Source organism: Lutra lutra, chromosome 8, assembly GCF_902655055.1.
Source record: "Lutra lutra chromosome 8, mLutLut1.2, whole genome shotgun sequence".
NCBI classification, from domain to species: domain Eukaryota; kingdom Metazoa; phylum Chordata; class Mammalia; order Carnivora; family Mustelidae; genus Lutra; species Lutra lutra.
The window spans coordinates 43,153,775-43,225,863 of record NC_062285.1 but is presented as its reverse complement, the minus strand read 5'-3'; the positions used below and the strand labels follow the sequence as shown (position 1 = coordinate 43,225,863).

At 38.8% G+C, this 72,089-nt stretch overlaps 1 protein-coding gene across 11 annotated transcripts; it reads left to right on the top strand.

Annotated features, from left to right (window-relative positions):
- Positions 1-18,333: 18,333 nt before the first annotated feature.
- On the top strand, positions 18,334-50,565 carry CD163 (CD163 molecule). Of its 11 annotated transcripts, none has more exons than XM_047742479.1 (17): positions 18,334-18,488; positions 19,812-19,898; positions 20,828-21,148; positions 24,107-24,427; positions 27,999-28,319; positions 29,042-29,362; positions 39,623-39,937; positions 40,037-40,351; positions 40,732-40,824; positions 40,906-41,220; positions 42,359-42,679; positions 43,841-44,149; positions 44,511-44,546; positions 44,729-44,836; positions 46,041-46,151; positions 46,977-47,110; positions 49,886-50,565. In XM_047742479.1, exons 1-16 carry the CDS (start codon positions 18,458-18,460, stop codon positions 47,051-47,053), a joined length of 3,402 nt encoding a protein of 1,133 aa, XP_047598435.1. In that variant the 5' UTR covers positions 18,334-18,457; the 3' UTR covers positions 47,054-47,110; positions 49,886-50,565. The 11 variants fall into 11 exon arrangements, with proteins under 11 accessions (XP_047598435.1, XP_047598432.1, XP_047598430.1 ...); XM_047742476.1 differs by adding an exon at positions 49,591-49,624 and having other exon boundaries at positions 39,623-40,351; positions 47,062-47,110; XM_047742474.1 differs by adding an exon at positions 49,591-49,624 and having other exon boundaries at positions 39,623-40,351; positions 47,059-47,110.
- The last annotated feature ends 21,524 nt before the right edge of the window (positions 50,566-72,089 follow it).

Below are 72,089 nucleotides of genomic sequence, written 5' to 3'. Positions count from 1 at the left end.
GCTGCTCTCTCACTCTCTTTTTTCCTTTGCTTATTTGCTTTGTTTCTTAAATGCCACATATGAATGAAATCATATGGTATTGACCTATCTTCTAATGACATATCAATCACATTTTTGCTTTTTATCAACATTTTTCCCTAAGAGAGAGAGAGAATGAGCATGTGAGGTGGGGGAGGGGGAGAGGGAGAGGAAGAGAGAGAGAATCCCAAGCAGGGTCCTTTATCTTCATGACTACTATTGAAGCAGTTTCAGATTTAGCAGAGGACAGAGTTTTCTTGACCCCGTTGATGTTAAGGGATGCTTAACAGTGCTCTTTAAGTACCCTTCTACACTGGCCATCCAAATCTAAGCCACCCTCTGTTCTAATTGTTGATTTTCTTTTTATGGCACTTTTTTCATCTATGAATTCATACCATTTATCTCAGAGACTAGCCTCTACAGGATGATCAGTAAATATTTCCTAAGTAAGTGACTGAAGAGATAAATAAATTAGGGAGCCACATACTATTTTAAAAAGATACTCTTTTACTTTTAATATACAAATAAAATATATACCAGTTACAAATAAAGTACAGTTCAATTTTTGTTTGATTACTTTAGAACTTTTAGTATGTGCATGGATGTGTCTGTGCAAATATTTTCAGACATTCGTAAAATGTAATCATACTATAATGTTCTGCATCCTGATTGTCTCACTCATAAAATGGCATGGTTTTTACAAGTCCATACATAAAAATGTGCCATATATTTTTTTAAGATTTTATTTATTTGACAGAGAAGGAGCACAAGCAAGGTGAGTGGGAGAGGGAGAAGCAGGCTTCCTGCCAAACGGGGAGCCCAATATGGGGCTCGATCCCTGGACCCTGGGATCATGACCTGAGCCGAAGGCAGCCGCCTAATGACTGAGTCACCTAGGTGCCCCCCCAAAATGCCATATTATTCTTAACAACTGCATAGTATTCCACTGAATGGATTTTTTTTTTTAAGAGAGTGTGAGTGGGGACAGGCAGAGAGAGGAGAGAGAATCTCAAGCAGGCTCGATACTCAGCACAGAGCCTAACACAGGGCTCAATCCCACAACCCTGAAATCATGACCTGAGCCAAAATCAAGTCGGATGCTTAACTGACTAAGCCATCCAGGCATCCTTAGATGTCCTAAATTTTGCTGACAACTTTCTTCTCTTACTGGAAACATGCTTGTTTCAAAATCACACTATGCTAAATAATTCTGAGTATTTATATTGGTATACTTGTCCACTTGCTTCCCTAAAATCTAAGTCTGTGGGTAAAATCTTAAATTTCTTGGATGTAAGGATTTAATAGTAAACACATGGGGGGGGAATCTGTGTTGTGTACATTTTGTACTCAATTCTTATTATGGAATAAAAGACTGAGGTTTTCAGCAAATAACTGGGTGTGATGTTCCTGGTTTTCGCAAACAGCTGCTTTCAAAAAGGGAAGAACATTACACTCCTAAAAAAATCAGTGTAGTGAAAACATTCAACTCTATGCTGACAAAATATAAGGCAATTAATTGTACAAGGATGAAGCTAGAGCCCACATACCACTGTTGGAACTCAATAGGAAGACTAAGTGTGGTTCTCACCTAATTTATTGCTTTTTTTTTCTAGAGAGAATTAGAGAAAAGATTCATTTTACCAAAAATAAGTAACAACACCTTTATACCAAGATCATTTACAATAAGAAAAAAACACAAATACCTCAGAAACCCATGAAGTTATAATTTGCCCATTTGTACTGGCACTTTTCTAAGGATTTAAGTTTTGCTAGGGATGTAGATATTCCCTTCTTTCCAACTCTTTCAGCCTAAATGAGTTTCCAGTTTTTGGAACTGTGGTCTTCACAATGGAAAGCCATTGTGCAATTTTCTTTCTCCTTGCTCTAAGGATTGGGAATCTTTTAAATTTTTAAAATATTTTTAACTTTAATTTTTTAAAAATATTTTTAAAAAATATTTTATTTATTTATTTATTTGATACGCAGAGAGAGACAGTGAGAGAGGGAACACAGGCAGGGGGAGTGGGAGAGGGAGAAGCAGGCTTCCCGCTGAGCAGGGAGCCCGATGCGGGACTCGATCCCAGGACCCTGGGATCATGACCTGAGCCGGGGCAGACGCTTAATGACTGAGTCACCCAGGTGCCCCTAAAAAGATTTTTAACTATTTATTTGACAGAGAGATTTAGAGAGAACACAAGTAGCAGAGTGGCAGGCAGAGGGAGAGGGAGAAGAGGTCAGGGAGCCCGACTTGGGGCTCCATTTCAGGACCCTGGGATCATGACCTGAGCTGAGGGCAGACACTTAACCAACTGAGCCACCCAGGTGCCCCTGGGGATCTTTATTATAGAGTTTCAAAGGTATTTTAACTCTGAGGAGGATATATTTAAATGGAAAGGAAAGTGGGCTTGAAGTCAAAATGTCAGTTTCAGTCCTTATTCTTCTACATAATAAGCAAGTTGGGTAAGCCATTTAATTTATAAACCTTGGTATTCTTACCTGCAAGATGAAGAAATTACTATTTCACAAGGTAGTTGGCAAGATTAAATGAGGCAACCTGCCTGCAACTGAACAACAGATCACCTGAGTAAGAATGGGTCATCTTCAATTGTTAGCAGACAAGATTGGCTTGATTTTCACTAAACCTTAGCTTCCTTCTCTTTGTTCGTTACATGTCAGAATTCAGTATTTACTATTCCCATTTGTCCCTGGGAATGTTTTGCTTCTTCGTGTTCAATATCTGATTTTTTAAAAGATTTACTTGCTTATTTTAGAGAGAGAGAGAGAGCACAAGCAGGAGGGGCAAAAGGAGAGGGGGAGAGAATCTGGAGCAGACTCCCAACTGAGCATGAAGCCCCACATGGAGATGTATCTCATAACCCTGAGATCACGACCTGAGCAGAAACCAAGAGTTGGTGGCTTAACCAACCACAGCACCCAGGAGACCCTCAATATCTGATTTTTAAAGTGACTTTTTCTTAATTTTAAAAGAAAAGGTCTCATTCTTTCCAATTTTAATATCTATTTTCCAGACCTTATCATTTTGCAGGAAGTATAAAGACTCCTGCAATGTCTGTTTTCTCTTCTGTATATCCTATTCTGTAACCCACTCACTGGCACTCCTGCTTTCTCACATGTGTATAACATCAGCGTATTCTAATGAACCAAGAAAAGTGCCCTCATTCCTGCAGTCTTGCCTGATGGACAGCTACAACTGGTTTCCGCCCCGCCTCAGATTCTGTTTCAGGTGTTAGCACTCAAAGGAACGCTTGCTCGGCCCTACATCCAAGGCGGTCTCTCTTACTTGGTCAGACTGCCCTTTTCCCCCACTTACTTATTCCTGCTCTTTCACTATTTACTGGACCTAATTTTGAAATGACTTACTTTAGATCCTGCTTTTTTTTCTTTTAACTTTAAATCATAGGTGCCCGCATTGAGAATTAACTTATTATTGTGTGCAAGGTTGGCCATGAAATAATGAGGCTGAAAAGCCAAAGCATCTAGCTCCAAAGACACATTTGGAAATGCAGTGAAACTCCACCATTTGGGACGGTCTCCAGGGGCAACTTCTAATGTAATAATATGCTCAGCTTAAGTATTTTTTAGTTTTCTTTCATTTTATTACTTATTTACTCATATCATTATTTAAGATGGGGTCATCTCACATTATTGAACCAGAATTTGTTTTGAAGACTTAAGTACCAAGAACAGAGTTAATAGACTCTCCTTTTAAAAAAACATGCTCTCATATGATTTGTATATAAATCTAATGACGTTGTGGAGTGTCTGAGTGACTTGGTCAGTGAGCAGCCAACTTTTGATTTTGGCTCGGGTTGTGAGGTCAGGGGTGTCAACTGAGGCCTGAGTTGGCCTCCACACTCTGCAGGGGGTCTGCTTGAGATTCTCCCCCTCGTCCCCCAACAATGCACTCCCTCTCTCTCCCTCTTTCTAAAATAAGTAAATCTTTAAAAAAGAAAAATTAATCTTGGGTGCCTCGGTGGTGCAGGTGTTAAGTATTTGCCTTCGGCTCAGCGGGGAGGGAGAGAGAGAATCTCAAGCAGACTCACTTCTGAGCATGGAGCCAGATTTAGTGCTGGATCTCATAATTTAGATCATGACCTGGGCTGAAACCCAGAGTTTAACTGACTGAGCCACCCGGGTGCCCCTAAATTTTGTTTTTGATAATTTTGTTCTGGGGTTTACATTCTACATGTCTATTGATATTTTATATCTCTTGCAATTTTCCTTACAGCTCTTGATGACACAGTTCTACCTTCCTCTATATTTTATTCCAAGATCTTAACTTTTTTAGAACTGAGCTTTTCTTTACCTCCCCTGAGTTTCACTTGCTATTAGCTACTTATTTGGTAAAGAAATTTCTGTTAGATTAGTAGTAGATACCAATGAGTTTATATGTCATTACTCTGTGACATAATATTTACATTTTTACCTCAGAATCAGCTCATTATATTTCTCCCCAGAATATTTCCTGATTCAGATAGTTTTTCCCCAGGTAAAATTTCTTTGTACACATCTTAGCCTTATGTATGAAAAGGTAAAATTTGACATGTATTTCAAAAATTGTTTTATCTAGATAGTTAAATGTTATAAATATTCTCTCACCCAAAGGTGAAGTTTTTACTTATCTGAAAGTATCCTCGTAAAAACTATTGATTTTTTAAAAAAATTTTATATTATTTTATTTTTTCCTTAACAAAACAAGCCCCCAAGGACTTTTTAAAAAATTTAAATTCAATTAATTAACATTATATTGTATTATTACACTATAGTTTCAGAGGTAAATTCAGTGATTTATCAGTTGCATATAACACCCAGTCCTCATTACATCAAGTGCCCTCCCTAATACCCATCACCCAGTTACACCTTCCCTCTACCCACCTCCCCTCCAGCAACCCTATAGTTTGTTTCCTATTATTGTGTCTCTCTCTCTCTTTAAGATTTTTATCTATTTATTGGACAGAGAGAGAGATCACAAGTAGGCAGAGAGGCTGGCAGAGAGATGGGGGAAACAGGCTCCATGCTGAGCAGGAAACCTGATGCCAGACTCCATCCCAGAACCCTGAGATCATGACCTGAGCCGAAGACAGATGCTTAACCATCTGAAGCACTCAGGTGTCCCTGATTGAGAGTTTCTTATGGTTTGTCTCCATCTCTGATTTCATGTTGTTTTATTTTTCCCTCCCTTTCCCTATGCTTCTCTGTTTTGTTTCTTAAATTCCACATATGAGTGAGATCATATGATAATTGTCTTTCTCTGATTGACTTATTTTGCTTAGCATAATACCCTCTAGTTCCATCCAACTTTTTTAAAAATATAAACATTAAGTAAGTTGTAGGAAACTTTTGGCCAAAAAGTAACTAGAAGGTAAAAGTCATGTTTGATTGGACAACTTTTGAAAGGGGTTCAAAGAAGAGAAAAAGAAAATTTAAAAATCTGTGGAACTATTTTTCCAAATTAAAAATAGTAGACAGGCAAAAGATTCTAAAATATAATGTTTCTGTACAAATATAATGTTCTATAAGCTATAGAATGTCATAGCACTAAGTATAAACCTCAGATATGCATGCAGATTTTAAAGGTGTCTTTTTAGGAAGCAAGTGGCTTGAATGATCTTCCAGAACTCTGGCAAATAATAGAACTCAAGCTTCTCCCTCCTCCTCTTACCAGTTCAACCTAGCAGACCAAGAATTCAAGCTCTTGTTCATGGTGATTCCATTTATATCTCAGCACTGGTTACATCTGTAAACACTTTCTCCTTTCTGCAAGATCCCATTGGAGTTCCACACATGCTATAGTGTTAGGACTCAAATCAGCACAACTACGTGGGGCCTTTCATCTGCTCCAGGTGGTGGTTTTTCTCCTCACTCAACTGATGAGAAGTTAAAAATTATCTTCCTGTAACTGAGACCACACAAGTTGAACTCTTGGACATTCCTTCGAGACACACAGTATTCCCATTTCTGAAACCACTAACCCTTGAGTTTCCTTTCAGCCACACTGTGCATGTTGCTGGAAATTGCAGTGGCCAGTTGAGATTGAGATGAGAACTTGTCATCCCTAGCGTTTCTTTAGAATGTCTCACAGGAGCTAGAAATTATTTATGCAATAGGCTGTTTAAAAAAAAATAGTGGGATGGAAAGAATGGGAAGTAGCCTTTTCTTGGTAATATTGCAGTGTTACTGCTTCTGGAATTAGTAATGATGAATTGTTACACAATGATGGGGAAATGACCCAGAGAGATACTGAGTCTAGATTTTGTTCTGCTCCCATTGCTCATCTTGTTTACCTCCCCTGGCTGTGATCACTGCTGGAAAAAAAAATGAGCAGGTAGAATCACTTTAAATAATAATATCAATCCTCCTCTGGGCCTTCTGTTTGGTTATGCCCTCACTATCCCACAATCTGTGCTATGTCACGTGTTCATACTTCACAGGCAAAAATAAAATTACTGGGCACCTGGGTGGCTCAGTGGGTTAAACCTCTGCCTTCGGCTCAGGTCATGATCTCAGGGATCAAGTCCCACATCGGGCTCTCTACTCAGCAGGGAGCCTGTTCTCACCCCCCCACCCCCCCCCCACCTGCCTCTCTGCCTACTTGTGATCTCTGTCAAATAAACAAATAAAATCTTTAAAATAAAATAAAATGAAATTTCTTCGCTGATATTCTACATCAATTCATTATTGACCTCTACATCACAAATCCAAAAAATTCTTTTGAGTCCTCATCTCATTCGATATGTCAAATCATTTGACACATGGATTGTTTTCTTTTTGTTCCTAATATTTTCTTTTCTTGACTATAGAGCCTCACTCTCCAAGATTTTCTCAAGGCATCTGAGCGTTCCTTCTCTGTTTCTCTGGAAAAACTGTTTCTTCTCTGTCCCATCATTCCATGTTGGAGATTCTTGGGTGTTCATCACTACCCATGCTCTCAGGGCAAGTGATCTCATTAATTTTTACATCTTTAATTGCGAGCTAAACACTTTAAAACTTACATCTCCAGTCTCATCTGCTCCTTTGCAATTTTTTAAAAATTTAATTTAGTTTTATTTCTTTTCAGTGTTCCAAAATTCATTGTTTATCCACCACACCCAGTGCTCCATGCAATATGTACCCTCCTTAATACCCACCACCAGGCTCACCCATCCCCCCACCTCCCTCCCCTCCAAAACCCTCAATTTGTTTCTCAGAGTCCACAGTCTCTCATGGTTTGTCTCCCCCTCCAATTTCCCCAAACTTACTTCTCTCCATCTCCCGATGTCTTTTGTGTTATTTCTTATGCTCCACAAGTAAGTGAAACCATATAATTGACTCTCTGCTTGACTTATTTCGCTCAAGGTAATCCTTTACGATTCTATTTTTTAATTTTTTTTTGGAATTTCATTTTATTATTTATTTGATAGAGATCACAAGTAGGCAGAGAGAGGAAAGCAGACTCTCTGCTGAGTGGAGGGACCAATGTGGGGCTCAATCCCAGGACCCTGAGATCATGACCTGAGCCGAAGGCAGAGGCTTAACCCACTGAGCCACCCAGGCACCCCAATCCTTTGCAATTCTTAATTGCATGTATATTACTTTCTCATTGTTTCCTCCTGGATGTTTGAAAGAAACTTCAACTGTCGCATGCCCACTTCTAACCCACTGCCTTTTGTTCCAGTCTTCCTCCAGGATTCCTTACCATAGTTAATGACAAACTGATCTGTTGTTCAATCCTTCAAACCTTAAATCCTCTCACCCCTCATCATCAACCATCAAAGTTTATCTTTTAGACTACCAATGTGCATTTTGCCCACATCCACTTGTTTTCTTCTTCCTCTGTTCTTGGATCTCAGGTAGATACAGTCAAATCAGCGATAATCCTTGAACTATGGCACATTGTCATTATTGGTGCCCATACACATCTTATTTATTCAGTCATTTTTTAAAAAAAGATTTTATTTATTTATTTGACAGAGAGAGAGCACAAGTAGGCAGAGCAGTAAGCAAAGGGAGAGTGAGAAGCAGGCTGCTCAACTTAAAGGATGCTGTTCTTGGGTGTCATACAAATCCTTTAAAATTGTTTGCAGGAGGGGCGCCTGGGTGGCTCAGTGGGTTGGGCCGCTGCCTTCGGCTCAGGTCATGATCTCAGGGTCCTGGGATCGAGCCCCGCATCGGGCTCTCTGCTCAGCAGGGAGCCTGCTTCCTCCTCTCTCTCTGCCTGCCTCTCTGCCTGCTTGTGATCTCTCTCTGTCAAATAAATAAATAAAATCTTTAAAAAAATTGTTTGCAGGATTATAAGTCCCCTTGTTATGCTCCTGCCCTCTATCTTACATAGAATACTTTATTAGTATTATGTTTCTGTCCACCATTCCTCCTAGACTATATGCTCAATGAGATCAGAAGTCTTGAAGGAATTAATTTCTAATGCATTCCAAGAAACTAACAGAGTACTTGACACAAATATCACTTAAATGTATTTATTTATTAAATGCAAAAATATAAAATAGGGAGTAGAAAACATATTGAACTGAGTTCAGTTGGATGAAAAGAAAGCAAATTATGAGTATGAATTGCTTATTTACAAATAAATTATAAAAGGGGAAAGCTTGAGTTGCAAGTCTATGCTGAGGAACACTGGGAAATTCAAATATCAAATTCTGAAAGTATTGGGTACAACATGAAATCTAAGCTCTCAGGGATAAAATCAGAGACCAGATGGAGGGCAAAAAGTTTCTATTACAGGAGATGTGGAGAAAGAGCAAGAAAAGATTGTGAACAAGGAGAAAGGTCAGTATGGGATTATCCGTCACATGTAATTCAAAAGCTGTTCCATACATAGGGTGTAGTTGTGTTTGACTAGCTTAAAGAACAAAATAAAGGCTAAGAAAATAATAATTTTCAGGAAGCCATAAATGCATGGCAGCATTTATAATGTTACTTTGTAGAGAAAAACAATTTAGACTCAAGAAGGGAGTAATACATTCTAGTTATAAACCATAAAACTGTGATATTAGGTAGCTTAGCGATGGCAACTGCTGGAGTAAAGAGAAAGATATCCAGCCTCTGGCTGGTAGTAAAACAGCATGAAGACAATATCTTGCTTCTGTTTCCTACATATTGCTTGAGGCACTTGATCTGGAGAGGTAATCAAGATAGTAAGTGAAGCATAAATAGACATCTGAAACAAATTACTGGAATTACTTTGGTACATGACAAAGGCTGTTGCAAGGCTGGAGCAAAGCAGAAGTCCAATTACTAGAATTGGGGAAAAAATACCAGAGTATGATGGAATCACAGCCAGCTATTAGGCAATAAGCAGCCTGTGATGTATTACTCATATGCAACATGCACATTTTGTATGTTCAATGTAAATGAAGAGTTTGTGTAGTTTAAATTTGTGCTCAGTGTGGTAGAGTGTTAAACAAAAATAATCTGAGAACAAGGGCAATATTGACTGAGGGCCAAGAGCACAGAGGAGTCAGAAGATATTGCACTCTGGGGTTTTGAGGGGGAAAAATAAAATCAGATACAAGGGGTGAAGAACTTTCCGGAAAGGCTAAAAAAAAAAAATAATAATGGTAATTGAAGAACCTGGGACCAAAGGAGTTTTGGCATTCTGTCACAAAGGATAATCAGGTATAAGTGACTATTCTCCATAAACTGCAACAAAGACTAGACAATTAATGTGACTGCTTATTCAGTGATTGGCAGAACCTAAAGAAAAGAAAAGTTGAACTTGAGCTTGCTCAGCTCTATGGAGACTGTATCTTAGACACATTAGGAAGAGAACCCAGATATTCTCTATGGGTGGGTGGTGGAAGACAAAGGAAAAAGCATGAATTTGTTCCTGATTTGTATAATCATGCTATCAATCTGCAGTTTATATGTAGAGATTTTAAGCAAAATAATAAAGTTTATTTCATTATAAACCATTAGGTGAAGCTAATGACTTTATTTATAGAAGGGACACAATGAGAATATGGGCACAGTGGCTTTACTAATAAGCCCCAAATCTGTTTGAAAATTCAAAAGTAGAGGGTGTCTGAGTGGCTCAGTGAGTTAAGCCTCTGCCTTCAGCCTTGGTCATGATCTCAGGGTCCTGGGATCGAGTCCCACCATCAGGATCTCTGCTCAGCAAGGAGCCTGCTTCCCCCTCTCTCTTTGCCTGCCTCTCTGCCTACTTGTGATCTCTCTGTCAAATAAATAAATAAAATCTTAAAAAATTAAAAACTAAAAAATAAAAATTCAAAAGAAGTTCCAAAATCTGGTACCACCCTCCTTCTCTATTTCTCTTCCTTCTTCCATATGCCATGCACACACCGATATAAATATGTCACAGATTTCCTACCAAATTATGTTCTAATTTCCAGATCCTCCTACATTTTTGTACATATCTAGTTTCCCCAAACATGACTCTCACTGCAGGGTTTGCCCTGCCCCATAATATGTTGTAAAGATGGGACTGACTTCTCCCTTTCCTTTACCTTCCACTAATAATTGCTCACTAAAAATTTCCAAACAGCTGTATAGGGGTATAATTGATAGACACTAAGCTGTACATGCTTGTAGGATTCAATTTTTTACTTTTGGTACAGGTGTACACCTGAAGCCATCAACACAATGAAGACAATGAGCATATAATTTTCTCCAAAAAGTTTCATCATAATTACCTCCTATTGTAATCCCTCCTCCCCACCCTTCCCAATCCATCTCTAAGTGACCACTGCTTCCAATCACAAGAGATTGCTTTGCATTTTCCATAATTCTATAGAAATAGAATCACAAAAGTAGGATTCATTCCTGTTGTAACCTGTGTCAATAGTTCATTCCACCTCTTGCTCACCCATTCACCGGTTGAAAGACCTTTGGTTTGTTTTTAGTTTTTGTCTATTACAAATAAAACTGGCATAAATATTCATGCACAAGTCATTAAAGGGACATATGTTACCATTTGCCTTAAGTAAAAACTGAAGAATTTGCTTAAACTTTTTTTTAAAACTGTCAAACTTTTTAAAAGTGGTTGCATCATTTAAATGCTCTTTAAGACTATATGACAGTTCCAGTTCCTCAGCATTCTCGACACGTGGTGTAGTCAATCTTTGTAGTTTTAGATGTTCTAATAGGTATATAAGTTGTATTTCATTGTGATTCCTCACTTGCATTTCCTTAAGGACTAATGATGTTGAGAATCACTCCATGTGCTTATTTGCCATCCTATACATTCCTTGGTGAAGGGTGAAGGGTCTATACAAAATTCTTGTATTATTTTTTTTAAAGATTTTATTTATTTATTTGACATACAGAGACCACAAGTAGACAGAGAGGCAGGCAGAGAGAGAGAGGGAAGCAGGATCCCTGCTGAGCAGAGAGCCCGATGCGGGACTCGATCCCAGGACCCTGAGATCATGACCTGAGCCGAAGGCAGTGGCTTAACCCGCTGAGCCACCCAGGCACCCCTCTTGTATTATTTTTTTAATAAGGCTGGTTGTTTTCATAGTATTGAGTTTTGAGAATTCTTTATAAATTTTAAATATAAGTCCTTTATCAAATACATGATTTATAAGTATTTTTTCTCTTAGTCTGTGGCTTGCCTTTCATTCTTTTGTGACTTTGAAGAGCAGAATTTTAAAATTTTGATGCTATCCAATTTATCAAATTACCATTTTATGACTCAGGCTTTTGGTATTAGAACATCTTTATAGAACTTAAGGTCACAGAGATTTTTCTCCTCTCATTTCTTTTAAAAGGTTTCCAGTTTTAGGTCTTCAGTTTATGTTTCTGATACATTTTGAGTTAATTTTTGTATCATATGAGGTAAGGATTGAAATTCATCTTACATGACTAATTGGGAGCTGGAATCAACCAATGATGAAGCAAAGCAAAACCAGAAACAAAGCAAGGTGCCCACGTTGGGCTAGTAAGAAGGTACATGGAAAGAAATGATGGGGTCAAGAAAAAAAAATAAATTCACAAGAGAAAATCTTTTATCTGTAAGTCAGACCCTGAACAACCCTTCTCATCTCCTTGAAATTCCTAAATCTCAATGCTCTAAAAACTCAAAGAATCACAATTACTGAAAACCTAACATCTTTCCCTAAAAAGTCTTCTGAAAAAGCAGTAGCCTATTATAGCCATTTTGTTAGTGTTGAGGACCAGCTTTCTTTAAAGGCCACTATGATTTTAGAGTTTGGTTGGGCTTCTTCAACCCCATATCTCACCTGCAGAAGTACCTCTTACATAAAGGATGCCATGCAGAATAATGGAATCTCTCCCAGATCCACAAAATAGAGCAACAAAAACCATAACCAATCAATCAATCAATCAGAATTTCCATTAATAAATAAGGAATCTCAGTTTCCACATCACAACCCACATATGCGAACTGCAAATTTCTGTGACTTTTCTCACTGATACAGAGCCCTGTCCTGTCATGTTCAGAGAAACCGTGTAGAGAGCTGTTCTCCCTGTTGGGAGCCTGCTTCCAAGCAAGTGAGCACCACTGAGACCTAACTAGATAGAGGTGTTGGGAGGGGACTATAAGAGCCAGGGTCATAGAGGAAGGAGGTGGTCCTCATGAATCCTTCCTTTCCAAAACTCAGTCAGGAATGGAAGATATGGCAGTGAGTGAGAAAGGTAGGCATGCAGTTTTAACAGCTCACACTGTTAAGGGTCTAAATTGTCAAGTTAAGCTGCTGGTGGCATCCAGAGATTAGAACAAGGGGTGAGTGTGCTGCAGCGGGAAGAAGCCAGAACCATAGGGTAACAGTGAAGAAAGTGTTTAGAGGATAGTAATATAATATCAAGAACTAAAAGCTGGCCCAAAACACATCAGAGTTACAGGTTGGAGAGGAATCTGTTGGTTCTCTTCTCTTTCTAAGGTGACAATTGGTGTCATTTATTTGTCATGTCTTTTTTAGTATAAGAGTTTAGTGCTATAAATTTCCTTCTACATGGTGTTTTAGTGACATCCCACAAAGCCTGATGTTTTATTTTTATTTATTCTTAAACATGTTTTAATTACCTTTTGATATTTTCTTTGACCATCGGATTATTATTTAGTTTCCAGATATTTAAAGTTTTCCACCAAGACAGCATGGTACTGGCATAAAAACAGACACATAGACCAGTGGAACAGAGTAGAGAGCCCAGATATGGACCCTCAACTCCATGGGCAAATAATCTTTGACAAAACAGGAAAAAATATACAGTGGAAAAAAGACAGTCTCTTCAATAAATGGTGCTGGGAAAACTGGACAGCTATAGGTAGAAGAATGAAACTCGACCATTCTCTTACACAGTACACAAAGATAAACTCGAAATGGATAAAAGACCTCAACATGAGACAGAAATCCATCAGAATCCTAGAGGAGAACATAGGCAGTAACCTCTTCGATATCAGCCACAGCAACTTCAACAAGATATGTCTCCAAAGGCAAAGGAAACAAAGCGAAAATGAACTTTTGGGACTTCATCAAGATCAAAAGCTTCTGCACAGCAAAGGAAACAGTTAAGAAAACAAAGAGGCAACCCACGGAATGGGAGAAGATATTTGCAAATGATAGTACAGACAAAAGGTTGATATCCAGGAGCTATAAAGAATTCCTCAAACTCAACACACACAAAACAGATAATTATGCCAAAAAATGGGCAGAAGATATGAACAGACACTTCTCCAATGAAGACATACAAATGGCTATCAGACACATGAAAAACATGAAAAAATGTTCATCATCACTAGCCATCAGGGAGATTCAAATGAAAACCACATTGAGATACTACCTTACACCACTTAGAATGGCCAAAATTAGCAAGACAGGAAACATGTGTTGGAGGGGATGTGGAGAAAGGGGAACCCTCTTCTACTACTGGTGGGAATGCAAGTTGGTACAGCCACTTGGGAGAGCAGTGTGGAGATTCCTCAAGAAATTAAAAATAAGGCTTCCCTATGACCCTGCAATTGCACTACTGGGTATTTACCCCAAAGATACAGATGTAGTGAAAAGAAGGGCCATCCGTTGTTTATAGCAGCAATGGCCACGGTCGCCAAACTGTGGAAAGAACCAAGATGCCCTTCAATGGACGAATGGATAAGGAAGATGTGGTCCATATACACTATGGAGTATTGTGCCTCCATCAGAAAGGATGAATAAAATGGATGAATACAAAAGTTGGGTAACTTTTGTAACTTTTTGTAACTTTTGTAGCAACATGGACAGGACTGGAAGAGATTATGCTGAGTGAAATAAGTCAAGCAGAGAGAGTCAATTATCATATGGTTTCACTTATTTGTGGAGCATAACAAATAGCATGGAGGACAAGGGGAGATGGAGAGGAGAAGGGAGTTGAGGGAAATTGGAAGGGGAGTTGAACCATGAGAGACTATGGACTCTGAAAAACAACCTGAGCGTTTTGAAGGGGCGGGGTGTGGGAGGTTAGGGGAACCAGGTGGTGGGTATTGGAGAGGGCACGTATTGCATGGAGCACTGGGTGTGGTGCAAAAACAATGAATACTGTTATGCTGAAAAGAAATTAAAAATAAATAAATAAATAAAGTTTTCCAAAATATTTTTGTTATTGAGTTTTAATTTCAGTCTGTTGGGTTTTTTAAAGATTTATTTATTTATTTTAGAGAAAGAGTGAGAGCAGAGGGTGGAGTTAGGGAAGGTGGTGTAGTGAGAGGGAGACAGGCAGACTCACTACTGAGAGGGGAGCCTGTCTTAGGGCTGGATCCCAGGACCCTGAGATTATGACTTGGGCCAAAATCAAGAATTGGTCACTTAACTGACTGAACCACCCAGGAGCCCCTAATTTCATTCCATTGTGATCAGAGAAGATATTTTGTATGTTTTGAATTACTTTAAATGTGTTGAGAAATTTTATATGTCCAGAAATATCTTCTAGGCAAATGTTTTGCATGCACTTGAAAAGAACCTATATTCTCTAGTTATTGAATAAACTGTCCTCTACATGATTAAGTTGACTGATAATTTTGTTTAATTCTACTGTCTTCTTACTGATTTTCTGCCTGTTGTTCTATCAATTATTGACAGAGAGAGATGGAAATCTCCTACTATAATTATGGATCTGCTATTTCTCCTTGCAGTTCTATAAGTTTTTGCTTCGTGGGTTTTGAAGCTTTCATGTTTATTTCATAAACATTTAGGATTGATATGCACTCTTGATAAATGGACTCATTTACTATTATGAAATGTTTTTCTTTGTCCCTGGAAATATTTTTTGCTCTGAAATGCACATTCACTGATTCTAATATAGCTATTCTGCCTTTCTTTTCATTGATGTTAGCATGGCATATCTTTTTTCATAATTTTACTTTTAGCCTATTTTATTTTTTATATTACTTAGGCATTGTATAGTTGAATTGTGCTTTTTAATTCAAGCTGCTAATTTCTGCCTTTTAATTTGGTGTGCCTAAATCATTTATATTTAATGTAATTATAAATATATTTGAGTCCAAATCTATTATCTTGCTTTCTGTTTTCTATTTGTCCAATCAATTCTTATTCTTTTTTTTTCTCTATTTATGGCTTCTTTTGGATTAAATACCTTTCTTTGATTCCACTTAATCTACTTTGTTGGCTTATTAGCTACTACTCTTTGTTTTGTTATTCTAGTGGCTCTTTTAGGTTTATAGTATACAATGTAGCTCATCATAGTCTACCTTCGAAAGATATTTTGCCACTTTATAAGTATAGTACCTAAATTTTATAATAATATTCTTCCATTTATCTACTTATTCTTTGTGTTATTATTGTTACTATTATCTCTTCTTATTTATTTTTTTTAGAGAGGGAGGGAGGGGGAGCAGAGGGAGAAAGAGAGAATCTCAACCAGGCTCCATGCTTGAACATGGGACTCAGTCTCATGACTTTGAGATCATGACCTGAGCCAACATCGAGTCAGATACTTAACTGACTGAGCTATCCAGGTTCCCCTTTTACTTTTTAATTATAACATATCATTTATGTAATTTAAAAACACAAGCAGGCAAAACTCATTTTACAAGGCTGTGTGTATGCGTATTTGAGGATCTGCATCAAGTACTGGAGTGTTGGTCCATGACAAGGGCTGGGGAGAGAAAAAGGTGCAGGCAGCAGGATTGAAGGGCAAAGGGAAAAAATAAAAGTGACAAGAAATAACAAATGGAGGAGTCATATATTCAACATGTTGAAAAAGAAGACACTCTTCTTATCCTTGGTATATTGACTAAAGTAAGATGAGCAATAATTATATAAAGTATGAGTTACCATTTTCAAAGTACAGGTTATATATAGATAAATAATGACAGTAAATGTTTTTCAAAATTAGAGTATCAAAAAGATGTTTTTTGGGTGTGTTTTTAAAGTTTTATTTATTTACTTTAGAGAAAGAGAGCGAGTGAGGGGAGGGGCAGAAGGTGGAGATCTTCAAGCAGACTCCCCACTGATCACAGAGCCCAATGTGGGACTCAGTCTTACCACCCTGAGATCATGACCTGAGCTGAAACCAAGAGTTGGATGCTTACCCAACGACACCACCCAAGCATCCTAAGATGTTTCCTGTTTTACATTTTACTATTGTAAATACTACTATTGGTAGCAATATTGAAGATGATTGGAGGCAGGGGTGGTAATAGAAATGAGGGCAAGAGTAAAATGCAGTGAAAGTAGAATGTTATTTTTTAAATCTGTTAAAATTATAAGAAAAGTCTAATTGAAAAAAAAAGTAGCAGAGTGGAAGGACTAGACCAGTGCAAAATTCAAAAGATAAAAATCTTAGTGTGCAAAAAATTTCTGCTTCCATTAAGGAAGAAAAAGGAAGTGCATTTATTCTCCCACCAGAAATAACTGAAAAACAGACAAAATAGGCAACAAGAGACAGTGATCCATGAGAGATGAGAAACTAACAAGTCCCATGGTTGCTCTAGTTTACTGCCTCGAGAGAGTTCCCATGCCAAGGCATAGGACTTTATAACATAAGGTACAGGATGACTTTCTTCATGTAAACTTCATGTAGCAGTTTATCTCTGCAACAGTAGCAGCATTATCAACAATGTTTTTCACAATAACAAAAAAATAGGTATTATCAAGTGCCTATCCTTTGGCAAGGGCTGATGGATGTCTTGCTGAAAAAGAAGACACACTTCCTCTCCTTGGTGTTTTAAGACCAACAAGTAATATCAACAATAAATAATTATAAAAAGTATAAGTTATGATCTCCAAAGTACAGGTTACCATGGAGCACACATTTTCCTGAATAATTCAAGGTTAAGGTTCTTTTTCCTAGCGAAGTGGTGTTTAACTAAGAAATAAAAGCTGGATGAGTAAGGGTTAGCTCATGCAAGAGACAGTGGTGGGAAGCAATACACACAGAAGGAACAATATGTGTAAGAGGTTAGTTATGTCCAAGAAATGGAAAGATGCCAGCATGCCCTTGTTGCAGATTGTAGGGAGTATCTCCTTGTAAAACTGGTGATGCTTCTTATCCTCCCCTCTTCTGGCCCACCACTAATACCTGAGAATATTTATGCCACCATGGACCATCAAATTTCCATGTTTTCACATGGCTATGTTGTTTTATATGTGTTTTTTCTTATGTCTTAAATCCCTTTATCTTTTTTCTTTGAGGCAAATCCCTTCTCATATTTCAGGACATAATTTAAGCATCTTCTCACAGAAAAGAGTTTTCTGACTGTTCATTCCTGTTTCCCAGTTGATATAACCATATTTTTCCCTATTTTTCACCTTTTGCTTTGAACTTCTGCTTATTATTGCTAATGTATGTATTTCTGTCACTTAAATTTGAGATATTTAGAGCTTAAATTATGTCTTGTAAATTTGTATTGCACCATTTGCAGACTCCATAATGGTCATGGCTAATTTTATTGCTGCTCTTCATTTCATTAGAAAAGAAAAAGCAAGTTCTATACATAGTCTATAGAAAATTATTCATTTGGCACATTTGATTATAGTAATAGTATTACAAGTGATTTATAATAAAACATTATTTAATTATGCTTTGCTTATTTCACTTTAGTTTTTTTTGACATAACTACATAATGATTGTCATTTTTGTTTCTATTAGTCCAAAACACAGTACTGAAATCTAAATATTCATTTCAATAACAATAGGACATGAGTTAATATTTCCCCTCAATTTCTATAAATCTGTAGTAAATGTTTCTCACTTTCTTTTGGTTGTTTCATATCCCATATTGAAGAAAACATGAGTGTGAAAGGGAACCTCAGTTTATGAATGACTTCCCTTTTTTTTATTGACTGACTCCACCTCCATTATGTAGCCTTTCTGGTTTGTTTTGTTTTGTTTTGTGGAAGTGAGATGATTTTTAGAAGCCTTAGTGGTCCTCCTCTTTAGCATAACATTTCTAAAGAAAAATACAAGAAGATTTAGAAATCATTAGAACTTTGGACTGGACAAACTCAGAATGGTCCCACATGGAAACTCTGGATCTGCTGGTAAACTCTTCTCATTTATTCTACATTTACCTTTAAATGTAGTATGAAGTTAACAGTCAGTGAATCTTATTTAATAGTGATTGGCATTGGGAAAGTAAGGAATGGGAAGTGGTCATTAAGCTTTTATGGCAGTAACTTGTATCTGCCATAGATTCAGAATTGAATATGGGGGATAAAGATTAGATTTGGCACCAAAAAAGATTATTTGGCATCAGTTTTGTAAAATTGCTGAGGTGAAATTAAGAAAGGAGTTAAAATGAACTGAACCAGATTGAGTAGGAAAGCAACAATTGTTAGAAAACATAGACAGATCATACAAGAATGAATATTGATTACAAGTTGATCACTTAGGGAAATTTAGAATAGCATCCCTGAGTGTTAAAATCTGCTTTGTGATTTGTATGGATGTGTTAGACTCGTTTAGCATTTAAAATTTTTTTCAGAGCTTTTCTTTTGAAAAAAGATTTTCTTTCTTTATTTGAGAGAGAGAGAGAGCATGAGCAGTGGGAGAGGGAGAGGGAGAAGCAGACTGTCTGCTGAGCAGGGAGCCGGCTGACTGGGGACTCAATCCCAGGACCCCAGGATTGCAACCTGAGCCGAAGGCCAATGCTTAACCAACTGAACCACCGAGAGGCCCTTTTTTCTAAGCTTTTTAATCGCAGTATAGCATACCACATGAAAGTGTGTCCTAAGGGCACACTTCAGTGACTTATCCCAAAGTGTGTGCTCTTGTGTGGCCACCAACACGTGCTAGCTTTTATGTCAGGTTAGAGTAAGAATAACAAGTGAGAGTATTAAAAGCTTTAGAGCTTTATGCTCTATCTAGGGATAAGATCCAGTAACTTAGTTTTTCACATATAAACATTGTCACTTTAGTCCATCAGTGTTCAGCTACTGTTTAACAGACACCGTGTCAGTACTGGTGAAGCAGAGCTGACCTTGATACAAAGAATCTGTTCCCTCCTGGAACTTAACCATCTGGATCCAGTGGGCTTGGAGATCTCAGTAGTTGACTATCATTCTGTGCCCCTGCTAATCTTCATCGGTGCTTTTTCGATTTTCCAGGTTTTAAGGTCTGCTCTTGAAATTCTTTTCCATATGCAACTTGCTCCTAATTCCTCACCGCTAGGTTGCCTGTAAACATGAACATTTCCAAAGCTATTTCACTGAGACTATGTGATCCTGGGTATGAATATTTCCTGTCCACCTTGCCATTTTGACTTTTCTTGCTAACCTTGAATCTCTGAAACCATCTGTCTTCTCCAAAGCCTCTTTTTGGGAAGGCAATACTTTTGTCCTTTTCTTCCTTTTTTTTTTTCACAGACTGTAGAAGATGTTTCACCCTCTTGAGTCCCTCCACTGTGGCTGTGGTCTCAGTCCTTGGTGCCTGTTTGATCACCAGTTCTCTCGGTGAGTGCTTTGTCAAATGCAAATAATGCTTCATGAAAACATGCTTCGTGATTTCAAAGGATCAGATATTAAAAGCAGAAAATAGGTCCTAACCATGTGACACCAAAATATGAACAAAATAGCATGGTTTCCCCCAAAATAAACTTTCACAGGAAAAAAATGTTCACTTTGCTTAAGGATTTAAAATATGTCTACCTAAAAAATAGGGAGCAATATAGAGGAGGAAAAAACTCAGAATTATTCAGATGAAATGGAATTTGAGGAACACTTTAATAAATTCAGTGTCAAAATTTACCTTAAAATGTATTGAGGGAGGCCAGATAGACATCAGTGAGACCACAGGTTCCTATGTTAAAGTAATTGTAGGATGGTAGCTGAGACATTTGAGGGGGGTAGTTTGGGGGAGGTTGAAGGATTTTTTTCAAGATAGGAGGTAATAGGAAAATACCTCCATCTCGACTTCCATTTAAGTAGAAAAGTTTCAGCCAGATTTCAACTAGTATTTTTAAAAATTCTTGATGTTTTCCCTATATGTGTATAATGGGCATTAAATTAAGACTGGCTTTTTCATCCTCATCAGGAGCCTTCTTTCTATCCATCTTAGGAATTTGGAGAAACTTACATGGCTGGTACCTATAAAATTTTGTAATATATTATTTACATAGTAAGCTCTCTATGGAGATTATATAAATCGGCATTATTGCATTACTTAGCTTAACTGGTTTTATGTCCTTGCTTCATCTGAAGCCTGTGATGCTGATATTTGTACTTGGGTACCCATGAAATAGCATTCTCCTATTATACCATGGATAAGTCTGGGAATGTTTCTCAAAATCTGGCTTTGAAAAATAAATAAATAATCTAAGAATGATAATTCTCCACGTGCTCTTTGGATCCCAACCGATGGCTGTCTTTACGCATTGTTGCAGGGGGAGAAGAGAAGGAGCTGAGGCTCAAGGATGGTGAAGACAAGTGCACTGGGAGAGTGGAGGTGAAAGTCCAGGAGGAATGGGGAACAGTGTGCAATAATGGCTGGGGCATGGATGAGGTCTCTGTGATTTGCAGGCAGCTGGGATGTCCCACTGCTGTCAAAGCCACCGGATGGACTAATTCCTGGGCGGGCTCTGGACACATCTGGATGGATCATGTCTCTTGTCGAGGGAATGAGTCTGCTCTCTGGGATTGCAAACATGATGGATGGGGAAAGCATAACTGCACTCATCAGCAGGATGTTGTAATAACCTGCTCAGGTAGGACTTGTGAAAGTCAAAGCCTTGACATGAAATGCTTTGTGGGGGAGAAATATGTAGATGGGTTAAAAATGAAAAGGAGCCAGTTTTCTGTAAGTCATCTGTTTCCTATATAAAATCACCCAAACCGTTGCCAAAAGACTGGAAGATGCATGACAAACCCCATTGAAAAGAAATCAAAAGAGATTATGAATACCACAATCAATGAGGAAGTGACCAGCCTCATTTTACAGTCAGTAATCTTACTGTAAGTCTCTACTCCTACTTAAAAATATCATATCTAAGTGAATTCTTTGTCCTCTTTCTCAGTAATGTACTGCTTTTGGGCTTAGACCTTTTTGTCCATTCCCTGATAATCAACTTACTGAATTGAGAAATAAATATTCCTAGCACTAATCCTTTGTTGAAGGAAGGATGTTTGGCCAAGTATAATTGCTTTTTTCAGTAAATAATGCTGTTCATTTCATTTAATGGTGAATTGTTGTGTGTGTGGGGGGAGGTTTAAGATTATTTTATTTGTGAGAAAGAGAGAGAGAGAGCTGGGGGAGCGCAGAGGGAGAAGGAGAGAGAATATAGAGAGAATTCTCAAATAGCCCCCCTCCCTGAGGGCAGAGCTCAACACAGGGCTTGATCCCAGGACCCTGAGATCACGACCTAAGCCAAAATCAAGAGTCAGATGCTTAACCGACTGAGCCACCCAGGTGCCCCATGGTGGTTTTGATTTATAAAACATTTCAACAATTTCATCTCAGTTGACCTTACAATAACTCAGAAAGTTCTGTGTCAGACCTTTCTGCTATAAATCCCAAGGTCATATTTATGACCCAATTCAGATTCTTGGGCTTCCCATTTCTCCTTGTTCATTTCACTGGCCTCTTTCTACTCGCCCCCTTCTCAGAAACCGTCTCCTCTATGGGATTGATTTTTAGAAAGGACTCATCTCTCCCCAGGCATTAGGGTGTATTGGGAACAACACAGGTTTGTATCTAGAAAAATGTGGAACTAAATTCCAGCTCAGCCACTCATGAATGTTATTTTGAGCAAAGTTCTTAAATTTTTTTAAACTTCAGTTTCTGAAAACTCGGTGCCTTAATACATGTAGAGCTCTACCTTTTTCTTCTTCCTTCCTTCCATCCCTGCACTCCCCACTCCTCCTCTTCCCCCTCCTCCCTCTTCTAATTTTTTATTTTTAATCATTACACCAGAAAGATAGGGAATAACAATAGTAACATCTACAGCAAATTTAAAAATCATAATAAGTCTTGCCAGGCTCAGGGAACCTGGGTGGCTCAGTTGGTTGAGCATCAGACTCTTGGTTTTGGCTCAGGTCATGATCTTGGGGTGGTGGGATGGAGCCCGGGGTCTGGCTTCACACTCAGCACAGAGTCTGCTTGTTCTTCTCCATCTGCTCCTCCTCTCCACACTCTCTCTCTCAAATAAATGAATACATAAAATCTTAAAAACAAACAAACAAACAAACAAACAACTCTTTCCAGGCTCTTACTAGAATTATTGCAGCCTACAGAGCCAACAGTTTAAGCTAAGACATCAGTGTAGCACTTTAAACTCTTGTTTTCTGTTTTTTCATACTTCAGGATAGATTTAATCAAATTTGCTTTTTGAAGTTTATACAGTGAATGCACCAACTGGTGTATGCCTAGCCACCCAAGGACTCCCTAGTTTCATGAGATTTCAGAGGCTGTATCTAATGCTTAATGCTCAGAGCCTCTATCTCTTGGGAGGTTTTGCTATTATCACACACACAGGGACAATATAGTATAGCAGTCAGGACAATAAACGCTGGTGTTAGACTGCTTTTTCTTTTCACCTCCTAGCTCTGCTCTTTTCTGGATGGGTGACCCTGTGATGATTAGGCATACCGAGAATACTTATCTCTGAAGTAGGGCTAGTGGGAATAATACAAAATGCTCAGTGCTGTGAAGATTGATAGCATAGGTGATACATTGGAGCGCCAGATGCATATTTTAATTGTGAACTATTGCTTTTATGATTATTAATTGTACAGAGTAAAAAAAAAAAATCCTGTTAAGTAAGAGGTCTTTGTCTGGTATTTAGAGCTTTTAAAAGTGACTCCCTTTCTAAAAAAGAGAGCCTCTAAAATTTTGTTCAAGCCCAAATAGTTTTTGTTTTTCAAGTGTCCCCAGATTTCATCCCACATCTCCTTTTCTTAGGTATTTTAAGTCCTCATAGAAAATCTAGGGAAGAGTGTATAGAGAGATTTTCCTTTATGAAAAAGCTGTTCTTTGCTAAAAATGGTACCAGACGCATTGGGGGAGGGGAAGCTTTGATTCAAACAGGAGATGGATAAGAAATGGATTATTTTGATTTATCTTTCCTTAATTTTTATTAATTTGGTATACCATAGGATGATTTGCAAACTATTGTGCATGCTTAGGCATTTTTATTTTTCCCTTTTTCCTGTTTTCTAATTTTATACTTGACCTCAGTTTGCCATTTTTGCTACTTTGTTGGATGAGCTAATTTTATTTTCTCTAGTTTTTTAAAATAAGTGCTTTAAGTCAAATTGACCAATTTCTATATAAAATATAGAATATATTTTATAGAATATATAAAATAAAAAATATATATATAAATATAAAATATATATTTTATATATAAAATATATAAAATATAAAATAAAATATAGAATATATAAAAGGGTGCTTACTTTGTCTTAATAATGGAAGGAAATAAAGCAGAAAGAAAATTTTAATCTGTACAACATTTTCCTTGGTGAGTAGGTATAGATGAAAGTGCTAGTTGTTAGCTGGTCTTTAAATAATTAAAATTTCCCAATATGTAAAGATGCGTAACATCCAAAATGAGGCACCATTTTTAAGGACAGCATCAAATCTCAAACACCCAGAGCAATCTTCTTTCCTAAAGTCACTTCTTAATGAGTATGACTTCTGAACTCTTGTCTTTTCTCTGCTCTAGATGGATCCAATTTGAAGATGAGGCTGGTGAATGGAGGAAACCAGTGTTCTGGAAGAATAGAGGTCAAGTTCGAAGGACAGTGGGGAACAGTGTGTGATGATAACTTCAACATAGATCATGCGTCTGTGGTTTGTAAACAGCTCGAATGTGGAAGTGCTGTCAGTTTCTCTGGTTCAGCTAATTTTGGAGAAGGTTCTGGACCAATCTGGTTTGATGATCTTATATGCAGTGGAAATGAGTCAGCTCTCTGGAACTGCAAACACGAAGGATGGGGAAAGCATAACTGTGATCACTCTGAGGATGTTGGAGTGATTTGCATGGGTAAGGACTGGTCCGGGTTTGTTCTGTTCTTCCTGAGAGGACAAAAGAAAGGGGATGAGAGTCTGAAAAGCCTGAACTCTTAAAAACAGATTGAGACCTGCTTCCTTCATCATCTTATTATGACCTAATTTCAGGTTCCCCACCTGATACCTGTGGAGATTTTACCTTAACTGAAAGGAGAATAACTAGGTTAGGGAGGAAGGATGAACAGTGAAACTGAGATTCCAGTCATGAGGATAGAAGGAGGTGTTTGGAGAATACCCCAGTCCTCCTTCTTCACCCCAACCCCCCCAAAAAAGAGAAGAAAGAAAAAGAGGGGGGGGAAAAACAGCCTACCTAGCAAATTGTACTTTTGGGATGAGTTTTAAAAATGAATCACACTCCTTATCATCCTCTCCCTGCAAAGAGCTTAATCCACACCTTCCCAAAAATATTAGTTCAAATTCACAGAATCAAATGATAAAAAATAGTTTGGTTTTCCGTTAAAATCTCATTTAAGCTAGTGTTATGATAGTAACAGACTCTGTGTCTAGAGACTTCCATGTTTCATGCTTGCTCAGGGGACAGGGACATTGAATTTGTGTGTGCAGGGATGACACCCCTTTTTCACCCGAGTTCTTAGTCTGAAGCTGACCTAGTAGGTCCTGAACCCCAGAGAACGTTCAGAAAAATATAATAGAGTAAAAATGTCTCCATATTCACCAGATATCTTTTTTTTCCAATCAAGAAAACTTGATTCAAACTTTAACTAACTAACTGACTTTAAGGAAAGAGGATACTGACTCAGAAAACTGGCAAATTGAGAGGGTATGCTTGGCCGCAAGCACGGGGGCACTCAAACACTTACACAGTATCATGGGGGTTCTGGCTCTTTTTCTGTTTCTTACATTGGCCTTTGTTGTTGTTGGACAACATGACCATCTATTATTTGAACTACAAAGAATGAAATTCCGACAGAAGAGATGGAATTTGTTAGCTGAAGAAAGCAAGAGGGACTGGGGATCTAAAAGAGCACAGAACTTACCTTCCATTCTCCTTTCCCCACCAAAATCTTTCCAGGTCCCCAGTCAGCACATTTCTTCTCAATGCTTAGCACTCACAGTAAACAGTACTGGGGCAGCAAATGCGAAAACTGCCAGAAGGAAGGGGCAAGTTATTTATTATAAGACATTGCTCAAGATCAAGCTCTGTTCTCTGAGGAATATTGACTGGGGGAGGTGAAAGGGTAATGCTGAGGTCCCCTTTTCTCTTTGCTTGCTTTTAGACTAAGGAAGTGGTCACAAAGGGACCAGGTGTTTAATGCAAACTGGGTAGTTACAGATACTTAAGGAGTCAGGGGCAGAAGTCAGTGTTGAGTCCTGAGCAACCAGGAGTGTGTACATACCCCTGAATGCATGCAAATATGGATTTAGCAAGAAAAAACAAATAATTCCAATAAAAACTCTGTGATAGTCAAACAAATCTCTAGATAAAATGTAGCCCCTGGATCTCATTAGGAAATTTTTTCCTTTCCTTTTTTTTTTTAAGATTTCATTTATTTATTTGATAGAGAGATTGAGAGTAGGGGGAGCGGCAAAGGGAGAGGGGAGAAGCGGACTCTCCATTGGGTGCAATACCCTACATCTGGCTTGATCCCAGGACCCCAAGACATGACCTGAGCCAAAGTCAGACACTTCACTGATGGAGCCACCCAGGTGCCCCAGGAATTCTTTTTATAGTACGTGTTCTCTGTACTGAAAAGTCCTGTCTCCTTCTTCTAAAAAAGTTATTATTGAAGCATCATTGACATGAATGCTATATTAGTTTCAGGCGTACAGCACATTGGTTCAATGACTCTATAAATTACTCGCTGTTGGGGCGCCTGCGTGGCTCAGTGGGTTAAGCCGCTGCCTTCGGCTCAGGTCATGATCTCAGGGTCCTGGGATCGAGTCCCGCATCAGGCTCTCTGCTCAGCAGGGAGCCTGCTTCCCTCTCTCTCTCTCTCTCTCTGCCTGCCTCTCCATCTACTTGTGATCTCTCTGTCAAATAAATAAAATAAAAATCTTTAAAAAAAAATTACTCGCTGTTCACACAATAAGTGTGGTCACCATCTGTCACCATACAGAGTTATTACAGTGTCATTGACTGTATTCCCTATGTTTTATGTTTTATCTCTCTGACTTATTTATTTTATAACCGGAAGTTTGTACCTCTTGATCCCCCCACCTCTCTTCTGGCAACCACCAGTTTGTTTTTTATAGTTAAGAGTATTCATTTGTTTTGTTTTTTAGATTCCACATATAAATGAAATCATATGATATTTGTCTTTCTTTGTTTGTGCTATTTCACTTAGCATTATACCCTATAGGTCCATCCATGCTGTTACAAATGGCAAGATCTCATTCTTTTTGATGGCTGAGTAATATTCTATCGTGTATATACACCACATCTTCTTTATCCATTCATCTATAGATGGACATTTGGGCTGCTTCCAAATCCTGACTATTGTAAATAGTGCTTCAGTAAACATAGAAGTACATGTATTTTTTCAAATTAGCATTTGCATTTTCTTTGGGTAAATAGCCATTAGTGAAATTATGGGATTATATGGTATTTATATTTTTAATTTTTTAATTAAGTGTTTTATTTAAATTCCAGTATAGTTAACATACAGTGTTATATTAGTTTTAAGTGTACAAATTGGTGATTCAACAATCCTATGCATTACTCAGTGCTCATGATGATAAGTGTACTTCACCTGTTTCACCCATCCTCTCCTCCACCTCCCCTCTGGCGACCATCATTTCTTTATAGTTAAGAGTCTGCTTCTCGGTTTGCCTCTCTCTCTCTTTTTTCCCCTTTGCTCATTTGTTTTGTTTCTTAAATTCCATATGTAAATGAAATCATATGATATTTGTCTTTCTCTGACTAACTTATTTTACTTAGCATTGTACTGTCTAGCTCCATCCATGTTATTGCAAATGGCAAGATTTTATTCTTTTTATGGCTGAATAATATTCCATTATAATATATTATATATTAAATATATAGTATATTATATATTATAACATAATATATAATATAATATTCTACTATACACACACACACACACACACACACACACACACACACCATACCTTCTTTATCTGTTTATCTATCAATGGACAAGGGCTGCTTCCATAATTTGCCTATCATAAATAATGTTGCTATAAATATAGAAGTTCATAGATCCATTCAAATTAGTGTTTTTGTATTTTTTTGGAAAATAACCAGTAGTGCAATTCCTGGATCATAAGGTAGTTCTATTTGTAATTTTTTGAGGAACCTCCATACTGTTTTCCATGGTGGCTGCTCTAGTTTTCTTTCCCACCAACAGTACAAGAAGGTTCTCCTTTTTCCGCATCCTTGCTAGACTTGTTATTTCTTATCTTTTTGATACTAGCCATTCTGAAAAGTCCTGTCTTCTTGCCCAAGCTACTATTTCTCCACCTTTAATGATTTCCAGTGTTATTATATGTTTTCTCTGTCCCTACTTAGAGTCCTCCCTTATTTTTGTTTCTTTATCATGATTTGTTTTGTGCTTCTCTTACAGATGGAGCAGATCTCAGCCTGAGACTAGTAGATGGAGTCACTGAATGCTCAGGAAGATTAGAAGTAAAATTCCAAGGGGAATGGGGGACAGTGTGTGATGATGGCTGGGATAGTCATGATGCCGCTGTCGTGTGTAAGCAACTGGGATGCCCAACTGCCATCACTGCCACTGGTCGAGTTAACACCAGTGAGGGAACGGGACACATTTGGCTTGACAGTGTTTCCTGCCATGGGCACGAATCTGCTCTCTGGCAGTGTAGACACCATGAATGGGGAAAACATTATTGCAATCATAATGAAGATGCTGGTGTGACATGTTCTGGTAAGTTAAAATAAAAAGAAAAACAGAGAAGGAAAGACCTGTGTTCTTTAGTAGTAGGAATGGGCAAGATGGGAGAGATAGAGATAATTAATCATTTCCTTGTTGTAAGGAATCTTAAACACATTCTTTTTTTTTCTTTCTTTTTAAAAAGAGTTTATGTATCTATCTATCTATCATCATTTGGAGAATATGTGCAGAGGGAGAGGGAGAGAGAGAATCCACAAGCATACTCCACACTGGGGCTTGATCCCACAACCCCAAAGATCAGGATCCCAAGATCACAGATCTGAGATCACAACCTGAGCTGAAACCAAGAGTTGGATACTCAACCTACTGAGCCACCCAGATGTCCCCATTCTTTATTTGACTAGTTTGGAGGGTCTGATTAGTTTCTGTAGTAATTATTCAGGCTGCTCTTAGGGACCACATTTCAGATTCTAAGACCGAGACACAGAATGTTATGTCTTTTTAACAAATCTCTGACTTGCTCATATTTTTCTGCCATCAACAGTTTTTATTAACCCTTGCAACTATAATCCTGTTTCTAACCGAACTCATGGCCTATACTGGCTGTTAAAAAAAGTCAGGAGATGGATAAGTCATCATTTCCAATGCCTCCGTATCTGGGAAGGAGCAAGATAAAAACCAACAAACAAAAACTCTATCCTTTGGTTGCTAACCTCCATATGTCTCTATGGACTAAGTTTTTGTTTCTTTTGCAGATGGATCCGATCTGGAGCTGAGACTTGTTGGTGGAGGCAGCCGCTGTGCCGGGACAGTGGAGGTGGAAATTCAGAAGCTGCTAGGGAAAGTATGTGACAGAGGCTGGGGACTGAAAGAAGCCGATGTGGTTTGCAGGCATTTGGGATGTGGATCTGCTCTCAAAACGTCCTATCAGAGTTATTCCAAAGTTAAGGCAACAGATACATGGCTATTTTTAAGCAGCTGTGTTGGAAATGAATCTTCTCTTTGGGACTGCCAGAACTGGCAGTGGGGCGGCCTTAGCTGTGATCACTATGAAGAAGCTAAAGTTACCTGCTCAGGTAAGACTTTCAGTCAACGTGTGAAGAAGTCGAATTCCAGGAGTGTAAATTTCCAGTAAGATCCTTGAAACTGATGAGAAACATTGGTCCCTATGACTAGCTCTCAGTCAAGAAACCAGAAAATGTCTATTTCATCATGTGTTTCAGATGAATTTATAATTCATTTCGTGACTTGGTCACAGGTATGACTTGTTTTATTTTGTGTTTGTTCACTTTAGCTTTTCAGTAATTTTTTAAAAAGATTTAATTATTTATTTGGGAGAAAGAGAGAGACTGAGCAGAGGGAGGGACAGTGGGAGAGAGAGAGAGAATCCCAAGCAGACTCCCCACTGAGTGGGGAGTTCATTCTCACGACCCTGAGGTCATGACCTGAGCTGAAACCAAGAGTTGGATGCTTAACCAACTGCACCACCCAGGTGCCTCGTTTTTGTTTTTATTTAAATAACAGTTAGTTAAGGGGCACCTGGATGGCTTAGCTGGTTGATTGGCCACTGCTTGATTTTGGCTCAGGTCATGATCTCACGTTCATGTCAGCCCTGCATTGCGCTGGCTTGGGATTGTCTCTCTCCCTCAGCCCCTCCCTCACTTCTCTTTCTCTCTCTCTCTAAATGAGTAAATAAAATCTTAAAAATATATTAGTTAACATACAGTGTAATATTAGTTTCTGATGTACAAATAAGTGATTGGACACTTACAAAGAACACCCAGTGCTCTTCACAAGTGCCCCTGTCCATCTCATCGGCCCCACCTTCCCTCTGGTAACCATCAGTTTGTTCTCCGTAGTTAAGAGTCTGTTTCTTGGTTTGCTTCTCTCTCTTCTTTTCCCTATGCTTGTTCATTAAGAAACAAAACAATTGAGTCATTTTTAAATCCATGGAAGTATTGAAAGATTAAGGATTAAAATTTTGAAGGTAGAACTTAAATATGTGTTTCATGGGAATGTCTCCAAATGATTTTAAAAATATGTTGGATAAACATGCATGACTAACCCTTGGGCTCCATCTTTCTATGTAAGAACTTCTTTTTTCTGAAGGCTTTTGTGTATTTCACTGCAACCTCTGTTAGCAGTTCCAAAGTGAGCTGTGAGTTGGCCAGGTTTAAGGAAAATCTCTAATATTTTATGCTAATCACATTTACACAAATGCTAACGTTGTTGAAAAGTGACGCCTTCTTTAACAACTGTCAGGTAACATATTGACGTAATGATTACTGGTATGGTAAAAGAAAGACTCTAGGGAAAGCCACCTAAGAGCAAAACCATTCACCATGTAGAGTTGTGGTCATGTGGTGCTCTGTGTCCACTAACCGAAGGCTTTACCTCAGATACATCCTGATCTGCACGTGCTCCTATGTGCATTACCTGATGTTGTAAATGGTGTCTACCTCTAGTTACATAGAAATTATCCTCTGATTGGAAAACGACAGTTTTCTAAGGTACAAATCTGAATATACATATCTGCTTTTCAACCATTCCTCTTTACTTTTTAAAAGAGATTTATTGATTAGACAATATAATCACATGGTTCACACTTTGTGTGTGTGTGTGTGTGTATGTGTGTTTTCATCTGTGTGTGTGTGTGTGTGTGTGTGTTTAATGGTTCATACTTTGAAATGAAAGTGTAAGCTCTTTCTGAAAGATATCCCCAACTGTCTAGTTCTGCTTTTCACAGGCAACTTCCATGGCTGGGATATATATATATATATATATATTTGTTTGTATTTACACAATATATCTCCAAAAGAAAAAAATATATATTATTTTATATACATATAACATATATATAATATATATTGTATTTACATTTATATGTATAAATGTAAATACAAACAAATCTATATATAAGTTTCATGTCATTTTGTTGTTCAAGTGATGGCATATTTTGTAAATTGTTCTGTACCTTATATTCACTTAGTACAATATCTTGAACATAATTTCATATCAATATTTAAAGACCTTTCTGAAATTACTTCTCTATCAATAACATTTCTCTTATCTTTTATTATGTGTGACTTTATTTATACTTTTAATTTCTTTTATTAGATAAAATTTGTTTGGTTTTGCTTTTTTTAATGAATCAGCATTTGGATTTTTGAAGATTAATACTATTTTCATTTTCTAATTCATTATAATTTTTCTTTCTATTAATTCCTTTCTGATTTCTGACTGATTTAACTTCTTGAGTTCAGTGCCTAATTAATGTTGATTCTTTCCTAGTTCATAAATTCATAAGGAAAACCTGATAGGTTTTCCACTGAGTATACCAGTGACTGTATCATGTAATTGATGAATTGATGCTCTGTGCATCTCAGACATAGATCTTCCTATGACCTTTATGTGGTCATTATGAATTGTGCTTTTTAGTATTACAGACTTTCCCATTTTTTATGGTTTAATGATTCTTGTTCTGAATCAAACTTGTCTGATATTAATATCACAATTGCTTTATTTATTTTCTATTCTCTTATTTTCAATCTTTCTGAATCATTTTGTTCTAGGCACATCACTTGTATTCATCCTAGAATTCAGATTTATTTTAAAAAGAACTCTGATTGGATTACTTTTTAGAGATGAGAGACATATTTGACCTTAACTTAGTCATATTATGCAACTTTATGTTGTCATATTATGTCTCCATAATATTTGTCATCATGTATCAGGCTACAACTAACTATGGACTATATTTCTCTACATAACTTTTTTGGGGGAACTTTGCCTGTGTTTGGGCATGTGTAAGCATTATTGTATGTCTGACTGATCATTTTCATCTAAATGTTTTCCTATGAATTGTATTTATATTAGTTAGCATGAAGTTTAGCAGCATCCAAAAGAAAGCCAAATAAAAATGGATAAAGAAAAAGTTTATTTTTCTTACTAAAATAAGCCAAATAGATAAGCAGTTTAAAGCTGTTTGAGTGGTTCTATGGTCACCAAGAAGTATCTGGAGTTGTTTTTCTGCAGTAATTATCAAATCCTGTTGGTCAAGGATGATAAGTTGAGGGGCAACCAAGGGAGCTCCCCGGTAAACCAGTCTGATAGGCCAGGTTCTGCCCTCTGAGGAGCAGTCCTCTGTCCATGTCCTTCACGGGCCCAAGTGCTATTCTCGGGGCAGTTCCTTCTAGTGCATGCTCTCCACAGTCATATCTGAGTGTGGTTTGGAGGCTGCACACCTCTCATAACCCACTTTATGCTGACATTGGTTCAGGGACCCTTGGATTGCTTTACAGGTTGACTTATTGTTGGCCGATGTCCACTGTCCTCAAAGTCAGCAAAACAATTCTCCCCAAACTTATTGCCCTTCTAGTCAATTTTCTTTCATCTAATGCCACATGAAATTAACCAGAGTCAAGGAATATATTTACAGACTCTGATCTTTGCTGTGATCAGCCCCTTCCTCTTAATTTATTGGCCGGTCCCCTAAGGCCATTTAAAACCTAGGGTTTGGGAGGAAAAACAAGACCACAGTGCTGGTCTTGCTGGTAGGCTATGCACTTTGTATGTGGAGTGTCAATTCTATGTTCTGCTAAGCCTACAGTTTTATCACCACCTCAGTTTGGGGTATAGGATACTTAGGGTTTTGGTTGTTGTTGTTGTTGTTTTTTCAGTCCTGAAAGTTCCAAATTATAGATCTCTCATTACATTATGTAGTAGCTGTAGGCAGAACATGTCTCCCTTACAAAATTGGTATTTTTCCTTCCATTTTTAAAAAGATGTTTTGTTTATTTTGACAGAGAGAGACACAGCGAGAGAGGGAATACAAACAGGGGGAGTGGGAGAGGGAGAAGTAGGCTTCCCGCCAAGCAGGGAGCCCGATATGAGGTTTAGTCCTAGGACTCTGGGATCATGACCTGAGCCGAAGGCAGACAGTCAGCCACTGAGCCACCCGGACGCCCCTTTCCTTCCATTTTTCTCTTGTAGCCTGGCTACTTCAAGTCTGAGTTCAGCTCTCTCTTGTAAGTACTGGAAGAGGCATGGAGGATTTATGCCGTGTCAGCATTCCAATTTTTTTTTCCAGTCTTTTTGTACTTCAAGTACATTCTCTGATTTTTCAGCTTCAGAGAGCACATGGTTTTCTTTTCAAGGTGACATTTATTCAAATATCTTATCAGGGATAACAAGGCATCAGCATTCCAACCTACAATATCTGAGTTATTATGTATTTTTTCCACCCATTCTGTTCAACTGCATCCAGAATTTAGGTTTTATTACTAGAGTACTTCAGTTTTGGTAACATTCTGAATTATTTAGGATTCTATTCAACTGCATCGAATAGAAATCCCAAATATCATAAATTTGCAGCGGAAAGTGGGCCCCTCTGTTTACAGAGCTATATTTTTGTTTGCTAAGTATGTCATGCGTGTTCTTTGCCTTCTTTTGTAAACTCTTTTGTTATATTTGTGTAGTTTTTAGACGCTCTTCTACTTATGTGGGTACATAGGTTTTAGCACTCTTCTTGTTTTGCTAGAAATAAAATTTATAATATTGTTTCTTTTTTGAAGGATTTATGTATTTATGAGAGAGAGTATGGGAGTGCCCACAATTAGGGGGAGGGGCATACGGAGAGGATCCCAAGCAGACTTCCCACTGAGCTGAAAGCTGGAAGTGGAAACAGAGCTTAATCCCATGACCCATGAGATCATGACCTGAGCCAAAACCAAGGGTTGGTCACTTAATTGACGGAGCCACCTAGTCGCCCCTGTAATTTTATGCCTTGATTTCTTGGTACTTTAGAAGGTTTCCAGGGGGAAAAATCATAGATACTATCTCTGTGCCTGCCAAATGCAAACTACAAATTCCATTATCTGTTTAAATAATTAGAGTTCTTAGTTTTGTAGAGCACAGGGCTTTAAGGCTAAGACGGGCCAAAGAACTAAAAAAAGCAGGAAGACTAGAAAGATAAAGCAAAAATTTATCTCTGATGTGCAGTTTCAATCAACCAGTCACAAACTGGTTTAAGAAAATTTGCTACAAAATTACTTTGACTCCTGGACATTTTATTTGTGATGTCTGAGTATGGACCACAGAGAATATCTGAACTTAAGAATCAGGTTTTTTTAAATCCATTTTTAATTTTTAGAGAAAGAGAGCAAAGGGTGGGGGAGGGGCAGAAGGGGAGGGGGAGAGAATCCCAAGCAGACTAAGCACTGAACACAGAGCCTGATGTGGGGCTTCATTCCAAGACCCTGAGATCACGACCTCAGCCGAAACCAGGGGTTGGTTGCTTAACCAACTGTGCCACCATTGTATTTACTAAGGTTTGAGAAATAGTTTATTTTTTAAGATTTTATTTATTTCTTTGACAGACAGAGATCACAAGTAGGCAGAGAGGCAGGCAGAGAGAGGAAGGGAAGCAGGCTCCCTGCTGAGCAGAGAGCCCGATGCAGGGCTCGGTCCCAGGACTCTGGGATCATGACCTGAGCCAAAGGCAGAGGCTTAACCCACTGAGCCACCCAGGTGCCCTGAGAAATAGTTTTGATACTAGAATGCTTTATACTTCTTCAGAGTCTGGAAAGAAATAAATGATAATATGTTAATGTTTCTTTAAATCATATTGTGTAGTTTATCTATTACTAAACAAAAGGAAGTAATTCTTTTTTTTTAAAGATTTTATTTATTTATTTGTCAGAGAGAGAGAGAGAGCACAAGCAGACAGAGTGGCAGGCAGAGGCAGAGGGAGAAGCAGGCTCCCCACAGAACAAGGAGCCCGATGTGGGACTCGATCCCAGGACACTGGGATCATGACCTGAGCCGAAGGCAGCTGCTTAACCAACTGAGCCACCCAGCCATCCCCAAAAGGAAGTAATTCTAAGGAATTATTTCTCACATTTGTTCTTCATGTCTTCATTTATTTACTTCTACAGAAAGAAAGAAAGACAAATTCAGTTACTTATGCCAGGGAAAAGTTTAAATTATTGATCAAAGGAGCTTAATCCAGGTACAAAAATAAAATGAATGGCTTCTATGTTAAAATGCAGTCACAGGTTTAGCTGGAAAGAAATCTCTTAAAGGAGTAAATTTTGAATAGTCTAACCATGTACACAGAGTAAACAATATGAGGAAACCAACTTATGGTGTAGATTAATGTGTTACTAACAGATTCATGAAAAAAGAAAAACTAGAATGGAATCTCGAAGTCATTTCTGCATGGAAGAATTTCCCTTTGCCCAGGGTTCAAACACTTTAGGAAAAATGAAAGAAGAGGATATTTATAGAAGGGATCTCTTTTCAAGTGCTTAATAAGTTTTCACGATGAAAGAGATTATCGGTTTGGTTTCATTTTTTGGTTTGTTTTGGCACCAGCTATGTTTTATTTTGTTCGAGATGAAGCCAGATGAGAGCAAGAGTTCACAAGAAAGATGACTTTGGCTCAGCCTAAGAAACTGCCTTTATGGGGGCGCCTGGGTGGCTCAATTCTTAAGCATCTGCCTTCAGCTCAGGTCATGATCCCAAGGTCCTGAGATCGAGCCCCTCATCAGTCTCCCTGCTTGGCGGGAAGGCTGCTTCTCCCTCTTGTACTCCCCCTTGTGTTTCCTCTCTCACTGTCTCTCTATCTGCCAAATAAATAAATAAAATCTTTTAAAAAAAGAAAGAAAACTCCCTTTATTTAAAGGTTTATATCTCTTCCAAAGTGGAAGGGGATCATATGTGTGCTAGCTAATGAGATCTTAGAGGAATTTCATGCCCAGATAATGGTTTAACAAGAAGAAATTAAGGACTCAACTCAAGAGTCTTTCATTATTTGTGGGGTAGAGGAATCATATCTGTTTTAAACTTGGAGCTGTGTTTAGAAAGCGATGTGTTCTTCGACCTACATTTGAGTAGAAACTTGCTTTGTTCAGATTTAATGGATAAGTGGTGAAATCTTCACAAGCTGGGGTATTTTATACTGCGGCAATACAGCATATAGTCAGATCTGAAACGTTTCAGAAACTTGCACGTGCTGATAGGAAATCTGTGTCATGCTGAGACTAACATCAAGGGAATTAGTGCTGTTTGACAGCAGGCATTTCTAAAAGACGTATGCCCTTCAGATGGTCCTTCAAATGCACTTCCTTTCTTTAAAAATTAATTAAAGGAAATAGTTTATATCTTCCAAATAATTTGAATCATCTCTGAGAATGTCAAAAGAAACTCCTATTTATCTTGAGAATTGTATTTGGCAAAGAGTGTTCTTAAAACCTGAGCCCCATATCTTTAGCTTTATTTCTTTTCTTTTTTAAGATTTTATTTACTTATTTGACAGAGAGAGAGAGATCACAGGTAGGCAGAGAGGCAGGCAGAGGGAGAGGGAAAAGCAGGCTCCCTGCTGAGCAGAGAGCCCGATGCAGGGCTTGACCTGAGATCATGACCTGAGCTGAAGGCAGAGGCTTGACCCACTGAGCACCCAGGTGCCCCTAGCTTTATTTCTGGTGTGCCTTTTCTTTACATTTTAAATCCCATCCATACCAAATTATTCATAATTCCTCAATTATGCCATATTTCAGGACTATAGCCTTTATTTTTAAAATATTTTATTTATTTATTTATTTGAGAGAGGGAGAGCAGGGGAGGGGCAGAGGGAGAGAGAGAGAGAGAATCTCAAGCAGATTCCCCACTGAGCACAGAACCCCACGCAGGGCTCAATTTCACGACCCTGAGATCATAACCTGAGCTAAAGTCAAGAGTAGGACACTTAACCAACTGAGCCACCTGGGTGCCCCTATGACTATGTCCTTTAAATGTGGATCTACAATTGCTTACTTGGCAAACTCCTGATCTTTTTATTTCCAAACTCAGCTCAAATTTATAGCATTCTCTATAGTTTTCCTGCAAAGCCTCAAACAGAGCTGATGACTCCTTCATTTACTAGTTTCATATCTAACATATTTTTTTAGTTTGGGACTCATCATTTTTTTTTTAATATTTTATTTGAGAGAGAAAAAGAGAGATAGCATGAGGTGGGGGGGATGATAGCATGAGGTGGGGGGGATGATAGCATGAGGGTGGGGGGAAGGGAAGAGGGAGATGCAGACTTCCAGGCAGAACCTGATGTGGGGCTCGAACCCAGAACCCTGAGATCATGACCTGAGCCACAGGCAGACGTTTTATCGAAGGAGCCACCCAGGCACCCCTGGACTCATCATTATTTGAACATATATATCTTCTGCTCACCTGTGTGTTTTTGAGGGAGAGGATGATCATTGAGAAATTGAGCAGCCCTGGAAAGAAGTAGCTTTTTCCCAGGTACATAGGTTAGGAAATACACTGTAAGTGTAGAGCCACGCAAACATGGCATGACCAGGCCTCTTTAAGGTTGGAGCATCAGGTATGATTGATAAAGTAATAGACATGAGAGCTTTAAAAGTGACAGCATAAAGTATTTTAAAGCATGCTAAGAAATTAGTGTTTATCATCTCTAATTTTAATACACAGGTGACATTGGAGAATCTTCCAAAGCTCTCTCTGCTTCAATTTCCTCAAAAGAAAAGTGGTGATTATAATTCCTGCTCCACAGGAATCACACAGCAAGTGATCAATACATGTTCATTGCTATGATTTTGATTACTATTATTATTATTAGTAGTAGTAGTATCTATTTTTACTGATGGACTAAACTGTGATAGAATTTTTAGCCCACCCAAATGCCTAAAACATTGTAGGTCCTTAATACTATTTGGTGAAAGGATGAATTATTACATAAATAGTAAAGAAATGTTGAATTGCCTTGAAGACAAAGAAATCATGTGAAATACTTGAGCATAATAACATGTGTGGGCATGACATAGATTCATTAGAAAGATGGCTTAGAAACAAGATAACAGGATTGCTTAGGACACCATTACAAGGGTCTACATGATATATGAAGACAAAAAAAAAAAGACAAATTACATGAAAGTAGTAGCAACAGGGGCACCTACCTGGGTGGCTCAGTCAGTTAATGGTCCAACTTTTGGCTCGGGTCATGATCTCAGGGTCACGAGAAGGAGCCCTATGATGTGAGCTGTGCTCAGCGGGAGGTCAGCTTGAGATTCTCTCTCTCCTCCTTCTGTCCCGCCCCCGGCTCGTGCTTTCTCTCCCTCCCTCTCTCTAAAATAAATAAATGAATCTTAAAAGAAAAAGCAGTAGCCACAAATAAGGAGGAGAAATATACTGGAGGACTGCCAGACCTTGGTGATATTCCACATGAGCTGTGTATTGAGAGGGTCAGGATTCTAGGCTCTGGAACATCCTGTCTGCCTTCAAATCCTGGCCCTTCAGGAACTCCCTGTGTGACCACAGCAAGTTACTATACCTCTCTGTTTTCATTTCCCTGTTTGTAAAATTGGAATGATACTAAAAAATTCTCCCCTGAGGAGATTGTAAAGATTAGGTGAAATAATGTTTGTTCAATATTTAGTAAAGTGCCAAAAATAAATTAGGTGCTCATTTAATGTTCTTATTGTCATTATCATTATCATTTCTGAGATAAAGAAGTGAGATAAAGAAGTGGTTCGATTTTTAAGTGATTCTAATTTGGTCTGGATGTCATTAGTTGAGTAAAGAATATTGTGGTCCGGTCAGTAAAATAATTCATTCAATTTTGAACACCTTATGTGCCAAATGTCCAAGTAGATATGCTTATGAATATAAATTTAAAGAGAAACATATAAATGAAAAATATTTATTGGCAGTTAAGAGAAGGTGAGGGAGTTGAGTACAACATTTTGGTCAGGGAATTCATGAAAGGTTCTGGTAAAGTATTGTCAGAGGGGAAGGAGGAGAAAATGGGAGAAAGGAGTATCTCATGTATCAAGTTAACACATATCAAAGAGAAGAAAAAATCCCATGTTCAGTTTGAAAACAGGAAGTATATTGCAACACTATATTTAAAACCATTCAAAAAGGTTGGGGCCAACACCAGACAGCAGCGGGTAGAGAAATGAATATAGGCTAAAAAATAAAAAAAGAAGATATATATATATATATACATATGTGTATATATATATATATAAAATCTATGGTCTCCAGTGTTATGAATAATGTACACAAAATATTAAAAAGAAAGAGTTATCACGTTTCTAGGAATGATTGATGCCAAGAACCAAAGTTCTAAAATTCTCTCAGATGAATTGGTCCAGTGAGGAATGAAGACATCTAGAATATGCTAGGCCAATTCCAGGCAGAAAAGCCAAGGTGAACAAGTATGGAAAATCATTAAACACCCCAGCCTCCCCTTTCCATTTCCATCATGAAGGAAAATCGAAGAATCATGTCATTTCTCACTGTCATTTCTCATTCTTCAGCCCACAGGGAACCCAGACTGGTTGGAGGAGAAGTTCCCTGCTCTGGGCGTGTGGAAGTGAAACATGGTGACAGGTGGGGCACCATCTGTGACTCTGACTTCTCTCTGGAAGCTGCCAGTGTGCTGTGCAGAGAGTTACAGTGCGGCACAGTCATCTCCATCCTAGGGGGAGCTCATTTTGGAGAAGGAAATGGACAGATCTGGGCTGAAGAATTCCAGTGTGAGGGCCAGGAGTCCCACCTTTCGCTCTGCTCAGTAGCCTCCCGGCCCGATGGGACTTGTAGCCACAGCAGGGATGTTGGAGTCGTCTGCTCAAGTGAGACCCAGAGAACATGTTGCAGTTGTTCCTGTACTGTGAGGAGGGCGGGATTAGGTAATTGCAGACATCTTTTTAAAAGCCCTATTCCCCTTCCAGGATACACAGAAGTCCGCTTGGTGAATGGCAAGTCCCAATGTGAGGGAAGAGTGGAACTCAAGATACTTGGAAACTGGGGATCCCTCTGCAACTCTCACTGGGACATGGAAGATGCCCATGTTTTGTGCCAGCAGCTCAAATGTGGAGTTGCCCTTTCTACCCCAGGAGGAGTGCATTTTGGGAAAGGAAGTGGTCAGATCTGGAGGCACATGTTTCACTGCACGGGGACTGAGTGGCACATGGGAGATTGTCCTGTCACTGCTCTGGGTGCATCACTGTGCTCCGTTGGGCAAGTGGCCTCTGTAATCTGCTCAGGTAAGAGGATGACGGACCCCCGGTGATGAACCTTTCTCATGGTGGTGAGCCGTCAGAGCCAGTATACTTATAGGGACAAAGAACAAAAGAGAAAGAGCATGATCTATTTTAAGAGATCATGAGAAGTGTGCCAGAACGGTAACCTCATGTGTCTTTTTAGAGGAAAAGTACACTTAGTTTTCACAAAACTCATAATTACCTATCTGGTGCTTACCATGTACCTGCCCTTCTCAAAGCATTCCCAACCTGGTTGACCCACCACTATCTCCTCTCTCTAGAGCTCTTTGTTCTCAGCTCGTCTGTCTTACACTCTATCGGGTCTCCCTTCCACACCCTAACTTCTTTGTATCTTGTGTGACTGAGCAGTTTGGTGTTTTCAGGAAATCAGAGTCAGACCCTATCCCCGTGCAACTCCTCATCTCCGGACACAACGAGATCTACCACTCCAGAAGAAAGTGGTGTCACTTGCATAGGTGAGAATCAGTGACCAATCTATAAAAATGATCTCCATCCTTATGAAGGTGTTTCATTAACATTTTATTTTCTCTTTCCAGGGAGTGGTCAACTTCGCCTGGTAAACGGAGGCGGTCGCTGTGCGGGGAGAATAGAGGTCTACCACGAGGGCTCCTGGGGCACCATCTGTGATGACAGCTGGGACCTGAGTGATGCCCACGTGGTGTGCAGACAGCTGGGCTGTGGAATGGCCATTAATGCCACTGGCTCTGCCCATTTTGGGGAAGGAGCAGGGCCCATCTGGCTGGATGAGATGAACTGCAACGGAAAAGAATCTCACATTTGGCAATGCCGATCACATGGCTGGGGACGGCACAACTGCAGGCATAAGGAGGATGCAGGAGTCATCTGCTCGGGTGAGTTCTGTGCTGAAGTTCTGGTCACAATTACTCAAGAAGGACTGAGGAGGAGCCAAGGGGAGTAAGGGATACTGGACTGAGAGAATTCCCTAAAAAGCAGGTTTAGAGGGAACTATTGCTTGAGTCAGGGTCCCAAAGTGTCGATTTGATTAATTAGTTAATGCTACCCCAAGTGCAAGGTAGTATAACATCAGAAAGAGAAAAATACAGAACTAGGCTTGCCTATCATGAACATGACAACAAAACCAAAATCAAGAACTTTTATGAATATATATAGAACTATATTCAGCACACCACTTGTATCACTGTATAATGTAGATTAGAAGGGACAAGAAGAAATAAATCCAGCACTACTTCCATAGGGCAAAAGATAATCACCATTCCCAAGTAATTTTCCATGATAGGCAAATGAAACTTACTTGTCATAGGAGCAAAAATTATCATAAGAGCCCACTGCTTTTATTCTGTATACATGGCAAGCCTTAAAAACTATTGTGAAGTTGAAAACTGTACTCAGTGGTGATATATTGGGACAAACAGAAATATGACTTTGTTACTTAAGGAAGTGAAAAATTTTATATGCCGGAAGTGATTTGATATCATTTGCATTTAATGACATGAACTGGTAGAGGACATACGCAGCCAACTACAAAGAGTCAGAAAAGGAAATGTTTCATTTTAAGGTGATGTGCACAACATTGGTTTTAGTGTCTGAGTATCTCACTAAATTTTAACTATCAAGAGACCTGCAAAAAAATTAATGAAATAAGTTTCTTGAGGCTAAAATTGCAGTAATTTGGGGAGAAAAATCCAGGATATGCGATTGATATAAAAGGCTCTGAGCCCTTGATTAAGATTTAGAAATCAATTTAGAATCATTGGTGGCCTTCTAAAGAGGTCCCTAAGCACAAAACCCAATACCAGAACACCATAAGCTATTTATAGAACCATACTATATTTAGTGTAAAACATACTACGTTTTACCAAATTCTACTAAATCATCTAGAAGTTACTAAAGAATTACTAATAATTGACATGTTGTACCTATTTTTAAAGCCATTCTCACCTTAAAGGGAGGGAGCCCTGTGAATCTTCAGAGAAGATGTGAAACCACTAACTCTGTATTTCACCCCAGAGTTCATGTCTCTGAGACTGATCGATGAAACCACCAGACACAGCTGTGCAGGGCGTCTGGAAGTTTTTTACAATGGAGCTTGGGGCAGCGTTGGCAAGAGTGGGATGTCTGCAACCACCGTGGAGGTGGTATGCAGGCAGCTGGGCTGCGCGGACAGAGGAGACATCATTCCCGCATCTTTAGACAAGCCAACATCCAGGCACATGTGGGTGGACAATGTCCAATGTCCGAAAGGACCAGACACGCTATGGCAGTGCCCATCTGCTCCATGGAAACAGAGAGTGGCCAGACCTTCAGAGGAGACCTGGATCACATGTGCCGGTGAGTAGCCTCTGGCTGATATGAGAATTCCATTTTGTAATTCCACGATCATCTTCTGATCTCATTTAGTAGGAATGAATAACATCTGCTACCTATTCTACCCAGTTGGCATAATTGGTTTCATTTAATTTGGCTTATAGGTATTCAGGATCACGGATTAGTTGTCCAAAAAGCATTACACTTCCCATGGTCTTCTTGAAAGTTTTTATTTAATTGCTTTCTCAGAGAACACATGAGGAGAAGAAAATAAATAATTCAGTAGTTGACTATTGAACGGTCTACCTTACCATTCTCACTTTTCTTTCAAATATTATCTTGCTTTACTAACGGAAGAAGAGAAGCAGTCAAAAAGATCAGTCCTGAAGTATTTTGCCGTTCTCCATCTTCTTACACTGGAAGAGGTTTTTCACATACCTGGCAGTCTCCTAAATCATTTTCTTTTTGAGAAAATTAACATTATACTGTGTTAACTTCATTTATTTCACATTTCCTGAGTCACACTAATGTTCTTTTCTTTAAAAAAATTATTTATTTATTTGAGAGAAAGGGGGAGAGCAAGCAGGAGAGAAAAAGAGGGAAAAGGAGAGAGAGCACGCACCAGGCAGGGAGAGGCAGAGGAAGAGGGAGAAGCAGTTTCCCTACTGGTTAAGGAGCCCAACTCAGGGTTCGGTCACAAGACTCTGGGATCATGACCTGAGCTGAAAGCAGACACCTAACCAACGATGGAGCCACCCAGGTGCCCCCAAACTAATGTTCTTATGTCCAGGATGAAATACACCCAGTTTGCTGAAAGAACATAGGCTTTCATAAAGGACAAATTTTGTTAAAAGTATATTATTTTTAAAAGCAATTTTTTAAAAAAGATTTTATTTATTTATTTATTTGACAGAAAGAGTCACAGCAAGAGAGGGAACACAAGCAGGGGGAGTGGGAGAGGGAGAAGCCGGCTTCCCACTGAGCAGGGAGCCCGATGGGGGTCATGATCCCAGAATCCTGGGATCATGACCTGAGCAGAGGGCAGACACTTAAAGACTGAGCCACCCAGGTGCCCCTTAAAATAAAAAAGATTTAAAAAGATTTTTTCAAATCTGTCTTTTCTTCTGTAACCTCTTAGAAGTTTTTATATTCTCAGAACTGATCTAGGTGTCTGTGATTTTTCAGACAAGATAAGACTTCAAGAAGGAAACTCTAATTGTTCTGGACGTGTGGAGCTCTGGCACGGAGGTTCCTGGGGAACAGTGTGTGACGACTCCTGGGACCTTGAAGATGCGCAGGTGGTGTGTCGACAGCTGGGCTGTGGCCCAGCCTTAGAGGCACTAAAAGAGGCAGCGTTCGGTCAGGGGACTGGGCCCATCTGGCTCAATGAAGTGGCATGCAAAGGAAATGAGTCTTCCTTGTGGGATTGTCCTGCTAGACCCTGGGGACACAGTGACTGTGGGCACAAGGAAGATGCTGCTGTGAGATGCTCAGGTGAGTGCCAGGAGTCTGGAGTAAGCTTGGAATCTCGGGCAGCAACAAGGGAGTGGGCATTAAGTGCCTTGTGTCAAGACTAGACACCTCAACACAGGGTTCTGGTGGGGAAAGAGGGATGATGTTTCAATCCAAGGAACCATGAGAATATTTGTTCTTACTCATTGGCTTTCACCAAGGAAAAGCATATGACTTACATGTCTCTCTGCACAGAAGGAGTAAAGGATAAGGGGACCCTAGTTTTAGGTGGGAAGGAGTAGGTTACTTGGTTGAGAGGCACCAAAGACTCACACCAAAAAATAGAAATATTTGTTCTACGCATTACTCCCCAGACTGAGTCTCCTTCTCTTTTCTCCTACAGAAATTGCCATGGCCCAAAGATCATCAAATGCTGGAGGTATAATCGTGGGGTTTATGAGCATGGGTCCAATTGTCTGCATTATTTAGAATCTTTTTTGTTAAGAGACTTTGGATCAGAAGTCATTCTGAGGATTGGGAAGCTTACTTCAGCCATCCTGTACCAGGGACCTCAGTCTCTCAGCTAAGACGTTATTTCTCGTGGTGCTTTCTTGCACTTAGGTCGCTCATCCCTTGTTGCGTTGGGGATCCTTGGCGTCATTGTGTTGGCCTTTCTCGTTGCTCTCCTCTTGTGGATTCAGAGGCGAAGACAGCAACAGCTGCTTACAGGTCTGACCCAAGCTATGGTCTTTCTAATGTCTCAATGGGATGAGAAGATTCTTGGGATAAAATACATATTATCGGCAATAGATACACCTATTAAAAGCAAGTGTACACATATTAGACTCAAGCATCAATAGCCAAAAGGATGAAACCTAGAAGAGGTTCAAGTAGTTTCTCCAAAAAAGGAAACAAGATTTCAGAGGAGAAAGGGGTTTGGGTTGGTTGATGATTCCTGAACTCTAGCTGTATGTTTAAGTAGGCCACTATAGAATTGGTAGTTTCAGATGAATATGCTTATATGGTTTAGGAGGAATCCTTTATTTCCCAAATATTTATTTGCTCTTACTATATACTTAGTACTCATTTTACTGTTTGTTTAAGCAGTGTACCAGGCTCTGAGGTATAGGCATCAATAGTCAAGTGTTTGAGTAGTCATGGGATTTCAAGTCTAGCAGAAGAGATACATATGCAAACAATAAGGCACCTTGTAGTATTACCTGTTCATGGGAATAAGGAACAAAAGTGGCGCAGAGAAGACAGTAATTAACCAGGGCATGGAGAGAATTGGAGGCTTCGAGACATTTTGATAATCAAGTTCAAAGAACTGGGTAAAGTGCATTATAGGGAAAGAGAAAAATACATACAAATGCAGAGAAGCCACCTGCCATTTTGAGGGGAAGTAAAAGTTGAGTTCAAGGAAAGAAGCTACAATAAGACTGTAGAAGGATGGGGAACAAAGGATGAATCATGTACTTTATGGTAAGAAGATGACTAGTCAAAGAGTATTATGTGGTAGAGGGGTGAAATAGTCCAGCTGCTTTTTAGAACGTTCTGTTTGATGACAGGATGTGTGAGGGGCTATAGGAGTAGCATTTTGAAATAGTTGGCATGAAGATGAAAAGGACTTGATAGCACGGAGAAGAGAGGATGGATAGGTTTCCTAGAGATTTTTTTTTTTTTTAAAGCTCCGAGTTAGAGAAGACTGCCACCTGGTTGAGGGAAGAAACTGGGGTGGCATATGATGACAGTAGGGGTGGTTTGGCCTCACCCGGCTGCCTTTGAGTTTGTAACATTATAAGAGAAAAGTTTGGCCTTAGAAGGGATGGAAAAAGACAAGGGCATGGATAAAGATTGAGTATGTGTGCACTGTTGGGAAAAAGCCGTGGTAGGGAGGGCAAGTTTTATTATGATCTGTTGATCCCTAACCTAGGACCTCTGTTGTCAGTTTCCTTGAGAGGAGAGAATTTGGTTCACCAAGTTCAATACCGGGAGATGAATTCTTGCCTGAAAGCAGATGATCTGGATGTGCTGACTTCCTCAGGTCTGTGGGTTCTTTGAGGGTCTACAGCCCTGGGGTTCAGACCAGTAGCTACAATCGCAGCTGAGGCATTGTACTTTGCATAGCAATGGATGAAATCTCAAACATGTCATTGAAGCTTATGATGCATATAAGGAATAAAAGCAGGAACGAACTACAAGTGATTATTAGAGAACATAAAAGCTGCAATCATGCAATATGGCTTAGAGGTCTATGATTTTTTCTGGTGGAGGTACAAAGAACAATGCAAGTAGAATATTATGACTCAGACTTCATCTTACTGAACAAATTAATCTAAAAGGTTTCACTTTTCACTTCTCTTTCACACTTCCTTCCATTCTCACTTCCTGCTCCTTTCCATTCTCTAACTTGATATTTATGATATTTTCCCCTAAAAATCTAAAAGCTTAAAGTTCCTATATCTTTTTCCCATAGAAGCCAGCACTCTTTCCCATTACATTATACAGGTTTCTTTGTCCTCCAACTTCTGTTTAGCACCAATGGACTACTTCTGCCTCTGGGCAGCCTAATTCTTCTGGGTTGGAAGAAATAGCCCAACACCCACTTACTCCACGAAGGCTCAACACCTTCTCCGTATTCCTTACCTTCTGGGAAGGCCCTGCCTCCCTTCTTCAATCCAAGGGACTTGGTATTTGCTGCAACTATGTTAGGAAAACATATTTACGGCATGGAAAAGACTTCCTGTGCTCTGTAAATCACACATTTGTCTTCCTAATTGTGAGCAATGGGCTTAAATGTTCAAAGAGGTGTTATGACACTTGGGGGGAGGTCTGATTTATTTCCCAGTAATTATTTTCTTCTTTTCAGAAAATCCCAATGATTCAGATGATTTTAATGATGCTGAGCTAATTTCTGTGTCTAAATCTCTTCCTGTTTCCGGATGAAAAAGAAGACCATTCTGAGGTACACTGAAAAGAAAAATGGGACTTAAACCCAGGAAGGTGAGTGAGGAGAAATTATTCAATGTTGTTCAAAACAGGTACATGTTTTTGAAAATTGAGAACTCCTCTGGTATTTTTAAAAAAGAATGTATATACACATATTTCCATACATATGTGTATATATTTATGTATGTATATCTATATTTAGAATATATAACAGCTCTTTATAAATGTGGCTCTCATCCAACTCTTTGTTATACATTATTATTTTTAAAGATTTATTTACTTATTTGAGAGAGAGAGTGGGGAGAGGCAGAAGGGGTAGGGAGAGGGAGAGAATTCCAAGCAGACTCCTGACTGAGCAGGGATCCCGACTTGGGGTTTGATCCCACGACCCTGAGATCATGATCTGAGTTGAAATCAAGAGTCAGATGCTCAGGGGCGCCTGGGTGGCTCAGTGGGTTAAGCCGCTGCCTTCGGCTCAGGTCATGATCTCAGGGTCCTGGGATCGAGTCCCGCATCGGGCTCTCTGCTCAGCGGGGAGCCTGCTTCCCTCTCTCTCTCTCTCTCTCTGCCTGCCTCTCCATCTACTTGTGATCTCTCTGTCAAATAAATAGATAAAATCTTTAAAAAAAAAAAGAGTCAGATGCTCAATCGACTGAGGCACCCAGGTGCCCCAACTCTTAGTTATATATTTTGAGCAATAACAATGGTACATCATGGAGTTGAGGAGAAACTGGGTACATTTATAGGATTAAATCTTTTCAAGATATTGTAATGGTCATTTTGTGAAAGAGAAAAGACTTATGTCAACACTTGTATAATGCATGTTATGGTAAAGGTAGTACAAGATGCCATAAGAACACAGAAAGTTTTCCTAAGAAATTGGGGGAGATTCTGAAGATGTGATATTCAAGACAAGCATCAAATGATTGAAAGACAATTTCAGGGCAAGGACATAGCATGTACAAACTATGGAGGCATAGAAAAGAACCACATCTTTGGGGAACAGTAAGAAGTTTTTCTTTCAAAAACATGTATTGAATTGGGGTGCCTGGCTGGCTTGGTCAGCAGAGCAGGCATTTCTTGCTCTCAGGTCTGTACGTTTGAGCCCCACATGGGGTGTAGAGATTACTTAAAAATAAAGATCTTAAAAGATATGTATTGATCATATTTACAGTAACAAGTGGTGTTCTGAGCACTGAAGACACATAAATAAAAGATACTACTGACAAAGACATGATTGTTTAAAGTAAATCCCAAGAGAGAGGAAATGGTGAGAATCTAAGCTTGAAAAGGCCGCATAGAGCTCCATCATGAATGGCCTTGTTTTGTAGTTCACATTCATGTTTTATTTAAGGGACTGTTAGGGAGGCAGTGGGCTTTGAACGATTAAGCTGGGGCAAGACAAATTCAGATTTGCATTTTATAATTTGCTTTCATGTGGAAAGTATAACAGAAGAAAATAGTGAATAGACGAGGAATTTGTTAAGTTATATGTCAAAAAGAAAAGATGGTGAAATGAGGTAGTGGATATATTTTCCTTTAAAAAAAAAACAATTTGGAGGACTATATATTTACAAATGATATATACCGAGGTATGGGGTTTTTTTTTGCATTTTTTGGTAGATATAATAAGTATGAATTGAGATACAGGATTAAAGTTGGAATTCTTAAAACTATAAATGCAAAGTGTTAAATTATACATATACACATACACACATAGAAGGTAATAAATGGTATATAGCATGAAAGGGATAAATATACATATACATCCATCTTAATATATATCTTAACAATTATTAAAGGATAACATCTGATGATGGATCATCACTGGGTAAAGCTATGAAAAGACAACTCACACAGAAGTAATTTCAAGTGACAAATAGACCTTTATAAATTCTCAAATTCACCACTATATCCGGGCAATTCAAGTTACCATTAACACTGAGGTGTCACTTTGAGTAAATCAGACTGCCAAACATTTAAAACAGCACCACTATTTATTGCTGGTGGGAATACAGGGAAAATCATAATTTCAAAACATTGTTATTGGAAATGGGAGGTGTGGTAGCCTTTGCAGAAAGCAATCTGGAAATGTCTAGAAAACATTTTTTTAAATGTTCCACAAATCCTTTCATGCAAAATTCTACCCCTGAGAATTTCTTCCATACAGATGAAGCCACTAGTGTGTAAGAACTTGTATGTAAGGATTCCTATTTACGTCATTGTTAGTAGTGGCAAAAAACTGGAAACAGAATGAGTATCAGTGAGCTGATGGCTAGAAAATTATGGTAGGGCCAACTGAAAAAGGAAGAATCATCCTCAAAAATGCAGCATCATTCCATTTATGGGCTCATGTTATCAGATATAATTAAATGTTTATACCTATAAGAGTATATGTGTATATATGTATATGGAAACATTAAATATCAAACTTTGCTAGATTAGGACTATAATAGACTTATGATTTATAATCTTGAACATATGAATATTATTCTGATGTAATGAATAAGGATTAAACTATTTTTTCCTTGAAGAGGAATCATGGCTGAGTCACTGATTCAGAATCAGGTGGGGGTACTTTTAAAAATGGCATTTTGGGGTGCCTTCTTCATTCTATGAGCTAGAAATAATTCTCATGCATGGTGAAATCTGCAAATCATTGCTTTCAAGTTTTCTGTTCAGGGAAGTAGTAAGCTTTTTAATACATGTGAGTCTGTGTGTGTGTTTGGTGTGGGAATGTGTGTGTGCTATAACACATCATACTACAACATAGTTCTATGTAAGTGTGCATAAAGAGGAAAATAACAGTTTTTCTATTTATGGTTTCAGTTCAGCCTTGAAGACCCCATGATGAAGACCTGAACAATGGAATGGAGCAAGAATCCACCTGGTTCACTGAGGATTCCAATACATTCTTTGTCTCCTAGTGTCCCAAAGACTGCTGCTGAATTTATAAAAATTAAATTGGTGAATGTGACTAGAAACTGTTTATAAGAATTTCAAGGGGATTAAATAAAAAGGAATATTGCTGATTTGAATTTGTCTTAACTTCCTGCTCTTGATTTTATGAATTTCTGAGTAGGCTTTCTGACTTTTTAAGGGTTTCATAAATATAACATGATGTCTTTTTGTTTGTGTTTCCATTTGCATATAATATATATGTTTTCTACTTTGGTTTAAATAATAATTTTCTTCTTATTACAAAATCAAAACAAATTTGTTTTATTTTTCAGTTTTTTTAAGAAAGGGAAAGTTAATGATTATTGAAAGGTTAATAATATATTGTTACCTCTACAAGGCATGAATATCATCAGTTCTTAATTGCTTTTTGTTATTGTAATTCTCGTCACTGACAAAATATGCACAGCAACGCCTGGTAAAGGCTCACTTCCTTGTTCCTTAGGACAGTGTAACTAAAACTGAAATGAATGTGTAAATTACATCTTTTCTATATAAATGTTAAGTTATCATAATGAAATTTCATATTTTATTAAAATCATGTATCCATATTTTATGTATTTTTTATTGTGTTATGTTAGTCACTATACAGTACATCATTAGTTTTTGATGTAACGTTCCATGATTCATTGTTTGCTTATAACAGTGCTCCATGCAATCCATGCTCTCCTTAGTACCTATCACCAGGCTAACCCATCCCCCACCCCTAGAAAATAACATTTTTTTTAAAGATTTTATTTATTTATTTGAGAGAGAAGGAGTAGGGAGAGGGGCAAAAGGAGAGTGAGAAACAGACTCGCCATCTAGTAGGGAACCTGACTTGGGACTAATCCCAGGATCATGACCTGAGAGGAAGCTGGATACTTAACTGACTAAGCTACCCAGGTGCCAGAGATGATGACATTTAAAGAAAGACTTAACAACAGTTCAACACTAAGCTTAGAGTCTGTTGTTAAATATCCCCATGTTAGATGCAAATTGAATTTTAGCCCTGTCTCAGTTTTCTGGTATTGCCTACACTCTTTTCTGGCATTTAGAGCTTCAAAGCCACTATCTTGTAGAACCATGACATTTAGCTCACTTCCCATTTCTTTCTTTCCTCTTGTCAATTTTAGACATATCCTTGACATAAATTAATTTAATCATTTAGTTATTTACTCTTTTATTCAACAATATTTACTAAGCACCTACTATTTGTCAGGCATTGTGCATTAAATACCCAATTATATGCCATGCCCTAGTCCCCTAATTACAAGTCAGGTCATATATATATATATATATATATAATATCAGATAATATATATAAAATATGTATCAAATTATAGGATAGACTTGTAGGAACCCCACCTATATAATAATTAACATAAATATTTATGTACATGTCTTAAGATAATATGTAATATGAATAGAATCTCTACCTATATTTAGATTTATTTTACCAAAATAATGTTTGAGACATCAACTGTTAAAACACTTATTAATAAACTAGTAGGAGGTAAATGAAAATTATGATGGTATTTTCAGAATTTTCACAATTTTTTGAGAGAGTATTAATAGTAATGCCCCCTCCCCCTTCTGTTGCTCATCATGTCCCTTGGATGGTGAAATTCTAATCCATGTAATAATAGTTAACATATGGTGCTTACTATGTGCCAGAGACTACTTTAAATGTTTTATATGAGTTAACAAGTAAATCCTCACAATAATTTGAAAGAGGTTGTAATACCCATTTTAGATTTGGGAAAACTGAAGGACAAATCAAGTAACTTGCCTTAAAAGCATGCAACTAGTGAGTGAGAGAGCTGAAATTTGAGCCAGATAATCTGGTTCTAGAGGCCATGCTCCTACCTATCATATGATATATACCAACTTTCAAAGTGAAATTCAGTTTATATGGAGTGAAGACATTTCCAACTTTCATTGTCTTATAATACCCACTTAAGTGCAATTTGGGATACTGATACTGTTTGTAGAGAAACTGTTTGCTTTGATGAAACAGGGCAAGAATAGAGTATTAGCCACCTCAACAGAGAAAAGAACCAAATCTTTATTAGCAAATTGTCCTCTCAACTTTTGCCTATGTCTCTCTGCTCCAAATCTAGCTTTCTCGAGATGCTCAAATGCTCTCATTTTTCATGTCTGTATTACTTGGCCACTGAAATCACCTAGTTATAAAATAATATTCTTTGAATTTTAGGGACACCTGGGTGGCTCAGTCGTTAGCCATCTGCCTTTGGCTCAGGTCATAATCCCAGGGTCCTGGGATTGAACCCGGCATCAGGCTCCCTGCTCAGCAGGCAGCCTGCTTCTCCCTTTCCCACTCCTCCTTCTTGTGTTCCCTTTCTCACCGTCTCTCTCTCTCTGTCAAATAAATAAGTAAAATCTTTAAAAATAATAACACCCTAATTTTAAAAGCAGCAAGAGAATAGGAAGCAGTTATATACAAGGGAAACCCCATAAATCTATCAGCTGATTTTTCAGCACAAACTTTGCAGGCCAGAAGAGAGTGGCATGATAGATCCAAAGTGCTGAAAGGAAAAAATCTACAGCACAAAGTACTCTATCCAGTAAGGGTATCATTCAGAATAGAAGGAGAGATCAAGAGTTTCCCAAACAAAAGCTAAAGGAATTCATCACCACTAATCTAGCCCTATGAGAAACGTTAAAGGGGACTCTTTAAGTGGAAAAGAAAGACCACGAGTACGAGTAAGAAAAGCAGGAAGTAAAAAAGTAGTAAAATTAAGTATACCTATAAAAATCAGTCAAGGCACAGGCAAGACCTCGGTATCAAGTACCTTGTAGATCCTCTTTAGCATATGAAAGTTCTATTGAAACCTCCCTTTCCCTTACCTTCCTCCAACCGCATTGTACATAACCTCCCATCCCTCACAACCTGGGGCAGCTCTTCCTGCTGCTGCTTCCCAGTGCTTTAATAAACCACCATTTTGCACCAAAAAAAAAAAAATCAGTCAAGGGATTCTCAAAATAAAGTGATGTAAAGTATGACATCTTACAAGTAAAACATGGTGGGTAGAGCAGTAAAGAATGGGTTCAAACTTAAGTGACCATCAACTTAATATAGACTGCTATATACATAAGATGTTATATGCAAACTGAACAGTAACCACAAATCAAAAACCAGTAATAGGTATGCAAAAACAAAGAGAAAGGAATCCAAGTCTATCATTGAAGAAAACTAGCAAACCATGAGAGAAGAGAGCAAGAGAACAAAGAAACAGAGGACTACAAAAACAACCACAAAACAAGTAACAAATGACAATAAGAACATACCTATCAATAATTAGTTTAAACATAAATGGACTAAATGTTCCAATTAAAAGACATAGGGTGATGAAATGGATAAAAGAAAAAAAGACATATCTATATCCTGCCTACAAGAGACTCATTTCAGACCTAAAGATACATGCAGATTGAAAGTGAAAGAATGGAAAAGCATTTATCTTTCAAATGGAAGTGAAAAGAAAGCTGGGGTGGCAATACGTATATTGGACAAAATAGACTTTAAAACAGACTGTAACAAGAGATAAAAGGGACACTACATAATCATAAAAGGGCAATCCAACAGGAAGATATAACAATTATAAATATTTTGCACTGGACATGGGAGCACTGAAATACATAAAGCAGCTAATAATAAGCATAAAGGAAGTAATTGAAAATAATACATTAATAGAAGGAGATTTTAACACTCCACTTACATTAATGGGTAGATCATCCAAACAGAAAATCAACAAGGAAATAATAGTTTTTAATAATGCATCAGACCAAATGGATCTAACAGATATCTTCAGAAAAATACATCCCCAAAACAGCTGAACACATATTCTTTACAAGTGCATGTGAAACGTTCTCCAGAATAGGTCACATATTAGGCCACAAACAAGTCTCAAAAAGGTTGAAGTAATACTATGCATCTTTTCTGACCACAATGCCATGAAACTACAAATCAACCACAAGAAATAAATCTGGAAAGAACACAAATGCATGGAGGTTAAATGCTACATGGTACTAAACAATGAGTAGATAAGCCAAGAAATCATAGAGGAAATTTTAAAAATACATGAAGACAAATAAAAATGAAACACAACAGTTCAAAATCTTTAGAATGCCACAAAAGCTGTTCTAAGAGGAAAATTTGTAGCAATATGAGACTACCTCAAAAATCAAGAAAAATCTCAAATAAAAAATCTAACTTTATACCAACAGATCAATGAAATCTGGTTCTTTGAAAATATCAACAAAATCAATAAAACTTTGGCTAGATTCATCATTAAAAAAAAACAGAGAGAGGACTCAATAAACAAAATCAGGACTGAAAGGGGAGAAATAACAACTGATGTCACAGAAATACAAAAGATTTTAAGAGAATATTATGAAAAATTATATGCCAACAAACTGCACAACTTAGAAGAAATGTATCAATTCCTAGAAGCATATAACCTTCCAAAACTAAATCAAGAAGAAATAGAAAATTTGAACAGACCAATAACCAACAATGAAGTTGAATCAGTAATCAAAAAACTCCCAACAAACAGCTTCACAGGCAAATTCTACCAAACATTAAAAGAAGAGTAAATTCCTATCCTTTTAAGAATTTTTCCAAAAATAGAAGATAAGTGAAAATTTCCAAATTCATTCTTCAGGCCAGTATTATCTTGACACTAAAGCCATCTAAAGAAACCACCAAAAAAAAAGAGAACTACAGGCTAATATCTCTGATGAACATAGATGCAGATATCCTCGACAAAATATTAGCAAACCAAATCCAAGAATACATTTAAAAAATCATTTCCCATGATCAAGTGGGATTTATTTTCATGACGAAAGTGTGGTTCAATATTTGCAAAATCAATCGACATAATACATCACATCGACAAGAGAAAGGATAAAAATCATGTGATCATCTCAATAGATACAGAAAAATTATGGGACAAAGTAAAACTTCCATTGATGATAAAAGCCCTCAACAAAGTAAGTTTAGAGGGAACATATATCAACATAATAAATAAATAATAAAAGTTGAAGTCAACTGGAGAAAAAGTCACATGAATAACTGGTTACTTATTCTTTGGGTAAATACCCATTAGAGGAATTACTGGATCATATGGTAGTTCTATTTTTAATTTTTTTTTGAATCTCCATATTGTTTTCCACAGTGGCTGCACCAACTTGCATTCCCACCAACAGTGCAGGAGGGTTCCTTTTTCTCCACATCCTCGCCAACACTTGTTTCTTGCATTTTGAGTTTAGCCATTCTGAGAGGTGGGAGGTGATATCTCATTGTGGTTTCGACTTTCATTTCCCAGATGATGAGTGATGTTGAGCATCTGTTCAAGTGTCTGTTGGTCATTTGTATGTCTTCTTTGGAGAAATCTCTGCTCATGTCTTCTGCCCATTTTTAATTGGATTATCCATTTTGTGTGTCTATTGAGTTGTATAAATTCTTTAAATATTTTGGACACTAATCCTTATCAGATATGTCATTTTCAAATATATTCTCTCATCCAGTAGGTTGTCTTTTAGTTTTCTTGATTATTTCCTTTATTGTGCAGAAGTTTTTATTTTGATGTAGTCTCAATAATCTGTTTTTGCTTTTGTTTCCCTTGCCTCAAGAGACATACCTGGGAAATGTTGTTTTAGTTGATGTAAGAGGAATTACTGCCTATTTTCTTTTCTAGGATTTTTATGATTTCAGGCCTCACATTAAGTGTTCTTTAATCCAGTTTGAATTTATTTTTGTGTGTGGTATAAGAAAATGGTCCAGTTTCATTCTTTTGCACATAGCTTTCCAGTTTTCCTAACACTGTTTGTTGAAGACACTGTCTTTTCCCCATTGCATATTCTTGCCTCCTTTGTCAGACATTAATTGACTATATAATTGTACATAATTGTGGGCTTATTTCTTGGCTCTCTACTTTGTTTCATTGCTCTACAGGTCTATTTTTGTGCCAGAACCATACTGTTTGAATTACAATAGTTGACTTCAGCTTTCTCACCCTCTCTCTCCTTTCTCAATCAAACACAGTATATAAAGTACAGAAGTGTGTGAAAGTGTGTGTGTGTGTGTGTGTGTGTTCTCATCTTGCTTGGTGTTCTTTAAGAATATTGGACCTGTGGTTTGGTGTTGTTGTTGTTTTTTTTTTTTAAGATTTTATTCATTTATTTAACAGAGAGGGAGAGACAGCAAGAGAGGGAGACCACAAGCAGGGGGAATGAGAGATGGAGAAGCAGGCCTCCCATGGAGCAGGGAGCCTGACACAGGGCTTGATCACAGGACCCTGGGATCATGACCCAAGCCTAAGGCAGATGCTTGATGATTGAGCCACCCAGTCATTAATCATTAATTCTTGACCATCATTTCTTCTGCCCCATTCCATCACCATTATTCCACTGTTACATATCGTCCCACAGTTTTTGGTTGTCCTGTTTATCTTTATTCAGTCTTTGTTGTAGATTCTTCCCAAAATGTTCCCCAGTTAAGTCTTCAGGTGCCCTATGTAATCCCCTCCCCTTGTGGGTGGGCTGGACTTAATGACTTGTTTTAATGAATAAAATATGGCAAAAATGCTTAGATGTCATTTTGAAGATTAGGTTATAAATAACCATGATTCCATCTTTTTAGTATTCTCTTTCTCATTGTGAGTTCAGACTCTCTCTATGGAGATGTCAATATGGCAAGGAACTAAATGCAGCCTCTGTCGGAGCAAGAAACAGTGTGCCTCAAATACAACATCCCATAACACACTGAATCCTGCTGACAACCTTATTTGTTCCATGTTAGTCTGCTTGGGCTGTGTAACAAAATACCATAAATTGAGTGCCTTAAAAATATAATTTATTTTCTCACATTTTGGAAGAATGAATTCCATGATGAAGGTGTAGGCAAATTCAGTGTATAGTGAGAGCTCTTCCTTCCTTGCAGATCGCTACCTTCTCAACAAGTTCTCATAGAGTCTTTTCTCTGTGTGCACCCAGAAGAGAGAGCTCTCTGGTGTCTCCTCCTTTTCATATAGGCACACTAACCTACTGGTTTGGGACCCCACCCTTATAAACTCATTTAACCCTATATCTCCCTAAAGGCCCTCCAAATGTAGTCATGTTGAGGGTTAGAGCTTCACCTATAAATTTTGGGGGGACACAATTTAGTCCATAACAGTGACCATGGAAGCAGATCTTTCCTCTGTCGAATCTTTAAGTGAAACCACAGCCCCATTTGACAACTTATGAGAAACCTTAAAGCAGCTATTGCCAAAGGAGAAGGTGGTCACTTTTTTTTTTATAAACATATATTTTTATCCCCAGGGGTACAGGTCTGCAAATCACCAGGTTTACACACTTCACAGCACTCACCATAGCACATACCCTCCCCAATATCCATAACCCCACACCCCCTCTCCCAACCCCCCTCCACCCATCAACCCTCAGTTTGTTTTGTGAGATTAAGAGTCACTTATGGTTTCTCTCCCTCCCAATCCCATCTTGTTTCATTTATTCTTCCCCTACCCCCTCAAACCCCCATGTTGCATCTCCTCTCCCTCATATCAGGGAGATCATATGATAGTTGTCTTTCTCCGATTGACTTATTTCGCTAAGCATGATACCCTCTAGTTCCATCCACGTCGTCGCAAATGGCAAGATTTCATTTCTTTTGATGGCTGCATAGTATTCCATTGTGTATATATACCACATCTTCTTTATCCATTCGTCTGTTGATGGACATCTAGGTTCTTTCCATAGTTTGGCTATTGTAGACATTGCTGCTATAAACATTCGGGTGCACGTGCCCCTTCGGATCACCACGTTTGTATCTTTAGGTTAAATACCCAGCAGTGCAATTGCAGGGTCATAGGGTAGTTCTATTTTCAACATTTTGAGGAACCTCCATGCTGTTTTCCAGAGTGGTTGCACCAGCTTGCATTCCCACCAACAGTGTAGGAGGGTTCCCCTTTCTCCGCATCCTCGCCAGCATCTGTCATTTCCTGACTTGTTCATTTTAGCCATTCTGACTGGTGTGAGGTGATATCTCATGGTGGTTTTGATTTGTATTTCCCTGATGCCGAGTGATATGGAGCACTTTTTCATGTGTCTGTTGGCCATCTGGATGTCTTCTTTGCAGAAATGTCTGTTCATGTCCTCTGCCCATTTCTTGATTGGATTATTTGTTCTTTGGGTGTTGAGTTTGCTAACTTCTTTATAGATTTTGGACACTAGCCCTTTATCTGATATGTCGTTTACAAATATCTTCTCCCATTCTGTCAGTTGTCTTTTGGTTTTGTTCACTGTTTCCTTTGCTGTGCAAAAGCTTTTGATCTTGATAAAATCCCAAAAGTTCATTTTTACCCTTGCTTCCCTTGCCTTTGGCGATGTTCCTAGGAAGATGTTGCTGCGGCTGACGTCGAAGAGGTTGCTGCCTGTGTTCTCCTCAAGGATTTTGATGGATTCCTTTCTCACATTGAGGTCCTTCATCCATTTTGAGTCTATTTTCGTGTGTGGTGTAAGGAAATGATCCAGTTTCATTTTTCTGCATGGGGATGTCCAATTTTCCCAACACCATTTATTGAAGAGGCGGTCTTTTTTCCATTGGACATTCTTCCCTGCTTTGTCGAAGATGAGTTGACCATAGAGTTGAGGGTCCATTTCTGGGCTCTCTATTCTGTTCCATTGATCTATGTGTCTGTTTTTGTGCCAGTACCATGCTGTCTTGATGATGACAGCTTTGTAATAGAGCTTGAAGTCCGGAATTGTGATGCCACCAACTTTGGCTTTCTTTTTCAATATTCCTTTGGCTATTCGAGGTCTTTTCTGGTTCCATATAAATTGTAGGATTATTTGTTCCATTTCTTTGAAAAAAATGGATGGTACTTTGATAGGAATTGCATTAAATGTGTAGATTGCTTTAGGTAGCATAGACATTTTCACAATATTATTCTTCCAAACCAGGAGCATGGAACATTTTTCCATTTCTTTGTGTCTTCCTCAATTTCTTTCATGAGTACTTTATAGTTTTCTGAGTATAGATTCTTAGTCTCTTTGGTTAGGTTTATTCCTAGGTATCTTATAGTTTTGGGTGCAATTGTAAATGGGATGGACTCCTTAATTTCTCTTTCTTCTGTCTTGTTGTTGGTGTAGAGAAATGCAACTGATTTCTGTGCATTGATTTTATATCCTGACACTTTACTGAATTCCTGTACAAGTTCTAGCAGTTTTGGAGTGGAGTCTTTTGGGTTTTCCACATAGAGTATCATATCATCTGCAAAGAGTGATAGTTTGACTTCTTCTTTGCCAATTTGGATGCCTTTAATTTCCTTTTGTTGTCTGATTGCTGAGGCTAGGACTTCTCGTACTATGTTGAATAGCAGTGGTGATAACGGACATCCCTGCCGTGTTCCTGACCTTAGCGGAAAAGCTTTCCATTTTTCTCCATTGAGAATGATATTTGCGGTGGGTTTTTCATAGATGGCTTTGATAATATTGAGGTATGTGCCGTCTATCCCTACACTTTGAAGAGTTTTGATCAGGAAGGGATGCTGTACTTTGTCAAATGCTTTTTCAGCATCTATGGAGAGTATCATATGGTTCTTGTTCTTTCTTTTATTAATGTGTTGTATCACATTGATTGATTTGCGGATGTTGAACCAGCCTTGCAGCCCTGGAATAAATCCCACTTGGTCGTGGTGAATAATCCTTTTAATGTACTGTTGAATCCTATTGGCTAGTATTTTGGCGAGAATTTTTGCATCTGTGTTCATCAAGGATATTGGTCTGTAGTTCTCTTTTTTGATGGGATCCTTGTCTGGTTTTGGGATCAAGGTGATGCTGGCCTCATAAAATGAGTTTGGAAGTTTTCCTCCCATTTCTATTTTTTGGAACAGTTTCAGGAGAATAGGAATTAGTTCTTCTTTAAATGTTTGGTAGAATTCCCCAGGGAAGCCGTCTGGCCCTGGGCTTTGTTTGTTTGGAGATTTTTGATGACTGTTTCAATCTCCTTACTGCTTATGGGTCTGTTCAGGCTTTCTATTTCTTCCTGGTTCAGTTGTGGTAGTTTATATGTCTCTAGGAATGCATCCATTTCTTCCAGATTGTCAAATTTGTTGGCGTAGAGTTGCTCATAGTATGTTCTTATAATTGTCTGTATTTCTTTGGTGTTCGTTGTGATCTCTCCTCTTTCATTCATGATTTTATTTATTTGGGTCCTTTCTCTTTTCTTTTTGATAAGTCTGGCCAGGGGTTTATCAATCTTGTTAATTCTTTCAAAGAACCAGCTCCTAGTTTCATTGATTTGTTCTATTGTTTTTTTGGTTTCTATTTCATTGATTTCTGCTCTGATCTTTATGATTTCTCTTCTCCTGCTGGGTTTAGGGTTTCTTTCTTGTTCTTTCTCCAGCTCCTTTAGGTGTAGGGTTAGGTTGTGTACCTGAGACCTTTCTTGTTTCTTGAGAAAGGCTTGTACCGCTATATATTTTCCTCTCAGGACTGCCTTTGTTGTGTCCCACAGATTCTGAACCGTTGTGTTTTCATTATCATTTGTTTCCATGAATTTTTTCAATTCTTCTTTAATTTCCTGGTTGACCCATTCATTCTTTAGAAGGATGCTGTTTAGTCTCCATGTATTTGGGTTCTCTCCAAATTTCCTCTTGTTATTGAGTTCTAGCTTCAGAACATTGTGGTCTGAAAATATGCAGGGAATGATCCCAATCTTTTGATACCGGTTGAGACTTGATTTAGGACCAAGAATGTGATCTATTCTGGAGAATGTTCCATGTGCACTAGAGAAGAATGTGTATTCTGTTGCTTTGGGATGAAATGTTCTGAATATATCTGTGATGTCCATCTGGTCCAGTGTGTCATTTAAGGCCTTGATTTCCTTGTTGATCTTTTGCTTGGATGATCTGTCCATTTCAGTGAGGGGAGTGTTAAAATCCCCTACTATTATTGTATTATTCTCGAAGTGTTTCTTTGATTTTGTTATTAATTGGTTTATGTAGTTGGCTGCTCCCACGTTAGGGGCATAGATGTTTAAAATTGTTAGATCTGGGACGCCTGGGTGGCTCAGTTGGTTAAGCAGCTGCCTTCGGCTCAGGTCATGATTCCAGCGTCCTGGGATCGAGTCCCGCATCGGGCTCCTTGCTCAGCAGGAGCCTGCTTCTCTCTGCCTCTGCCTGCCATTCTGTCTGCCTGTGCTTGTTCTCTCTCCCTCTCTTTCTGACAAATAAATAAAATCTTTAAAAATAAATAAATAAAATAAAATTGTTAGATCTTCTTGTTGGACAGTTCCTTTGAGTATGATATAGTGTCCTTCCTCATCTCTTATTATAGTCTTTGGCTTAAAACCTAATTGATCTGATATAAGGATTGCCACTCCTGCTTTCTTCTGATGTCCATTAGCATGGTAAATTCTTTTCCACCCCCTCACTTTAAACCTGGAGGTGTCTTCGGGTTTAAGATGAGTTTTTTGTAGGCAACATATAGATGGGTTTTGTTTTTTTATCCATCCTGCTACCCTGTGTCTTTTGATTGGGGCATTTAGCCCATTAACATTCAGGGTAACTATTGAGAGATATGAATTTAGTGCCCTTGTATTGCCTGTAAGGTGACTGTTATTGTATAATGTCTCTGTTCCTTTCTGATCTACTACTTTTAGGCTCTCTCTTTGCTTGGAGGACCCCTTTCAATATTTCCTGTAGAACTGGTTTGGTATTTGCAAATTCTTTCAGTTTTTGTTTGTCCTGGAAGCTTTTAATCTCTCCTTCTATTTTCAATGATAGCCTAGCTGGATATAGTGTTCTTGGCTGCATGTTTTTCTCATTTAGTGCTCTGAATTTATCATGCCAGCTCTTTCTGGCCTGCCAGGTCTCTGTGGATAAGTCTGCTGCCAATCTAATATTTTTACCATTGTACGTTACAGACTTCTTTTCCCGGGCTGCTTTCAGGATCTTCTCTTTGTCACTAAGACTTGTAAATTTTACTATTAGGTGACGGGGTGTGGACCTATTCTTATTGATTTTGAGGGGGGTTCTCTGAACCTCCTGGATTTTGATGCTTGTTCCCTTTGCCATATTGGGGAAATTCTCTCCAATAATTCTCTCCAACATACCTTCTGCTCCCCTCTCTGTTTCCTCTTCTTCTGGAATCCCAATTATTCTAATGTTGTTTCGTCTTATGGTGTCACTTATCTCTCGAATTGTCCCCTCATGGTCCAGTAGCTGTTTGTCCCCTCTTTTGCTCAGCTTCTTTATTCTCTGTCATTTGGTCTTCTATATCGCTAATTCTTTCTTCTGCCTCATTTATCCTAGCAGTGAGAGCCTCCATTTTTGATTGCACCTCATTAATAGCTTTTTTGATTTCAACTTGGTTAGATTTTAGTTCTTTTATTTCTCCAGAAAGGGCTTTTATATCTCCAGAGAGGGTTGCTTTAATATCTTCCATGCCTTTTTTGAGCCCGGCTAGAATCTTGAGAATCGTCATTCTGAACTCTATATCTGACATATTACCAATGTCTGTATTGATTAGGTCCCTAGCCTTTGGTACTGCTTCTTGTTCTTTTTTTTGTTGTGAATTTTTCCGCCTTGTCATTTTGTCCAGATAAGAGTATATGAAGGAGCAAGTAATATACTAAAAGGGTGGCAACAACCCCAGGAAAATATGCTTTATCAAATCAGAAGAGATCCCAAATCATGAGGGGGGAGAAAGGGGATAAAAAGGGGTTCAGAAAGAAAAAAGAATAAAAAAAGAAACTATTAACAAAAGAAAGCCGATAAAGAAAAATTATAAAAAGAGGAAAAATATATATATATATATTAGATAAACTATTTAAAAAACGTTAAAAAAGAAAACGGTAAAAGTTAAAAAAAATTAGCAGAAGAAGAGAAAAAGAAAAAAAATTGAAAAAGAAAAAAAAATTAAATTAACTGCAAGGCTAAAAATCCCGGGGAGAAAGCCATGAGTTCCGTGCTTTGCTTTCTTCTCCTCTGGAATTCTGCCGCTCAACTTGGTATTGAAACTGCACTCCTTGGTAGGTGAACTTGGTCCTGGCTGGGTTTCCCATTGATCTTCTGGGGGAGGGGCCTGTTGTAGTGATTCTCAAGCGTCTTTGCCCCAGGCGGAGTTGCACCGCCCTTACCCGGGGCCGGCTGAGTAATCCGCTCGGGTTTGCTGGGTTTGCTTTCGGGAGCTTTTGTTCCCTGAGCGCTTTCCGTAGAGTTCCGGAAGACGGGAATGAAGATGGCAGCCTCCCGGTCTCCGGCCCGGAGGAGCCGAGAGCAAGGGGCCCCACTCCTCAGTGTGCCCTCAGAGAATAGCACCCAATGACTCCCGTCACCCTGGCCTCCGGCCGCGCTCCGAGCTGACCGAGCCTGCGACCGGTTCAAGGCAACCCCGAGCTGAGAGTCACTCCTCGGCTCTGTCTCTGTAGCCGGCTTCCCCATTCTAATACCGGTAAGTCCTGCGACACTCAGATACCCCCGATCCTTCTGCGACCCTGCGGGACCTGAGGCCGCGCTGACCCCGCCCGGGCTTCACCCCAGTTAAGCCTCTGGAGCGATGTCCCTCAGCGGAACAGACTTTTAAAAGTCCTGATTTTGTGCTCCGTTGCTCCGCCGCTCGCCGGGAGCCGGCCCCTCCCCCCGCGGTCTATCTTCCTGTCGCTTTGGATTCACTTCTCCGCCAGTCCTACCTTTCAGAAAGTGGTTGATTTTCTGTTTCTAGAATTGCTGTTCTTCTTCTCTTCGATCTCCCGTTGGATTTGTAGGTGTTTGCAATCTTTAGATAAGCTATCTAGCTGATATCCCGCTACCTGACATAGTCTCAGCCTACTTCTCCACCATCTTGACTCCTCCCCTCTCTTTCATGAGTACTTTATAGTTTTCTGTGTATAGTTACCCTGACTGTTAATGGGCTAAATAAATAAAATCTTAAAAAAAAGAAAATATTCTATAATCTATGAACATGTTTAAAATGGAGTCCTTGGGAAATTGGATTTTTAATGTTAATGATCATGTGAAAGAAAATAAAGTTTAATCATCAAATGAGTTTGGAAAACATTGATTTAAATAATTTAAAACATTTGGTGGAAACAAGCAGAAGTCGTGTCTCAGCTCATAGTGATTATTGTTCTAATGGGCTTATACATCCTACCCTACTTCTTGGGGAAAATTTCTTTTTCTCCCTCATGATCAATATGTTAATAGTTAGAGTTCACATCTTCTTATAAGCTCATGTCTCCCTGATTATAGTGACAGGTCCAAGGAAAAACCAACAAGACCATCAGTGTACTTGTTAGGATTTTTCATACTATACTTCTATGCAGAGTAGGGTGATTAAGAAAAACGAAGCTATGGGTACCTGAGTGGCACAGTTGGTTAATCATATGACTCTTGGTTTCAGCTCAGGTCATGATCTCCAAGTCCTGGGATCGAGCTTTGCATTAGGCTCCACACTCAGCACAGAGTCTGCTTGAGATTCTCTCTCTTTCTTCCTCTGCCCCTCCCAATCATGCTCTCTCACTCTCTCTAAAATTAAACAAATAAACCTTTTTAAAAAGAGGAGCTAACATAAATTAAAATGAGACATAAGGAAATAAAGATTTTAAATAACTTAGCCCTTATACATTTCCATTGCTAAATTCAAAAGCTTTGTCCTTCCTTGTCAACTTTGATACACAGCAGACCATATAACAAAGGTTAAATAAAATTATGCTACAATGGGTTGCCTGGGTGGTTTAGTCAGTTAGGCATCTGATTCTTTTTTTAAAGATTTTATTTATTTATTTGAGAAAGAGAGTGAGGGAGAGAAAGCATGAGCAGGGTGAGGGGCAAAGGGAGAAGCTGACTCCCCACTGAGCAGGGAGCCCCCTGAAGGGTTAGATGCCAGGATTCTGGGATCATGACCTGAGCAGGAGGCAGATGCTTGACTGAATGAGCCACCCAGCACCCTCTCCCCTCCCCCAAGCATCTGACTCTTTTTTTTTAAAGATTTTGTTTATTTATTTGACAGAGAGAGATCACAAGTAGGCAGAGAGGGAAGCAGTGGGGGTGGGGAAGCAGGCTCCCTGCTGAGCAGAGAGCCTGATGCGGGGCTCAATCCTAGGACTCTGGGATCATGACATGAGCCAAAGGCAGTGGCTTTAATCCACTGAGCCATCTAGGTGCCCCAGCCTCTGACTCTTTGTCTCAGCTCAGGTCTTGGCCTCAGGGCTGTGAATTCAAGTCTTCCATTGGGCTCCAGGCTGGGCATGGCACGTACTTTAAAAAAAGAAGAAGAAGAAGAAGAAGAAGAAGAAGAAGAAGAAGAAGAAGAAGAAGAAGAAGAAGAAGAAAAGAGGAAGTCTAACTAAATCTCAGTGGTTGCTAGGTAGAAGAGAGCTATGCCTCTGACATTGTCTCTTTTTCTGTTCTCAGAAGAGCGGAGGTAAATGCCCAAGCCAGAAACAATCAGAAGAAAAACAGAGAGACTCTTTTCTAGAAAAGCTGGAAATGAAACAAGTATTGGAGAAATATAAATTATGATCCAGCCCAAGGTCATATGATTAGGAGAATGGAGGATACAAGGAAGGGTACTGAAACTTGGTCTGGTACCTTGTTTCTCAGCCACAACTTCCTGAAATTTTCAAAATACAGGGTAGCTGGAAACGTTTTCCCTTATTTTACATTTTCATGCTGACACACTCTAGAGTAAACTATTGCTGGTAAATGAGTGAACTTTGATCTTACAGAAGTGAGAACTAAAAACATAGAACAATGAAAACCTGGTTATTACTATTCTTTGACAGTACATATGTACTGATACTTGCCTTCACAACAAACCTGCTTCTGTTTTGGGTTTCCTCCATTTCCTGTCTCCCAGAGTTATCCCCCTGAGATGCTTGGTAGCAGTTCCCGATCTAAAGGTTTGAGTCTCTTTCTCACCTTTACAACAAACAGGTACAACAAAAGTGACAACCTTAGGAGGAGGAGTCAAGATGGCGGAGAAGTAGCAGGCTGAGACTATTTCGGGTAGCGGGAGATCAGCTAAATAGCTTATCTAAAGATTGCAAACACCTACAAATCCAACGGGAGATGGAAGAGAAGAAGAACAGCAATTCTAGAAACAGAAAATCAACCACTATCTGAAAGGTAGGACTGGCGGAGAAGTGAATCCATAGCGACGGGAAGATACACCGCGGGGGGAGGGGCCGGCTCCCGGCGAGCGGTGGAGCAACGGAGCACAAAATCAGGACTTTTAAAAGTCTGTTCCGCTGAGGGACATCGCTCCAGAGGCTTAACTGGGGTGAAGCCCATGAATGGTCAGCGTGGCCTCAGATCCCGCAGGGTCACAGAAGGATCGGGGGTGTCTGAGTGTCGCAGAGCTTACAGGTATTAGAACGGGGAAGCCGGCTACAGAGACAGAGCCGAGGAGTGAGCTCTAAACTCGGGGTTACCTTGAACTGGTCGCAGGCTCGGTCAGCTCGGAGCGCAGCAGGAGGCCAGGGTGACGGGAGTAATTGGGCGCTGTTCTCTGAGGGCGCACTGAGGAGTGGGGCCCCGGGCTCTCGGCTCCTCTGGGCCAGAGACTGGGAGGCCGCCATCTTCATTCCCGTCCTCTGGAACTCTACGGAAAGCGCTCAGGGAACAAAAGCTCCCGAAAGCAAACCCAAGGTGATTACTCAGCCCAACCCCTGGTAAGGGCACTGCAACTCCGCCAGGAGCAAAGACACTTGAGAATCACTACAACAGGCCCCTCCCCCAGAAGATCAACAAGAAATCCAGCCAGGACCAAGTTCACCTACCAAGGAGTGCAGTTTCAATACCAAGGAGAGCAGCGGAATTCCAGAGGAGGAGAAAGCAAAGCACGGAGCTCATGGCTTTCTCCCCATGATTCTTTAGCCTTGCAGTTAATTTAATTTTTTTTTTCTTTTTCAATTTTTTCTCCTCTTCTGCTAAATTTTTTAACTTTTACCCTTTTCTTTTTTAAATTTTTTTAACTAGTTTATCCAATATATGTATATTTTTTTCCTTTTTATATTTTTACTTTAATCGTTTTCTTCTTTTTTTTTAAAAGATTTTATTTATTGACAGACAGAGATCACAAGTAGGCAGAGAGGCAGGCAGAGAGAGAGGAGGAAGCAGGCCCCCTGCTGAGCAGAGATCCCGATGTGGGGCTCAATCCCAGGACCCTGAGATCATGACCTGGGCCAATGACAGAGGCTTAATCCACTGAGCCACCCAGGCGCCCCACGTTTCTTCTTTAATTGTTTCATTTTCTCTTTTTTCTTTCTGAACCTCTTTTTATCCCCTTTCTCCCCCCTCATGATTTGGGATCTCTTCTGATTTGGATAAAGCATATTTTCCTGGGGTTGTTGCCACCCTTTTAGTATATTACTTGCTCCTTCATATACTCTTATCTGGACAAAATGACAAGGCAGAAAAATTCACAACAAAAAAAAGAACAAGAGGCAGTACCAAAGGCTAGGGACCTAATCAATACAGACATTGGTAATATGTCAGATATAGAGTTCAGAATGACGATTCTCAAGGTTCTAGCCGGGCTCAAAAAAGGCATGGAAGATATTAAAGCAACCCTCTCTGGAGATATAAAAGCCCTTTCTGGAGAAATAAAAGAACTAAAATCTAACCAAGTTGAAATCAAAAAAGCTATTAATGAGGTGCAATCAAAAATGGAGGCTCTCACTGCTAGGATAAATGAGGCAGAAGAAAGAATTAGCGATATAGAAGACCAAATGACAGAGAATAAAGAAGCTGAGCAAAAGAGGGACAAACAGCTACTGGACCATGAGGGGACAATTCGAGAGATAAGTGACACCATAAGACGAAACAACATTAGAATAATTGGGATTCCAGAAGAAGAGGAAACAGAGAGGGGAGCAGAAGGTATGTTGGAGAGAATTATTGGAGAGAATTTCCCCAATATGGCAAAGGGAACAAGCATCAAAATCCAGGAGGTTCAGAGAACCCCCCTCAAAATCAATAAGAATAGGTCCACACCCCGTCACCTAATAGTAAAATTTACAAGTCTTAGTGACAAAGAGAAGATCCTGAAAGCAGCCCGGGAAAAGAAGTCTGTAACGTACAATGGTAAAAATATTAGATTGGCAGCAGACTTATCCACAGAGACCTGGCAGGCCAGAAAGAGCTGGCATGATAAATTCAGAGCACTAAATGAGAAAAACATGCAGCCAAGAACACTATATCCAGCTAGGCTATCATTGAAAATAGAAGGAGAGATTAAAAGCTTCCAGGACAAACAAAAACTGAAAGAATTTGCAAATACCAAACCAGCTCTACAGGAAATATTGAAAGGGGTCCTCCAAGCAAAGAGAGAGCCTAAAAGTAGTAGATCAGAAAGGAACAGAGACATTATACAATAACAGTCACCTTACAGGCAATACAAGGGCACTAAATTCATATCTCTCAATAGTTACCCTGAATGTTAATGGGCTAAATGCCCCAATCAAAAGACACAGGGTAGCAGGATGGATAAAAAAACAAAACCCATCTATATGTTGCCTACAAAAAACTCATCTTAAACCCGAAGACACCTCCAGGTTTAAAGTGAGGGGGTGGAAAAGAATTTACCATGCTAATGGACATCAGAAGAAAGCAGGAGTGGCAATCCTTATATCAGATCAATTAAATTTTAAGCCAAGGACTAATAAGAGATGAGGAAGGACACTATATCATACTCAAAGGAACTGTCCAACAAGAAGATCTAACAATTTTAAATATCTATGCCCCTAACGTGGGAGCAGCCAACTATATAAACCAATTAATAAAAAAAATCAAAGAAACACATCGACAATAATACAATAATACTAGGGGACTTTAACACTCCTCTCACTGAAATGGACAGATCATCCAAGCAAAAGATCAACAAGGAAATAAAGGCCTTAAATGACACACTGGACCAGATGGACATCACAGATATATTCAGGACATTTCATCCCAAAGCAACAGAATACACATTCTTCTCTAGTGCACATGGAACATTCTCCAGAATAGATCACATCCTCGGTCCTAAATCAGGTCTCAACTGGTATCAAAAGATTGGGATCATTCCCTGCATATTTTCAGACCACAATGCTCTGAAGCTAGATTCAATCCGAATAAGGAAATTTGGAAAGAATCTAAATACATGGAGACTAAATAGCATCCTTCTAAAGAATGAATGGGTCAACCAGGAAATTAAAGAAGAATTGAAAAATTCATGGAAACAAATGATAATGAAAACACAACAGTTCAAAATCTGTGGAACACAAGAAAGGCAGTCCTGAGAGGATAATATAGAGCGGTACAAGACTTTCTCAAGAAATAGAAAGGTCTCAGGTACACAACCTAACCCTACACCTAAAGGAGCTGGAGAAAGAACAAGAAAGAAACCCTAAACCCAGCAGGAGAAGAGAAATCATAAAGATTAGAGCAGAAATCAATGAAATAGAAACCGAAAAAACAATAGAACAAATCAACGAAACTAGGAGCTGGTTCTTTGAAAGAATTAACAAGATTGATAAACCCCTGGCCAGACTTATCAAAAAGAAAAGAGAAAGGACCCAAATAAATAAAATCATGAATGAAAGAGGAGAGATCACAACGAACACCAAAGAAATACAGACAATTATAAGAACATACTATGAGCAACTCTACGCCAACAAATTTGACAATCTGGAAGAAATGGATGCATTCCTAGAGACATATAAACTACCACAACTGAACCAGGAAGAAATAGAAAGCCTGAACAGACCCATAACCAGTAAGGAGATTGAAACAGTCATCAAAAATCTCCAAACAAACAAAGCCCAGGGCCAGACGGCTTCCCTGGGGAATTCTACCAAACATTTAAAGAAGAACTAATTCCTATTCTCCTGAAACTGTTCCAAAAAATAGAAATGGGAGGAAAACTTCCAAACTCATTTTATGAGGCCAGCATCACCTTGATCCCAAAACCAGACAAGGATCCCAACAAAAAAGAGAACTACAGACCAATATCCTTGATGAACACAGATGCAAAAATTCTCGCCAAAATACTAGCCAATAGGATTCAACAGTACGTTAAAAGGATTATTCACCACGACCAAGTGGGATTTATTCCAGGGCTGCAAGGCTGGTTCAACATCCGCAAATCAATCAATGTGATACAACACATTAATAAAAGAAAGAACAAGAACCATATGATACTCTCCATAGATGCTGAAAAAGCATTTGACAAAGTACAGCATCCCTTCCTGATCAAAACTCTTCAAAGTGTAGGGATAGACGGCACATACCTCAATATTATCAAAGCCATCTATGAAAAACCCACCGCAAATATCATTCTCATCTTAGCTTTTCCGCTAAGGTCAGGAACACGGCAGGGATGTCCGTTATCACCACTGCTATTCAACATAGTACTAGAAGTCCTAGCCTCAGCAATCAGACAACAAAAGGAAATTAAAGGCATCCAAATCGGCAAAGAAGAAGTCAAACTATCACTCTTCGCAGATGATATGATACTCTATGTGGAAAACCCAAAAGACTCCACTCCAAAACTGCTAGAACTTGTACAGGAATTCAGTCAAGTGTCAGGATATAAAATCAATGCACAGAAATCAGTTGCATTTCTCTACACCAACAACAAGACAGAAGAAAGAGAAATTAAGGAGTCCATCCCATTTACAATTGCACCCAAAACTATAAGATACCTAGGAATAAACCTAACCAAAGAGGCTAAGAATCTATACTCTGAAAACTATAAAGTACTCATGAAAGAAATTGAGGAAGACACAAAGAAATGGAAAAATGTTCCATGCTCCTGGTTTGGAAGAATAAATATTGTGAAAATGTCTATGCTACCTAAAGCAATCTACACATTTAATGCAATTCCTATCAAAGTACCATCCATTTTTTTCAAAGAAATGGAACAAATAATCCTACAATTTATATGGAACCAGAAAAGACCTCGAATAGCCAAAGGAATATTGAAAAAGAAAGCCAAAGTTGGTGGCATCACAATTCCGGACTTCAAGCTCTATTACAAAGCTGTCATCATCAAGACAGCATGGTACTGGCACAAAAACAGACACATAGATCAATGGAACAGAATAGAGAGCCCAGAAATGGACCCTCAACTCTATGGTCAACTCATCTTCGACAAAGCAGGGAAGAATGTCCAATGGAAAAAAGACCGCCTCTTCAATAAATGGTGTTGGGAAAATTGGACAGCCACATGCAGAAAAATGAAACTGGATCATTTCCTCACACCACACACGAAAATAGACTCAAAATGGATGAAGGACCTCAATGTGAGAAAGGAATCCATCAAAATCCTCGAGGAGAACACAGGCAGCAACCTCTTCGACGTCAGCCGCAGCAACATCTTCCTAGGAACATCGCCAAAGGCAAGGGAAGCAAGGGCAAAAATGAACTATTGGGATTTTATCAAGATCAAAAGCTTTTGCACAGCAAAGGAAACAGTGAACAAAACCAAAAGACAACTGACAGAATGGGAGAAGATATTTGTAAACGACATATCAGATAAAGGGCTAGTGTCCAAAATCTATAAAGAAGTTAGCAAACTCAACACCCAAAGAACAAATAATCCAATCAAGAAATGGGCAGAGGACATGAACAGACATTTCTGCAAAGAAGACATCCAGATGGCCAACAGACACATGAAAAAGTGCTCCATATCACTCGGCATCAGGGAAATACAAATCAAAACCACCATGAGATATCACCTCACACCAGTCAGAATGGCTAAAATTAACAAGTCAGGAAATGACAGATGCTGGCGAGGATGCGGAAAAAGGGGAACCCTCCTACACTGTTGGTGGGAATGCAAGCTGGTGCAACCACTCTGGAAAACAGCATGGAGGTTCCTCAAAATGTTGAAAATAGAACTACCCTATGACCCTGCAATTGCACTGCTGGGTATTTACCCTAAAGATACAAACGTAGTGATCCGAAGGGGCACGTGCACCCGAATGTTTATAGCAGCAATGTCTACAATAGCCAAACTATGGAAAGAACCTAGATGTCCATCTACAGACGAATGGATAAAGAAGATGTGGTATATATACACAATGGAA

What these genes read in the sequence shown, in the direction of transcription:
- CD163 (XM_047742469.1), top strand. Translation starts at nt 18,458, where the DNA reads ATGGTCCCACATGGAAACTCTGGATCTGCTG. An exon ending in TGGAAACTCTGGATCTGCTG is followed by an intron (nt 18,489 to 19,811) that starts GTAAACTCTTCT and finishes TTTTTTTCACAG; the next exon opens with ACTGTAGAAGATGTTTCACC. An exon ending in TGTTGTAATAACCTGCTCAG is followed by an intron (nt 21,149 to 24,106) that starts GTAGGACTTGTG and finishes TCTCTGCTCTAG; the next exon opens with ATGGATCCAATTTGAAGATG.